This window comes from Sturnira hondurensis, unplaced genomic scaffold, assembly GCF_014824575.4.
Source record: "Sturnira hondurensis isolate 20B ecotype Veracruz unplaced genomic scaffold, ASM1482457v3 Scaffold0014436, whole genome shotgun sequence".
In the NCBI taxonomy this organism is placed as follows: Eukaryota; Metazoa; Chordata; class Mammalia; order Chiroptera; family Phyllostomidae; genus Sturnira; species Sturnira hondurensis.
Genome location: NW_028087067.1, coordinates 155,959 through 224,461, shown reverse-complemented (window position 1 = coordinate 224,461; position 68,503 = coordinate 155,959). Strand labels below are relative to the sequence as shown.

Sequence of the window (68,503 nt, the reverse complement as noted above, 5' to 3'; positions counted from 1 at the left end):
AGAGCAGCGGATTTTCAGCGATTCCCATCGCAACACAGGGGAACGACTCCCCTTTGCAGCACAGGTACAGGTGCGAATGTTTCAAGACCTTCACCCTCAAACCTGCCCTTGAGAGTGAGAGCAGGGTCCTGTGACCCTGTCGATCAAGGGCCCTTTCACGTTCTTGCCGACTTCTCCTTGGTTGTGGGAGATGCTCGGTCATTCTGTTGCTCATAAAAGAAGTAATCGCAGCCCAAATGAGCAGGTGCGATTCTGAAATTCGTGCCTTCTCTCTCCCTCCCTCCTCCCTCCCTCCCTCTTTTTCTTCTTCTTCGATACTTTTCATTACTTGTCCTCATGTGCTTCGAAGTTGTCACGAATCACACGTAGATTTTAACATTACATTTGTCCACGCTGCTTCGTGCACAATGACTCTTCCCTCCACACCCTCCAGGTCCCGGTTCCCAGCAGCGGCCATACTCCCAATGACCTTGGCATCCTGCCGTCTTTGCGATGTTTCCAGGGTCAGCCTTTTGGGGGGCTGCACGGCCCTGCCCACCCCTGTCCTCTCCTACACGTGTCCTTTTTCCTCTTCACATGGGTGTGGAGGCGACGTTTCCGTGTGTGGCCATCGCTGAGGTTTGACTGGGGAGAGCTCAGGCTGTGCCTGAGAGAGACTCCGGGCTGAGGGGCTGCCGTGGTGCGCGGCCTGGACGCCGACTGTTTGGCTGTCAAGGGTCTGGCCGGGACACGGTGGCCGTGGTTGGGGTTAGGCGGCCTCAGCGCCTTTCACGTGGGCCACCTACTTGGTGACAAAGGACCTCAGAAGACAGAGGCTGGGCTGTGCCTCAGAAGGGGGCCCGTGGGGAGACTCGGAACCTGCACGGAGGTCCCACACCAGTGACTGGGGTGGGGGGCACCCCAGAGGGCTGTGTGGAGACCCAGCAAACGCAGCCCACGAGAGGCCTGGCTCAGGAACCCGCAGCTTGGGGGAGGCGTCAGGCCTAGTTAGAAAAGTGCCGGCCAGAGACCCTGCTGACCTAGCGAAGGGCAGTTCTTCTGCGAGATCGAACACTAAGTGCCCCTCCTTCCCACCCAAAGAACTAAATAAGAGGAAGAAAGACAGGCCAGTGGGGGTGCCCCTCTTCCCAGCCTCCCAGACCCCGAAGCTTGGGTCCAGACTGCCGCAGGCAGGAGAAGACCCTCGGACAGGATGTGAGGTTGAAATTTAAAACAGGTGAGTCTGCGCCTGGAGAGCCAGAAGGCGATCTTTAACTAAAGATCTAAAAGTTACTGAAACATCGCAGAATCAAGGCGAGAGGCTGTTTGTTGGCAGCTTTGGGAGAAGAAACGGTTTGTTTCAAGCTCGTGACCCTCCGAGTGGAGATGAATCTCATAAACATTTCATGGTCTCATTGCCACCAGTGCTGTGATTTTAAGGGAGGAGAAGATAAGGCCCTGGAGCCTGAAGGGACCTGTCCCAGGAGGCAGGCTGGGAGGGAGGGGCAGGGCCCTGCCGGGGTCCCTGGCACCCATACCACTCATGGTCCCCAAGGCCGTTTTCGGGCTGGCTGGCTCTCCCCAGCTCCCTGGTTTCTTAGTCTCTGGTCGCAGGCAGCTCCTCTTGGGTACAAGGATTCTGAGTCAGCCCTGAGTCACGGACGGTGGCTCTTCCGCCCTCAGAAGTGGAAGAACCAGCTCGGCAGTGCCACGGGCTGACGAGGTGCTGCGAGAGCCACGAGCAGGTGGCTGTCAGGCTCCCTGTCACTGACCAGCCATTGTCCTGCCCACGGCTACTCCAAGAGTGAGGTCCACCCTGCAGGGCCCACCCTGCAGGGTCCATCGCTATGAGTGTCAGCGGTACTGGTGCGTTCTCCAAATCCCCGCATCACCCCTGGGGTAAATTTGTTGTGCTCTATTTTGTTCTTGAGAAAGACAAGGGTCAGAGAAGCGAAGGCCTGTCCAGAGCCTCAGGTCTGCGAAACCCGAAATCTGCCTGTCCACCTGGATCCCATGTGACCTACTTTGGTGGCAGGTCCTGGAGGCAGGGGGCAGACATCTGGGGGGGCGGCTGGAGAGAGTGGAGCGGAGGGGAGACGGACTCCCTGAGCACAAAGCGAAGGAGGAGAGGAACACAGTGACCAGATTGAAAGTGTGGCCAAGGCAGAGGCAGGAACGGCCTTCGTTCGAGAGGGGGAAGGTGGCGAAGGGCAGCCGCCCAGGTGACGGCTGTCCCCAGGTAGGTTTCGGACGCCTGGGTGGCAGGAAGGCTCTGCCCACACTGTACCCCGGTTTTCACAGAGCAGAGCGGTGGGCCAGTCACCGAGCACCAAACTTGAACTCTGATGCTGGCATCCGCCCTCTGTCCCGCCCACTGGGTGCACGCCCGATGCTGCTAGGCCAGGGGAGCGGCCCTCTGGGCTCCCAGCGGGTTGGCCCTTCCCGAGCCCATTCTCCTGCCAGTCAGGGAACACACACCAATGAGTGGATTCACTGCATGGCAGCGAGGGGGACGCTCAGGGGGTTAATGTGTCCGGGAGGTGACGTGTGACTAAGGCCTGCAGTCTGGGTTAGGGGCCAAGGGGCCAGAACCTGCAGGGGATCGAACCAGCCACACTTCATGGGTCGGAAGAGAGTGTGCTTGGAGTCATGGTCACAACAGGGACGCTCTGAGTTCTTGGTCACCGATCAGCTTAGCGGACAAGACAGCACGTCTCGGGAGGTCTCAACCCTTCACAGGCAACTGTGACCGAAGGGGTTGTTTCTCTCCTAACACCTGCCCCACTGCCCACGGTCACACCCACTGGAATCCACAACACATGTCTGCTGCTGCCCGGTCCATATTTAAGCTTATCAGACCGTCTCAAACATTTCTGCAATTGGTCTCTCCAGCACAGGATGCGAACCAGGCCTGCAGGGGCTGCTCGGTCCCCTTTCTGTCTTCTTCTGTAACGGTGCCCTGCCGCGTCCCTCTTGCTGCTAGACGTGGGGAGACACCAGGTCACCGGCCCTGCGGCGTGGCTCACGTTCTGGGTCTGACGGGTCACCCCTTTGGGTTGCTGCTTTTCTTGTTTCCCCATCTTCTGTGTTTCTTGCAAACGGATTGTTAGAGCTACAGACTCGATTAGGTTCAGGTTCAACGGCTTTTGGCCAGAATACTCCACTGGTGGCGCTGGGTACATCCTACCACGTCGCTACAGGTGGCCCATGAACGCCTGTCTCTCACTCTTAGTGGAGGACAAGCTTGGTCACCCAGCTGGTGGCAGCCTCCCCCTCAATCATCAAATCCCCGCCACGCTTTTCACGGGTGGTTTTAAATCTACCGACAGATGACTCACACCTGTGGTTTCATTCAGGGATGCAAAAGGGTGACTTTGTATCTACCTTCTCGGCTGTTAACTGGAGATTTTCTGGGAAGAAGGTATTTCCTTCATGTAACTACTATTGTTGCAAAACTACGGTTCGGACCAGCAAGGCAGGATAAGAGCTTCATCGTTTCTGTTTCCTAATATCCGGAGGGATACATTGCTGCCCCCTGAATTCCAGCCACAGGCAGTTTTGTTGTTTACGTGCCGTTGTGAACGCAGGGACCGTTAGATGTTTATTGTGTCAGTCAACTGCAGCCACTGTTCTTTGCCATGAGGGCGGACGCTCCATCCTCGCCCCCGGGGTCCCTCCGGTTTGGAGCGTAGTTCTTCGGGTCCATCCACTTTCACTTCTTCCTCCTACCCACACCAGGAGGTACCATCTGTATGTGTCCTGGTTCAGACCTGGACTCTGCTCTCTCCTAAACAATCCTGGTCTCCCCAGGGGGCACGAGCGGAGCCCAAGCCCGAGCCCGAGCCTGGGGGGCCTGCACCATTGCTGCGGGTCCCTGTGTCACCGGGGGCAGAGGCCAACGGAGACCCCTTGTTGATGGGGGAGAAAAGCACCATGATTTATAGCTATTGTTACAATGCAAATGTAAGCGTAGAGGATTTTATTTACTTATTTACTCATTAGAGAGGGGAAGGGAGGCAGAGAGGGAGAGAAACATCAATGTGTGGTTGCCTCTCACACGCCCCGTCCTGGGGACCTGGCCTGCGACCCAGGAAAGTGCCCTGGCTGGGAATCGAACCGGCCACCCTTTGGTTCACTGGCCAGAGGGCAGAGGATTGTAATGCAGCCTTTCCTTTCCTTTGAACCCTCTCTCGTGCTGTGTACCTTGGTTCTTAGACTTTTCCGCCCCCGGCTTCCACGTGGAGCGTTCATGTGGAACGTGGACCTCCACGTTCACGCAGCGCCCTCGTGCGCGCTCCCCTACGTGCACCGGCTGCCGTGGCTTCGCCGCCTGTCTTCGAGTCGAGCCGTTTGGGAGGATGTTGCAGACACCATGACAGTTTGGTTCAGCACGTGTCTCCTGAGCACAGGGGTGCCCACAACGACAGTGCCTGTTTCTGTGGTGAACGCGCAGTGGGTAGCTGGGCATGAAGGGCCACAGGCTTAGGGTCTGTGAGTACCCTGAAGCCAGTAGCGCCCCGCAAATCACTTGTGGTTTTAACGGTGTGTGGCCCAAGGCAGACAGGGGCAGGGGCAATAGGAGGAGCCCCTGGGCAACGAGTGGCCGTCAGCAGTGGCCCAGAAATCCCAAAAGGCCCGAAAAGAGGTCGCCTCTGCAGGGTCCATCGGGAGTGACTGACGATTTTGATTGGACAGTAAAGCTGGGGAAATGAGATCTGTGGCCACCAGAACCCCAGATGGACCGAAAGACGTTAGATTCACGTGTCCTGAGTAACTGTGTCTGGTGACTGCTCTTGGAGGAGGATGTCACCCAGGTGGTCTCACAGCTGTGCTCCTGGAGCAAGGCTAGGGCAGCAAGGATGTCACCTGCAAGGACTGGGAGGGACGGTGAAACTGCCGAGGGCACCCTGAGGAGTCTGGAGAAGGAGAACCACTGACAAGAGGCCTTTGACATGGGCACCGAACAGAGTGGGTTAGCCCAGTCCAGGAGAGCACAGCATTCACCGGGCGCCGACTGAGCAGAATGAGAGATTTTGGCAGCACTGGTGACTGGGGCCCTGACGGCTGGAACCACAGTGTGAAGGTCGTACGAACCCCCTGGAGGTGGCTGTAGCTTTTGCAGGCTTCAGAGCAGGCAAGACCGGGCCGTCAGGTGGAAAAGCGGTGGGCACAGTCACGCCTTATGTGTTCAGTTTTCTATCACGAGCTCTAAGTCTCGGTTTCTCCTACCCTTTGGGACAGCATGGATGGACGTGGAGAGCATTATGCTGAGTGAAATAAGCCAGGCAGTGAGGGACAAATACCACGTGAGCTCACCTGTAACAGGAACCTAGTTAATAGAACAAACAAGCAAGCAAAATGTAACCAGAGACATCAAAATTAAGAACAATCTGACAGTGACCAGAGGGGAGGTGGGAAGGGATAGTGGGCGGGGGGAGAGGGGGGAAGGGTTTTCAGGAACAACTACAAAGGACACACGGACAAAACCAAGTGGGGGCGGGATCAGGGGAGGCAGGTGGGCATGGCTGGGGTGGGGAGGGGAAATCATGGGGGGAAAATGCAGACAGCTGTACCTGAACAATAAAATAATTAAATATAAAAGTCTTGGTTTCAGATCACATTGGGTCAAATGAACTATTTTACTGGGGGGGTCCACGAGGCCCCGTGTTGTGCCACCAGCTCTCATCTGTGCAGGAGCCAAGCGGCACCTGCCCCTCCCCCGCTCCCCACATGCTTCGAGGGCTGTGGGGAGCACCTGCTTATATTCCTCTCCCCCCCAGTGGAGGTTTGCAATAGTTTTATGTAGTTGTGCTGCCTGTCCCCTCGCTGGGTGGGCGGGAGTCAGGGCTGGACTCAGGTGGGACCTCGGTGTTCTGGGGGGACCAGACCCACAATCTGGGGTGGGAGGCGCTGGCAGAACCTCAGCAGCAGCCCAGCTGTGCCGGGGACACAGGGCAGTCAGCGGGTACACCAGCCCCCTGGATGCTGGGGCCCCGGGACAGCCCCTCAGCCAGCCAGGTTGCAGGGGACGTCTCCGAAGTGCCCCGTCACCTGCCGCTACACTGCCCTTCTTCTCGCCCGGTGTTCTGTGTTCCTCCCTGAGATGGTCAGTCAGGTGTGGCCTCAAGGACATGGAGGAGAGGCCCCGGAAGCCTGTTCGCTACATTCCCAGGTCGCTGGGGACAGGCCACATGGGGGTGGGGAAGCAGGAGGCGGGAGGAGGGGAAGGTTTAGGCCACTGCTTTATCAGACGCCGCAGAGATGGCAGCGCCCCTGCAGGTCATTAGGGTTGGCGTTCAAGTAACCGCTGACCAAAGTAGCCAGTACACCCGGTTTCTGCAGGCCGTAAGTTGGGCCATCTACCACGTCACCGGGAAGTCAGGTGTCCTGGGGCGGGGGCAGACGCCTGCCAAGGGCAGCCTGGCAAAACCTGTCTACTCTAGGGACGTGTGTCCCACTCAGGGCAGTCAGCGTGTGCAGGGACTGGCAGGTGGGGGATCCAGTGACGCCCTAAGGAGAGCCACAGTCTCCCAGGGTGCGAGCAGGCACCCCACGCCTGCTCACGCTCTCTCCTTCACAAAGCAGGTGCTGTCGTAGGAGCTGTGGGCTGGGGTCTTGCGCCCACGCGGAAGTGTAGTGGGTCGAGGACAGCTCTGTGCTAGGTCCTTTGTTTCCAAGCCAAGCTCCCCCCAGGAGGGGCCAGGCGACCGACACCTTTGTGTTTCAGGCTGGCACAGAGAGTGTGGTGGTGGTGACTGGGGGTGGAGGTGTGTCCTGGGGACAGTCAATTGTGAAGTGATTGGGGGCCATCCTCGGGGAGAAGTGGGGTGGCTCTTGCTGAGGGGACGGAGTGAGAAGGGGTGAGGGCCTTAGTCCTAGGACGTTGGGGCAGCGCAGGTCCGGGGCTCCCTAAGCTGTAGGGCTTGAGCTTTGGGTGGAAGACAGATTGTGAGGGGCTGGGGCGGGGGGCAGAGAAGGCAACAGACCCACCTGCTGCTCTCTCTGTAACTCCTGGCTGGAGGAAGGTCCCTACCTCCTGGGAGAGATGGGAGCCCTGGGCCACCTGTCACTGGGACTGGAAGGGCTGCAGGGGTCCTCTGGTCTTTCTGGTTTCGAGCCGTTTTCTGGGGACAGTGCTGTTGGTGCCCTACCACTGTGTTCCTGACATGGGCACTGACGTCTCAGTGGCTGAGGGCTCATAAACATCTTCTTGAAGAGCTCCTGGCAGGGCTGCCGTGTCACCATGACCCCGTGAACCGAAGCCACCGGGTAGAGCAAGGCGCATGGGCTTTCCTCTGCCCCCGCAGTCAGGCCTTGGGAAACCAGCCGGCGGGCCGTGGCAGGCTCTGCGGCCGGGAATCTGCCTTCCGCTCCACCTCTAGGGGTTGGCGGTGTCTCTGCAGTCTCTTCTCAAGGCAGAGTGGCCCTGGCGGACTCCTTACCAGGTTTAAAAAAAAAAACTTTAACAATTTTTATTGTACTTTCAAGATAATTTTTTCATAGACAGTTTACTTTCAGTCTTATTTTGTATTAGTTTCAGGTGTACAACACAGTGGTCAGACCATCACATACTTTACAAAGTGTTTCCCGATATTTTGAGTCCCCACCTGGCACCTCCTGGCCAGGAGATGCTTCCTCTCCTCGCTTTTGTCAGGCAGCTACAGGTGGTGGGTGGGCCACCGTGAACACAGGAGTTCTTCGCCGAAACCAGCCGCCCCTGTCTGTCCGCTCCTAGCCTCACCGAAGAGGGGCGCTGTGTCTAAGTCGCCCCCTGGGGCAATGGTTTTTCCGACGGCTGACTTTCATGGGTGCTGTCACACTGTGGGGACGTGGGGAGAATGATGGGCCCGTAGCCAATCAGAGACAACGATGCTTCATCAGCTGCAGAACATTTATTGGGAGAAAGGGGAGGCGACCGGTCTCCCCACCAACAGGTGGACACAAGCTCAGGTGCACGGCAGGCATGCCATGTCGGGGGCGGGGCGGGGGGCTCACGGCAGGGCCTCTTAAGAGACCTGTAACTAGCTTAAGGGCTTGTGGAAGAGTCAGATGTCGTCCTCTGGGAACCCAGACGTTAGGCCTAGGGAGCGAAGCTGAAGAGGAATCGTTGTATCGTCAGATTGGAAGTTCTCAGGTGCTGGGTTTGGCCGACCCACGGCCCCAGGCCCAGGAAGGAGGCAGGCGGCAGTTGTAGCTCTGGAGAGGGACCGGGTCCCTGTGAGCACTGAATTTGGGGTGAGCTCCTGCCCGACCCAGTGGGGCCATCACTCATGAGTTGGTTTGGCAATGAAACGAGGAGGAGGCGATGAGGAGAGCACCCCAGTCCCGAGCTCCCGGGGTTTGTGACCTGGCGAGTCTCACTCCCAACCCCCCTGCTTTCCTAACCTCTTCCAAAAGGAGACATAAGATTCATTTTGGTTCGAAGGAGGGATGTTTAAGGGGGGAAAAGTGACTTTTTCTTTCCCTAAAAGAATGCTCACAGGCAGGGCAGGCAGGCGCACAGGCGGCCCTGCTCAGACACAGCACTTGGCCCTGCCCTGGTAGCAGGAGCCCTGGATCTTGGTGAAGCGCGGGCAGGGGGAGAAGTTGCAGGTCCCTCCCCTCTTGACGCACTCGTATTCCGGGTACCTGTGGAACAGGGTCACGAGGCCTGCACCTGGAAGGGGGGAGAGAACACACGTCAGGCTCGGGGCTGGCAGCCCACGGGGCTTGAGGACATCTGGTGACTGCCATCAAGCTGTTCACTGTTTCCTCCAGCCGGGGCTTACTCTGCCTTCCTCCCAGAATCTCGGGCTCTCCCAACGACCAGGTGTCCAGACTTATGGTCCATCAGCCGTGGGTAGATGAGAAGAAAGCAGTCCCGCAGTGTCCGGAGTGAGAGACTCTCAGGCCATTGTTTCCCACCGATAGGTATTAGGGGTTGCATTGTGCCCCCTTCAGGCCCCCGCCCCCCAGTTCCTATGTTGAAGTCCTAGCCAGCCAGTGCCTCCGAATGTGGTTGTGTTTGGAGACCGGGCCTTTAAGGAGGTGACTGAGGTTAAATAAGGTCCTGTGAGTCATTCCTAATCTGACAGGACGTCCCGGTAAGAAGAGGAGATCTGGACTGAGAGAGAGGGACTCGGGGGATGGGCGCACACACAGGGCAGGTCTCCTGCGGCCACCTCGAAGGCCACCGTCCGCCAGCCAAGGAGGGAGGTCTCGGGAGAAAGCTCCCCTGCCTGCACCCGGCACTGAACTTCAGCCTCCAGAAGTGTAAGAAAATAAATCTTTGTTGTTTGAGGGGCCCACGGGGGGTATTTCATCATGGCCACCCCAGCTGGCTGATACAAGAGCCCGTCCCCTCCCCTGAAAACCGTGCATTCTAATGTCACGTAGCTCTGCTTGTTGGGAGCACGGTCCTCACACCGACTGGGTCTGTTCTCTTGTTCAATGCACATCCCTGCTGCAGCCACGGCACCCACCCTAGAACTGTGGGCGTGTGGTGACTAGACATTTGGCAATGTTTGGGGACATTGTTGGTTGACACGTTGTCTGGGGACACCTGGGAGGGTGTGGGAGGTGCTAGGCGGGTAGAGGCAGAGACGCAGCCAGATAACTGCAGGGCCCGGAACAGCCCTCAGAGCACAGCGTCTGGGAGCAGGCTCAGCAGCGCCCTGGTGGGGACGCCTCGGCCGGGACCTGCGGCCCTTCGTGCCGCACACACGTGTAAATAGGCTGCGATGCTCGTACAAGGTGTGGATACACTTGTTCTGGGGTGCAGTCTGTGGCCTGGTATTTTATTTAAAAAATTCCTCAGATAAATTTAATGTGCAGAAAAGACTTGAGACCAGTGGTTTTCACATTTGGTCAGAGAACTGAAGAATTCCTGGGGCAAGATTTGGGGACAAACAGGAATGAGGGCAAGGGTAGCCCATTAAAAATGGGGGCAGTTAGTCACGATAGCAATAATTTTCTATGTATATACTTCTATAGAAAAAAAGAATATTCACTTGTACCAACTTGAAAGTCTTGTTGAGATGGAGGAGTTCTCAGAAAAATACAACTTACTAAAATAAGCAAATGAGAATGACAAAATCTAAATAGCTCCCATGACTGTCAAAGAAATCGAGTCCGGAAATCACGCCCTGGGCCAACCTGGCTTCGTCGGCAAATTCTACCAGGGAACAGACAAGGAACCGTGCCTACGCCAGCTGTTGTTCAGAATAGAAGAGGGAGAACACTCACCAGTTCATGACGCGGCGTCAGCGTGGTCTCCACGCAAACATCTAACAGAATTCGTCAGAACAGGGAAGGGAGGGAGGGTCACAGGTCAGCCTCCCAGATCAGCGGAGGCAAAAGCCCTGAATAAGTTCCCTGCCAACAGCGTAAAACCAGGTTCAGGTTTCATTTCCCATCTGACTGTTTCATCTGACATTTGAAAATGAGTCAATGACCATTAAGAATAATGGGGGAAAAGCATATGGTTTTCTCCATAGATGCAGAAAAACGCTGGAGAAAATTCAACATTGACTTATGATAAAAACTCAACAAATAAAAATCTAGAGGGAACTTTCTCAATGTGATACAGAATACTTACAGAAGCCTACCCCAAATAGTTAGTATGCTTAGAGGGCCAAGGCTGAAAGCTTTGCATCTGAGACAAGACTAGCACAGCTGCGGGCATCAGTTCACTCCACACTGTGCTTGAGGTACTAGCCAGGGGGATAAGATAAAAATAAATAAATAAAGTGGGTAGGTGTTGTAGAGGAAGAAATAAAATCCTCAGTATTTGCAGGCATTACAATCACATGTAAGGCAGTCCAAAAGGAATTAATAAGCAGATTGAGCAAGTTTGCTGTGTGAGATCCACAAACAAAAAAAGGGAAAAAATAATTTTACTTCTTCATACTAGTAACCAGTAGAAAAAATAAAACTAAAATAAAACACCATTTAGGAAAACATAAAATAGCCAATTTCTACGTATAAATCTAAGAAAATATGCGCAGTTCCTCCATCTATAAGGAATAAGATACTTTTGTTAAAAAAGACCTAAATGAGTGAAAATGCCATTTAAGCATTGGAAGACTAATTGCTCTTAAAATGTGAATGTTCCTCAAATTAATCTACAGATTTGACCCAATGCTGTGAAAACCCTATGAGACTTTCAGTGAAACTTGCTGAGCGAACTTAAAACTGGTATGGGACGGTGAGGGGCCAAGAATAACCAAGACACTCTGGGAGAAGGAGGTAGCAAGACTCGCCTTACTGGATTTCGAGACTAATTATAGAGCCACGGTAATCAGACCGTGTGGCGAAGGCACCAGGACCACAGGTGGAGAGGGGACAGGACAGGGCACGCAGAGCGAGACCCAGGCACGTGTGGGGAGCCTGGGGATAGTAACAGTGGCTCAGTGGAGCGGCGGGGGCAGCCGTCCTCCCCGGGGCTGGCTCTGGGACGGCTGGACGTTCGTAGTGAAAAAGCTTTCTCCCTCACAAGACTGTGCACACAGGCGCACACACCCCTTTATGAGCCTACGTGTAAAAGACACAACCATAAGCTCCCAGAGGGCAATACTGAAGATTTTCTTCACGCCTCTGAGTTAAAAAGAACCCGGACCCTAAGGCAGAAGCCATGACACATTTATGAGCCTCATGAAAAGAGTGATACACACTCTCTAAGGAGAGTTTCCATCGAGACGGCGAGAATCAAGGCACAAGCCAGGAGCCATTCAGAATGTACGCACTGTGTGCAGAGCGCCCACAAACCATTGAGAAAAGACAGGTCTCTGATAGAGAGTTTAGGCAGGAGACAAAGAGGCCCCTCGCAAAAGACGTCCGAGTTTCTGTGCTTGCAGGTGGAAGAGTTACTCTTCCCAACACGTGTGAGTGAGGCCAGTCAACAGTCTTGCCAAGGTGGGAAAAAAATTCCTGCCCGGGTACGGCTGTCCCTCTAGTCAAGCCTAATAATGTGCGTTGGGCGGCTGGACGCAGCTGTGATGAAGCAGCGGGAAACCAACGGGAAACCAACTGGGAAACCGACGGGAAACGTGGGCCAGTGGGGGCGGAAACGAGAGGCGGGAAGAGGGGCTACGCCAGCGAGCGCAGGTGAACCGCGTTTCAGGGTCACCAGAAAGCAAGTGTTCGGGGAGTTGGAACGGTCTGATGCCACTGAGCTCACCCATGGCCTGCACAGGTCGGGGGGTGGTGGCCTGGGGTCTGAGCCGTGAGAGAGACGGCCCAGAAGACGCTTTGGAAACACAGAGCTCGGCCTTTGGACTCGACAGAAAAGAGGCAGGGGAAGGGGAGCCTTGCAGAGGGTGAGCCAGGCGGGGGGAGAGGCGCGTGGGGTCAGGCTGCTGGAAACGCGCGCCGCGCTCTGCCATCCGGCGGTCACGTGTGGCCGCTCTCTGTTTCACAGCGAGAACAATGGGGCCACACGGAACAATGCGAGAAGGGACCGTTGGACAGCCATTGACTAACTCGCAAATGTCTTGCTCTAAAAGACAGTGGGAGGCGGAGGCAGGAGTGAATAGTGTAGATGCCATGTGTGTTGGGGAAGAGGAGGCCAAACTCAGCCACTGCCAGGACCCACGCCCCTGTCTCCTCCCAGGACTTCAAAGAGCAGCGACTGGGAGGAGGTCAGGGCTGGGACAGGGCTGACGTGACCCATCGAGGGGCAGGTGGGAGGGGCAGACCCAGAGGCACACGTGCAGGAGCGAAGCATGAAGGCCAGCTGCTCGCGGTGCCTGCTGCAGGCGTCCACTCCCTGGCGGAGCCCCCTGGACTGGGGCTGGTCAGAGGTGAGGAATCAGCCTGTCGGAGCCCCGTGGGCCTGGGCAAGTCAGCTGAGGCTCTGTCCCTCGTCAGGACAAGGTGGGGGAAGGACTGCCCTCCAGTGTGGTCCCCTCCCACTGTGGTCATTGAGGTAGAGGCTGCTGGCCAACTTAGGGGCCATGCTGTCCCAGCATGCAGCAGAGGCCAGACAGGGTCACCCTGCATTCCTGCGACTCCATTAAACTCTGTGGGGACAGAAATCAAACCTACAAAGCGGGTCATAACCCAGGTCCAAGGCACTCCCTGCCGACGAGTGGCCTGTGAAGTCCTTGTCCACTGTAGCCTCTTGCTGGTCGCAGGTCGTCAGCGATGCTTCTTGCTAAGTTCACGAAAGCTTGGAAACTTGTGTTCCTGTTTGAGTTGTCCCTGACAAAACTCTGTGGGCCCAGTGACGAGGGTCTCGGGAAGTGACGGGGCAGAATGTGGCATTCAGAGTAAGGGCTGGGTTTGAGTGTTTGCTGGCCGGCTGTTGGAAGAGTCACAAATTCTCTGAGACTCATGATTAAAAACTAGTCTATGACGTGGGGATAAAACCTAAAATGGGGACGACCACTCAGAGGAGTCCCCGGCCAGTAGAGATGCTGGGGACACTTAGTGAGATGACACCCACAGCGGGTGTGCTGTGCTCGGTGTGGGCGCGGACCCTTTCTTCCCTACGCATGGTGGATGGGCTCCTGGGACAGGCCGCAGGAGCCTGTTCTTCCCAGGGGCGTCCAGAGGCCACACAGCAGGCACGCTCCTGCCAGCTGTTGCCAGAGGCCTGACAGGCCCAAGGAATTCGGGCCAGCGGGCTGGGGCAGGGATGGCAGAGCGAGAGGTGTGGGCTGGCGGGCGGAGATGGAGGGTCGCGGAATGTTGGAGCTGGGAATCATTTTGCTCTCGTTTTCCAGGTGAGGAAATCGAGGCCCAGACTCCCAGGGATGCACGCGGGGGTCCCAGGGAAGAAGAGGAGAACATGGGGGGATGACTAGTGCTTTACCGAGGGTCTGGCTAATTTGGCATGGTTGGCTGAGCTGCCGATCACCTGGGGAGAAGCTCCGCTGGAGGGGTGTGGCTCTGTTTAGGGGAGGGCTGTCCTCACCACCCCCTCCCCATGCTCTCATCTACTCAGCCCCCAACCAGCCTCTTACTCCATCTCTGGTTCTGTCACGCTGCCAACGTGGAAACCTTTGGGGGCTCACCTGAACCCGGGGGTCACCCGAGGCCTCGCCTGGTCTGCCCCAGGTCTGGCCCCACTCAGCTCCCTGGGGACTCAGGGCCCGAGAGGCAGGCAGGCCGACGTGGGAGTTGATGTCCCGGTCTCAGTCCCTGCTCACCTGTGACCAGTCATGTGACTCGGGCCAAGTTATTTATCCACACAGTGGGGGTGATGGCTGTTCCTCCTCTGTCGGGGCGCTGTGAGGTGTGTGTTGAAAGTGAGAGCTATTGTTTATTCTTTGTCATCTCTGGTCTTTCCCATCTGTTGCCCTTTCCGTCTGGATTGTCCCTGTTCCCCCGTGGCCCGCTCACTGTCTCTCACTCGACTAATTCAGCGCTGTGACCTCGGTTAGCCACAGCGGTCAGCAGCTGCCATAAATCTATGACGTGGGCCGGGAGAGGCAGTGAGGGGGCGGTGGGGCCCGGGCAAGCGGGACGCAGGCCATCTGGACCAGCGGCCACTGGTACGTGGCAGCTCACTGTTGCTACCTTTTATGTGTTTGTAAGAGTACATAAAAACCTACGTTTCCTGATTTTAAATGCTAAGAAGGAATTAACTTTTAGTTTCTTAAAACACCATGAACACCCAAGTGACTCCCATTTTCCCTTCATTCCTCAGCTTCCTCAAGAAGCCCCCTGGCCCCTCGCGGCCGGGTCACCTCCCCCTGTCACAGCTGCCCTCTGCACCCTGCCCTCGCTGACACCCCTGCACGATCGTAGGGAGGTATTTGTTACACATGCGGGTTTCTTGCCGGGCTTAGCTCCTAGAATTTCAATTCACAGGAGCTGTGTCCCTGACTCTCCCCAGTCCCGGGCACAGGAGCTGTGAACTACCATATTTTTCGGACTCTAAGATGCACTTCCCCTCCAAATTTAGGAGGAAAAGGGGGGGCGCATCTCATTGTCAGGATGTAGCTTCCCTGACTTGCTGTGGCAGGCGTGGGCGGCCGGGGAGCGGCGCCACAGGTTATTAAATATTTCACCACATTTTTGGCTTCAAAATTTTTTCCCTCTTCTGAAACCTAGGTGCGTCTTATGGTCCTAAAAATTTGGTGAATGTCTGCAGGAGCGCTGAGTGGACCACCTCACACCATCCTGATTCCCCAACACCTCACTGGTGGGGCTCTCCACTCCCTGACCCGGGGACCTGAGTCATGGGGCCGTTCTGACATCACCCGTCCTCGAGGAAAGACCGTTTGCGGGAGACAAGTGTGGGCAACTCTTGTCAGAGATGAAAACTGCCAGCGGGGAGTGTCATGACTTCTTGTGGTGGCCGCATGATTCTCGTTCACCCCGGCTCCTGTGTGCCTCGGTTTCCCCACCTGTGAACCAACTAAGTCGGCCTAATGAGCTCTAAGGGCTCTTCCAGAAAAGGAGTGGACCGGTCCCATGCAAGGGCTCAGGTCTGTGATGGCGTGAGGTGGGAACCAGCAGACCTGGGGCAGCACCCCCCCATCCCCTGCCCTGAACTTGGACCTGGGATCTCTCCGACCTCGCGCAGCAGCCGCCAGAGCAACCACCGTGGCCGTGGCAATGACAGCTGCAGTGGACACCCTGAGCCAGAGCCTGAAAAGTGAGGCGGAGGCCCTGTAGGAGTCCCATGGCAGAAGATGGGTTGGGGGGATCACCCCGTCCACCCGCCCCACGACAACCACGTCCAGAAAACATGGAAAATCCTGATGCAGGATGTTTGTGTTACTGACGGCCTTTTCTGCGGCCAGGCTCACGACCCGAACACCCCTCACAGCGGCAGTGACGTAACGTGGGTGATGTCCGGCCTGCGGAGCTGCCGAGCTGATCCGAGTCCCCCCACCTACCCAGCCTCAGCCCAGGGGTGGTGTGGGCACAGCTCTCCCCCTTCCAGGACAGCCACCCCCGCAAGAGACATGCCTTTCTGAGGCGTCCTGGTCCCCACACAGAGAATCCCCGGCCTGGTAGGTTTGGGCAGATGTGCTGTGAAAGCAGAGAGCAGAGCCGCCCCAACCCTAGGAGTACCCGAGCTCACCCCGCATTTACTAAGTGCTCCCCAGGGTCACCTAGTGTTTTTCCAGTGAATGATCGGCCAGTCCAGCTCCTCCTGCCTGTCCTTGGAAACACTGTGTCTCCTATGCCTGGACCGGGATGCTCATAACCCTATTCAGACGTAAGAGAGGAAGAGAACTCTTCCCGTTCACGAAGCGACATTCCAACTTTCCGACGGCGCATGGCTCCTCGGTGGGCACACGCGTGCACACACACCCAAATCAGCGCGCACACCTGCACGCCCGGCAGAACTGAGCAGAAGCGCGCTTTTGAGAAAACCCGGCTGCAGCTAAGTGGATGTCTACAGATCTCTCGTGGGTCTGGCCGCAAACACTGGAACTGCTGCCTTAGAATACTTTCGTTCCTGTTTCAGGTGGGGACACTGGGGCTTATCTGACTGCTCAGGTGACGCCCTGGAGAAGAGCACATTTGAACCTTTGGGAGCAGTTCAGAGCAGGGTGCCTCCGAGGCAGCCGCTGTTATTCTGCAGGGGAGGGAACAGACACCCAGAAGGTGGGACTTGCTCAAGGCCCAAGGGAGCGAAAGCCAGAACTGGGGTGAAATGTGTTCCCCACTTCCTCCTGAAGGCCCTGCCTTCTCTTACATCCGGGACTTGGCTTCTTTGACCCATAGGAGCTGGGGGAGCCCAGCTGGACCGAGAGCATGTGCTGGGAAGATGTCCCAGCTGGGAGAGTGTGAGCAGGCTCCTGAAAGGGGGTCTCAGACCGCCCGTGGCCCTTGAGGACCTGCACACAGGTGAGTCAAAGGCACCAGTGAGCTGGCCCCGTGGGAGGGGTGGGCGGCACCTGCTTGCATCAGGGTACCTGTGAGGCCCCACCCGGTGACCGAGGGCTGGCAGCCTTCACCTTGTCAGCTGAATAGGAAGCTGGCTGCCCTATGTGAGGGGCTGTCTTGCAGGTGGAGTAGGTGACCCCCCAACAGGGTGTCTTTGCTGGATGCCCAAAACCTGATGGGGCTGGGAGGTGCTGGCAGCTGCCCGGGCCTGGCCCCCTGTGCCTGCCGAGTGCGGAGGGCATGGAGCCCTTGGGATGGTCAGGCAGCAAGACACGAGCCTGCCAGTCCTGCAGCTGGGTGGCCCCAGGGTACCGGGACAATAAGCCAGCACATGCTCCCCATAGGCTCCTTCCCAGCCTGTCGGGGGACTGTGCAGGTCCGAGGCTCAGCAGGCTTCCTGCTGCCTTCGCACCACCACAGACACTCAGCCCCTCGGCCCTAGGGGTGCTGCCTGGCTGCTTCACCCCCAGGGTGCACGAGCCAGCTGTCCTCGCAGCTCCTGTAGCCCCGAGCCCCTGTCCCCGAGCTCACCTGGGGCTATCTGGGAGAAGAGGAGGCAGAGAGGCAGCAACAGCAGGTACAAAACCTTCATGGTGGCTTCCAGGCTGGGCCGGGACGGCAGGAGGAGGGGCGGCTCCTTGGAGGCTGAGCTGACAGCTTCTGAGGCTGCAGCGCCTCCGTGTTTATAGGGCTAGAGGGTTGCACAATCACGCAGCCGCTGTCGCAATCCTCGGAGGGGAACTCTGATAAGTGACCCCCACGTCCTCCCCTCCACCCCCCACCCCGGCCCCCAGCAGTCTGCCAGTCTCTGACCAGCCGCAGCTGGATTTATTTGTTTATTTTGTGACTGTCTAAGCTGTGACCGTCCTTCCTGGTTTTCTCCCCTTCCTTCCCCTCCTTCATCCAGCCCCTCCCTCTCCCCATCCCAAGCCCATCTTTGTCCGTGTCCACAGGTTGTGCATACGTGTTCTTTGGTTAATCCTTTCACTGCCTTTCACCCCGTCCCCCGACTCTCACCCCCCGACTCCTTCCGCTGGATTTAGCCTGCAGCTCGGAAACCCGGAGCTGGCTCGCCCTGCAGCTCTTTCTTCTTTCCCCCTCGCTGGGCAGTTCTGAGGAGGTTCCTGGAAAGGGCGGACCCTATGGAGGCCCCTCAGTGGAAAGGCCCGGAGAGACCGAGACGTGGCCTCAGGCCAGCCGACAGCCAGGGAGCCTGAGTCAGACTCTAGTTGACCTGTGTTTCGGGGCTCAGACCTCACCTCTTCCCGGCACAGACAGCCGGCTGTTTCCTTCAACCTGCCTCGCAGCAGCTGCCCTCGGCTGTGGCCGCCTTCTCCAGCCTGCTCCTGCCTCCCGGGGCGGCCAGCCCGCCGGCCTGCCTGCCAACCTCTCTTTTGCCCTCCTGTCCTCCCTCCCGCCCTTCCTTCCTTTTAAAATAATATGTCTCTCAAATCAGTTTTCAACTACAAGCCACTTCTATCACTTAAATTTTATCAAGACTTCAGTTTTTGAAAGGCAGTTTTTAGATGCGCAGCAAGATTTAGGGGAAGGTACTGAGGTTTTTCCATATACCTCCTGTCCCTGCCCCCCACGCCTTCCACAGCCTGTCACCAACGTCCCCCTCCACACGGGACATTTGTCACAACTGACAAACCTGCACAGACGTGGCACCGTCACTCAGAGCCCACCGCTGACATCTGGGTCACTCTGTGTTGCACGTTCTGTGGGTTTGGAGAAACATATGGTGACACGTGTCCATCATTACCGTGTCACACAGGCTAGGCCCACTGCCCTCAAACCCCTCTGTGCTTGGCCTGCTCACCCCTCCCTGTCACCCAAACCCCTTGGCAGCCGCGGATCTGTCACTGTCTCCACGGCATCGCCTTTTCTTGGGATGTCACGGAGCTGGAATCACACCGCCTTCTCAGTTTGTCGTCTTTCACCCTGTAACGTGCATTTAAGGTTCCTTTTTCACCTTCTGTGACACGGAGGCTTTGAAAATAATCCACTGTGTGCATAAGCCACAGTTGGTTTACCCATTCAGCTATTGAAGGGCATCTTCGTCGCTTCCAAACTGCAGCAATTGAGAATAAAGCCACTGCCAACAACCACACCAGGTGTTTGTGTGGACACGGCGTTACGATGGTTGGATCAGACCTGAACTGCACGTTTACTTTTGGAAGGCACTGCCCAGCTGTCTTCCAAAGTGTGGGCACCATTTTGCATTCCCAGCAACAATAAACGAGAATTCTTACTGCTCCTCGTCCTCACCAGCACGTGGGGCTGTCCGAGTCTGGGTTTTGGCCACTCTGATAGGCGTGTAGTGGCGTTGCCTGGCTGTTTTGATTGGCACTTCCTGGGTGACCTGTGACCTGGGGCGTCTTTTCATACCCAGTCTTTCTTTTCTCCCACTAGTCCTGTGTTCCCAGGAAGTCCCCAACTAGTTTCCCAGCGCCTGGGCTCCGAGTGTGTCCCCCAGAAGTCAGGGGGCCTGTGTTCTGACCTGGGCTGAGCCTCCCTGAGCCGTGAGGTTAGAATCTCATTCTTTCCACTGTCAATGGCCCCATGTGCCTGGATTTGGAGATGGGGCCCTAGGGGAGGTGAATAAGCCTCCCTGAGGTCCTGAGGGTGGGGCCTGAGCCCTCAGGACTGTCGAAGGGGAGAGAGGAGGCTTCTCAGCCGTGGGAGGAGGTGCCGTCTGCCTGAGAGGAAGAGGCTCTCACCCCACATCAGTCCGCTGGCACCATGCTGGGCCCTCCAGCTCCCAGAGCTGTGAGAAATCCCTGCTGGCCTGGAAGCCACCAGGTGTGGTGCGGGTTCCAGCAGCTGCAGCCGAGAGACCTGTGCTGTCTGCACGTTGGGGTGACCCTTCATGGATGCCATCGCTGCTGGGCTTCCGTCCTGGCAGCTACCGCTCCTGCCACCCCCTCCCCGAAGCTGGGTGACCTCCCCACTCTAGGAGGTTGCCACTCCTGTCTGTCTGCGCCACGCTGCGCTGGTGCATCTGAGAGCCCATGCCAGGCCACAGGGCCCACCTGCAGGGCAGCCCCCTGGCGCTGTGCCACTTTCCAGAGAGCAGTGGCCAGTCACACATTCTCAATGGGACAGCAGGGGCCGGTCCCTCATCACAGGCTAACCGTGTGTGCACACTGGGTTTGCGGTGCAGAGGAAAGCTGAGAGGCTAAAGGGAAAACACCCCCGTGGAGGGCATTTGCCTCCAGGCAAGGGCGGGGCCCAGAGGGGCAGGCGGTGAGGAAATCTTGCCTGCCTCCGCCCAGCACACTTTCACTCTATTCGATTGTTAGGTGGTTTGAGGCCCGACAACAGGGGGCATGATTTCCAACACTTCTCATTGTTCTCTCGCTTGCACCAGACCTTGACAACCATCCGTCTAGGTCGAGTCCTTGGCTGGCTGGTCTCTAGGTCACGTCTCCCTGGCCACATGACTGGTGCTGCCCAGAGGCAAGAGCTGCTGTGGTCGGGCGTTCACTGGGGCGTGAGACCTGGGTGCAGTGGGGAGGGGAGAAGGTGTGGGGCGGGCAGGGGTGGCGGCACCTGTCAGGGCGTCCCACCTGCTGAAGTTCAAAGGAGACACATTCCTCTCACAGCGGGCTCGAGCCAGTTCCAGGCCCCAGTCAGGTGTTCTCCTAAGAGCCCGTCTCAGTTCTGCATGTTGGGGCCCGCTGCTCCGTGCCGGGACGGAGGAGAATGAGGAGCACAGGCCGACTGAGCACCCCTTCACGCGGGGTACCACGTGGGGACTTTCACACCTGTGCTCGCATCCCGCCCCCAGCACCCGGAGAGGCCGCCCACGGAGCTGAACCAGCCCCTGAGTCACCAGGCCTGGGTGTCAGTCCGGTGCTTCACCTAGAAGGGTCAACTTGGACATGGCCTTTAGCTGCCCTTCTGTGAAGCAGGACAGAGAAGCAGCCATGATGCCAGAGCGTTGGTGGATTTACGGTGTTCACGCCTCGGACGTGGCTGACAGACGGCGGGTGCCCAGGAAGGGCCTGTGCCTGCCACTCTCGTTTTGTTCTGTGTGTAACCACGAGAGCACCGCTGTCCCCGTCTCCCCGGGTGACACATCTGGACGGGCAGAGAGCACCGGACGGGGCGTGAGTGGTGGACCCAGCAGCCCGCTTCCTCTCCTCACGTGCCTCTGGGCACCTTTCAAACTCGCCGGACCCACTTCACTTAGACAATGCATTTGGGGTATGTTTGGGTTCCAGCCACCGTAGAAGGCGTTTGAAAAAAGGATTTATCTGGGGGACTTGCGGTTAGATATACAGAAATAACACAATCCCCCAACTTAGCCATCTTCGACCTGCAGCGTAGCGGCGTGAGCTCGCCCCTCTGCAGACTGCGTCCTCTTCCCAAGGCAAAGCCCTGGTGCCCATCAAACCCTTCCTCCCCGCCCATCTCCCCGGCCCCCTACAGTCAGATGTTTTGCAGAAACTAACTGTGGAGGGTGGAGGGAGGCGTTCGGAGTCACAGGACAAGGGGTGAAGGGGGCGACTGGGAGGCACCTCGCCCAGCATCGGGGCCTGGACTGTCCCGTGTGCCCAGGGGGAGCTGCACTGCCCACCACTCGGCCTTCGTTTCCCAGAATCTCAGAATCTGAGCTTGCGCGGGGCCCTCCGAGCTGCTGGATGTACGGGACCTGAGTTTCTCTGCCCCCGCTAAATGCCTGCCCGGGGTGATGCTTCGTGTCAGCAGCGTTGAAAACAAAGGCAGCTGGAGACATTTCGGAAACCAAAGGGAATGATGATTCACTCGCCCCGTCCCTTTTGGGTGTGGAGCAGGAGAAGGGCTAGACCCTGAAGAAGAAAAACCCGTTTCCTGTGGAAACTCTCTATTCCCATCGGCAATGCCCCCGATCACTTCTTGCTGTAACCCGTTCCACCCACCGAGTTGCCAGAAAGGAGGGCACCTCACGCTTCAGGAGTCTGGAGCTGTCAATCACCTGGGTCTGGGGAAGCCTGGGCTGGGCCCGCCCGGGGAGACAGGAAGCCTGGGACGGGGAGGGCGGCCGGGCCTGACTGAGGGCCCCTTCCCGTGTGCAGCCTTAGGCAAAGTCATGGGCTTCCGGCCACCCTGGGCTTCCCGTCTAGTGAAAGAATGAGGAGTTTCATGGGTTTTCAAAAGTAATTTTAAATTTTATTTCACAGTCGAGATTCAATAAATTGAACGTCTTGGGGTACGGTCCTGTAATGTGAATAGATGTATAGATTCGTGGGACCACCACCACCATCGGAACATAAAGCAGCCCCATCTCCCGCCCCCCAAAAAAACCCAACCAACTCTCATTGCACCTGAGACATTTAGCAGAGATGGAATAATAATACGCAGTTCCAATTCAACTTTTGCTAGTTATCCCCAAATTTTTTTACAACTTTTTAAAAGCCCCAAATCCAAACAGGGTTCAGGTGTCGTGGGGCCCATGCCCAAGGCTCTAGTCTCTCTTTAGTCTTTGAAAGCACTTTCCCAGCCGTTTAGTTTATCATGACTTTGCTGTTTTTTTTAAGAAATGTTTTTTTGTTGTTTGTTTAATCTTTATTCTGTATCACCTTAGTTAAGGTATTCCTTTTTTAAAATAAATAATTAAAAATTTTATTTATTTCTTTTTAGAGAGAAGGGAAGGGAGGAAGAAAGAGAGGAAGAGAAACATCAGTGTGTGATTGCTTCCCATGTGTCCCCCCACTGGGAACCAACCCAGGCATGTGCCCCGACTAAAAATTGAACTGGCGACCCCTTGGTTCACAGGCCCGTGCTCAGTCCACTGAGCTACACCAGCCAGGGAGTGACTTGGCTGCTTTTGAAGAGCCTCATGGTTTGTTTTCGTTGAAAGACCAGTTTCCAAAGTGGGCAGCCCATCAGAATTGCTGGTTACCTTTGCCCGACAGTCCCTGAATCAGAATCACCGAGTGACAGGAACTCAGGCATCTGTCTTTTTAACACGTTCCCAGAAGGACCGAAACTCACCCAAGGCCACGTGCTCTGAGTTCTCCCGCATCTTACGTACCTGTGGCTTCTGCCGCTCTCACCAGGGTGGCAACGTGAAGGCGGAGTTTGCTCTCAACTCACCGAGCTCCTGCTGCCACAGATAACTTCTGGACTGACCAGCCCCTCTGAACTGGGCACCAGGACCAGACCAAGACCACCTGCCTCCCCACAATCCCACCTCACCTCCGCCCGTGGACTTCAATATCCAAATTCCTTGAACAGCCTTCAGTGCCCAGCCTGAAGTTTTATTTTGAACAGAATCAAGAGTGAAGTGTTCAGAATGGTGTAGGAACAGCCGTGTTAGCAGGAAAAAGGGGGATTCACTCCCTCCACGGGTACCCCCTTCCCCCACAGCTTCCCTGCTGTTTGTTAAGCCAGTGGAAAGCCCAGCTGGGTGCTGAACTCTGAGTTGGGCCTCCGCCCCTGGGTGAATCTTTTCCACCACAGTGTGGATGCTGGCTGTGAGCCAGGCTGTCTAATCACAGAGAAGTGTCTTATCCTCCACCCGAGTCCGTCTGAGCAGCTGCTGCCCCAAGCTAACCGCATTCTGGGAAACCAAGCTGGACTCTCCAACAAGGCACCAAGCACGGTCTTCGCCCAACCTGATGAGGTAACGGGACCGGCGGTGCAGTGCAGTGGGTGAGCCTGCAGGCTCAGAATAATAATATGCAGAATAATAGAAGATCCTCTTACCCACCCCGAGGAACCGGCCTGGGGCAACTTACTTCCGGTGGCTGTTTCCCCAAATGTGAAATGGTGATGATAACTGTGCCCACGGTCTCAGATTGCTGGGAGACTTCACATTCTTTCCAAATTAGAGCGCTGCTTGCCACCCAATGAGTGCTGAGGGTGTTTTAGTTGCTCGTGCAGGTACCGGGCCTCCTCATCCCCCTGGAAGGTGGGACCGCACCTGACCCGACTTTGGCTCCCATCACCTGCATGCGGCGTGGCCCCACCACCGCCACGCTCTCAGCATCGTTCTCCTGAGTCGAGGCCCACTGCCTCCGTTCTATCCCAGGCTCTGAGCACCCCCGTATCAGGACGAAAGGCTCTGCTCTCTGGGACTGGGGACGGGAGCTGGAGTGGATCTCAGGAAGTTGTGTGACCCCATTCCTGGCTTCGGGTAAGTTCGGTTTATTGTCCTTGCACAAACGAATATGGTTACATATCAAATGCAGATACTACCGTAGTTTTTTGTTTGTGTGTGGTCATGGAATTTCCTACCACAAATGTGGAGTTAAAGAGCTGAGCCCAGCGTATCAAAAGTCATTTTTGTACATTACAATGAAGAACAACACAGGATGCTACGCACAGCCAAAAATCAAACAGAATGAACACGCACAGAATGAGCACAGGTGGGGTTTTGTTCACTACCCTCCTACCCGGCCCCTGTCTTTTCCCCAGAGGTAAAGATGGTTAACGTTTAGTGACTTTCTTTTTAGGTTTTGGGCTTTTTTTTCCTCTGCATTTACACAGGTGAAGGTGCAAACACATTTCCATTCTTTTTCCTCACACACGTGCTCCAGCGGCACCTTCTCCGTGAACGGCTGCGCCAGCCGACACACATGGTGGAGAGTGTTTTCGAGGTGGGCCACGTCTGCATGCACTGTGGGTGGCCTCCCTCGGCAGCTCCCCTATGGTCATTGCCCGGCCTTCCCCACGCGGAGCACAGGGAAGGGCCAGTGTCTGGGGGGAGGCTGGCTCCGGGAGCGTTTTTGTCCAGGCATTTTTTTTCCAGATTAAGGTGACCCGAGTCTTCTGTGTTTTTCTCCGGGTGGCCCTCCTGTCCTCCTTTAGTCCTCAGAGTGTGTGCTTCCAGAAAAAGCTAGACAGACTGGCAGGACCCCGCTCTCTTGGGTCACCCTGCCCCTGCCCCTGGTCTCATCACCTCCAGCTGGCCAAGCCCATGGTTCTGGCCAGACCACACCTGTGAGGGCACTGCCAGTGTGGGGGGGATGGTTGACCCAGAGGGACGTGTCCAGAGGAGGGTTCTGGGGCCACTGTGGACACATGAACCCTTTTGCTCTGAGGCAGGGTTTTGCATCCTCAGGGAGCCCTTCTGACATTTTGGACTTGTAGCACGAACTTGAAAGGAGCCTGGGTGGTGGATGCCAGGAGGTTTAGTCACATTTGATGACCTGGATAATGGGTGTCAGGTGGCCTGTCAATGTGAGTCCTTCGGGGGTAATCCGAAGGTCATCTGGAGGTCTGGTGCGGTCACACAGTGAACTGATGCGTTATCTGGGCATTGACGCAGGACAGGAAAGTCCAAGCCTTTGAGTTCCCAGGCCAGTTACAGTAGGAACAGAATTGTTTCCTCACCCTCACCCTTCAAAATGTCAGTAATTACAGCAGCGCGGTTCGGGCGCGTTCAGTTGTGTGTTCCCTGTCTTTGCTTTCCTCCATTCCCCCTTTGATCAGGGCTTGTCTTCCAGGAAGTGTCACAGATCAAACCAAACATTTTAATGTCTCTTGTTGCCGGGCTGGGGGCAGAGCCTCCCCTGGGCCCCGCACGGCCCTGGGAGGGGGGGACATGTTTGCATTGGTGGGTCTGACAACCAGCTCCGTGTTTGTGCTCATCTTCCAGCTGAAGCATCAGGAAAAGACCAATTAAGGCTTTATGACTGTGATCCGTTTCAGACCCGGGCCCAGTCCTGGGAACTGGTCAGTGCACTTAACCTGCCGTCTCTCGGTGACGCAGGCAGCCCCCTGTGCGAGGCCCTGGAATGAGTGATGGAGTGTTCGGTAAGAGGCATCTATCTCTAAGGGGACAAGACAGGACGGCTAATGGCTGGAGCAGACCCTGGTCCTGTTGCTGAGCCCTGCAACCAGGCGGGGAGGGAGAGCTCCGGACGCCTGGCTCGCAGCCTCCTCGGGTGCAGCGAGGGCCACTGGGGGCCCCTCACCGGTGCAGCCAGAGTGTCCCCAGGGTCTCTGCAGCAGGTCTAACTAAAGACCGCCCGCAGGTCGGGGTGTGGTGCCTCCTCTGAGGCGTCCATTAAATCGTCCCCCTTCAGCCTGGGTGGCTTTGGGAGAANTAAGAGGCATCTATCTCTAAGGGGACAAGACAGGACGGCTAATGGCTGGAGCAGACCCTGGTCCTGTTGCTGAGCCCTGCAACCAGGCGGGGAGGGAGAGCTCCGGACGCCTGGCTCGCAGCCTCCTCGGGTGCAGCGAGGGCCACTGGGGGCCCCTCACCGGTGCAGCCAGAGTGTCCCCAGGGTCTCTGCAGCAGGTCTAACTAAAGACCACCCGCAGGTGGGGGTGTGGTGCCTCCTCTGAGGCGTCCATTAAATCGTCCCCCTTCAGCCAGGGTGGCTTTGGGAGAAGGCAGCTTTAGCTCCCAACGGCTCCAGGTCAAAGGATGGGAGTGGCCCTGGACACGCTGGTTTGAGAGCCAGCCTGACACTGGGGTTGGGGGTGGAGGGGCAATCGGGAGAATCAGGACCCCGTCCAGTCCAGTAGGAGCAAAACCTCAAAGGACAGCGAACAGCACTAGAACCTAATATCCGCAAAGGTGGACTGAGCTTATTGAAGCTTCGCTTTTTTCTCTAAAATAACTCTCACTTTTTACCAAAAGTAGCCCAATGAATTAATTTGCAGAGTGAGTCTAGCGTCAAGAAACCTGGCATGTTATTTACCCAGGAGCAGCCAGAACAGTATCTAACCACATAGGCTCCTTCAAATCTGTTTTGTCGGAATTTTTCACAAGGAATCTCCAGACTAAATTTCTCAAAGGCCTCTTGAGGCCGGAAGAACCAGGGCAAGGACTCGCTGTCAGCCTTTTCCTGCAATTCCCTTAATGCAGATTTGGGGGAGTTCCTCTTTTCTCTGGTAGTGCCGATCCGTGTCCGGTTTTGAGGGTCCTGCATGCCCTTGATAAGCAGTCAGTATTACACAGTCTTGTGCGTAGCTCCTCACTTCTTGGGGAGAGGCTCCTTCTGACAAGGGTCAGTCTGGTGTTGCCAAAACTCAAGCCTCAACCCACGTTGCTGTAATGGCATGTCCGTGGCAGGGGCTACCAGCCTGAAGGCTGTGGGCAAATGCAGGCTAGAATTAAACGAGAGCCAGAGATGGCGAGCAGTTTGCTGCATTGCATAACTAGCTACAAACCTGGGAACTTTCAGAGGGCAAAGAGCCCACGTCCATGACAAAGAGCCCTGAAAGCTGCCACAGCTGCCCAAAGAGACAAGGGGACATTCCGCAAAAGCCCCAGGTAGCGTGTTTAAACCGTTGCTGCTTTGATGAAATCCACAGCTCATCAGCCTGGGGGGCACAGGGCGGACAGCAGGTGTGTAGAACTTATGCCTGTGTCCTCTCCTGGGCGATCTCGTTCTTACTGATCGGCTGAGAAGTTTCCGAGAAAGACTCACGTTAGCCCACTCACCCTCCGATGGAGAGTTGGGTTGCTTTGGACTTTGGGAATCATGTTGCTACGACCATGGGTCTGTAAATACTTGTTCATGAGCCCGCGGTCAATGACTTTGGGTACCTGTCTGGCAGTGGAGCTTCTGGACAGATGGCAACTGCACATGTAACGTTTTGAGGCACGTTCACACTGGTTTCCACAGCGGCTGAGCCACGCTGTGTTTCCACTGTTCTAGAACAGGGAGAGGCCAGCGCTGCCAGAGCCAGACGCGAGCACTGAGACCTGCGGTGGAGAAATACTGGCCGTTTTACTGTCCAACGGCTCCATCCCGAACAAGAAGAAGCTAATGCTCAAAAGGCCAAACTCCCCGATGGCGTGTGGGTTACAGATTACATGGGACAAAATCACAGACACTGTGGGTCCGGGTTTGGGGGTCCTGCTGGGGCTGGTAGACGGGAGGTGAGGTAAAGGCGATGCATCATTTCTTCAGGTCCTGGGGACAGTGCTGAGGTCTGCGCTGGTGTCTCTCTGTCCCATTTCTTGGGCACGTAGCCGGAGGATTGTTTCACCGTAGAGATCAGGAGCCGACACATCACTCAGGTCGGGATGTGACCTTTAGTCTGCTGGAGATCGGACCCTGTAACCATTAGCCAGGTCGGGGACCTTTCTCCCGCTGCCTTTGGGGTTGCTGGTGTTGGAGAGAGAGGCTGGGATCAGGGGGGAATAGACAGAGAAACATGATTTCCAGATTGAGGATGTAAAACCACATCTGAAGTCATAAGGATGCTCAGGTTCACCACCAACCATGCACAGGGGTTCCGGTTTCTCCACGTCCTCCCCAGCACTGTGCCACCTGCTCTTGCAGACACCTTGCAACAACCCAGCAGAGCAGCTGGCACCCCCCAGCTACACCTGGGTGGTCCGGAGCTGTGAAACAGTGTCTGCCAGGCCCGGGGGACACAGTGGGGCTAGGACTCAGGCGGGGGCTGTTTACCTACAAAGTCCATGCCCCCTTCATCCTGTCAGACTATATTTTTATTGGATCAATAGGCTCTAGGTTGTCCATTAGTGTGAATTATGGTCATTCAACTGCGGGTCTCACGTAACGGAGCATTTGAGGCCCCGGGATGGCCCATCGGCGTGGGTGGTCATCACATCAGTGGACGGGAACTGCAGAAGTCCCTCCTGCAGGTGGAGGTTTGTTTATTTTCCAGTTTGGGTCAGAGCGGGAACTGTCATCATTTTAGCAGTCTGTGGAGGGGACAGGACCTCCCAAGGGGTAGCAAACACTCCCTACGCTGAGGGGAAGAACTCCGTTTTCAGAAGGGCAGGTGGAGGGGACTTTCCTCCATTCACTTTGGTGCTTCACCGGGCGCTTTTCTGGTTTAGCTGCAGAAACGCGCTGACTACAGGAACCCACGGGCGCAGACCAGGGGTCAGGAGAAAAGCAGGAGCTGCCGCCCAGTGCCCCCCAGGTCTGCAGCCTGGGGGCTGGCTGTCCCTCAGCCTCCTCATCTGGAAGTTGAGACACCACAGCATGGGTGGCAGACAGAGTAACCAGGTAAGGCCTGCAAAGCCCTTCCCGCCGGGAACCTGGCTGTTCTCGCTCTCCGGGGAGTTCGACCTGGTTGCGGGATGTGTCCTGCTGGCTGGGTACTCTGCACCTCATCTTCCAGTGCTCCTTTCTCAGTACTCAACTCTGCCTTCTTATGCTGGGTGAGCACAGCAGTTTTCAGCGGGGGGCCTGCCGTGCCTCTCAGGGAGGGGCAGGCAGTGCTGGAGACATTCTTGTCACCACTTCTGGAGGTGTCACTGGCAGCTAGTACCCAGAGGCCACGGATGCTGCCGAGAGTCCTGCAGGGCACAGACCACCCCCATGACGAAGGACTGCCGGCCCGCAGTGCACACAGTGTGGAGGCCGAGAAACCCAGGGGGAGATAATGGAACTCCCTCTCCCGTCCCACGTGTTAGGGACGCGTCGTCTGCATCTGAGCGGTGGCACGCCTTGGTTCCAGGACCGTGCACTCACTAACAACCCGTGGGAGCCGTGGGGCGTGGTGTGGGCAGATCTTATCGGAGGGCCCAGTCCCGGAGCTGACTGTGCCTGGATTTCTTTCTTCTGACTCATTCAGCAAACAGTCGCCAGCCCCCTGGTGCGTGCCAGGCTGTGCTGCGGCGGCTGGGCCTTCAGCCCTGGGACAGCTGAACCCTACAGGCGGCCGGGGTGGAAAACAAGGTCTGGCCACCACCGAGCAAGATAAAGGCCCCGGGAGGTGAGGTGCGCGACGTTCCCTGTAAGTTCAGGTCAACAACCGGGTTCCACATGCTACCCCCACAGCGAGCTGGGCCGAGGGAGATGGGCCTGCTGCCGGGTAACGCGCAGGCTTTCCTGGTTTTAGGAACGTGCCCTACATTCCTCTTAAAAGGCCAGACATGACTTTCAGGTGTTGGTAGGCATGGGTTTTTGTTTTTTTTTTTAAAGATTTTATTTACTTATCTTTAGAGAGGAAAGGAAGGAGAGAAGGAGAGAAATATCAATGTATGGTTGCTTCTGGTGAGTCCCTTGCTGGGAACCGGCCTGCAACCCAGGCATGTGCCCTGACTGGGAATCGAACCGTGATCGTGTGGTTCGCAGGCCTGTGCTCAATCCACTGAGCTACGCCAGCCAGGGCTGGGCATGGTTTTTAAATCTTCTTCGTGTGAGCAGGGGGCGCTGGCCTTTGGGGGCCCCTGCACCACCACACGCGCGCCCTTCACGAGTGGGCCCCAGTGGGACTTTGTCAATGTGGGGAGCCCCTGTGAGGTTTGGGAAGTAGTGGCAACAAGGAGGCCGTGACTCTGGAGAGTGGGGAGGGTTCTGGGATCTGGGCTGAGCCACCCAGGGGACACCCCTGTAGTGCCCCCATCCACACTAGTCCAGCCCCAGTGAACTCCCATGTTTGATGGTCCATGTTCTGTGGTCCATGTTCAGGGACACACGTTTCTGGCCACAGGGCCAGGCATTCAGTGCACCTGAGACATGACAGTGAAGCTCACCCGTGTTTCTATGCAGATAAACGTAAGAGCGATTTGGAAAGCTCAGCTTGGCCAGGAAAAGTGTCGGCTGGATTTCATGCGGGATGATAGAAAAGCAAAGTGGTGGTTACGGTCAAAATCTTCTTGTTATTGAAGAAAGGAAACGAGACAACCAGCCAGGGAAGCTCCCAGAAACCTTATTTAATGAAGAAATAGCCCCAACTCCTGGGATCTTGTCTATAAGGTATGTGCTTTTTACCTCAGAGCCATTGGAGAAAAGCGCCCACTTGATTTTATTTTTCGGAGTGAATACCGTTATATATCAAAAGTTAAACTAGCTTTTTCTCAGTGGGAGAAAAAAGCTAGTGGCTGTCCCTCTCAGTCTCTGAAATGCAACATCAGACAGGAAGGGTGGCCCCCACCCTTTTGGAAGACTCACACGGCCTCCCTGGGGTGCAGGTGCGGAACGGCCCACGTGGGCATCTTCAGATTGTCACGTTTACGATTGGAGACTCGACGGCGGCCGGAGACAGCCGTTGCGGCATGCGAAATGCCGTGATCCTGCCGAGGAAGTTTCGGGAACGTCAGCCCACAGGCACCGGCCATTTCTGTAGGTTAGAAAACAAAGTTTGGTCGCCGTGAATTAGGACTTGGGACGCAGCAGCCAGAACGGTTCCCTCTCCTGGGGTGGGCAGTGCGTGTAACGGGCACGATGCTCTCGGGCAGGAAGCCGTGAGGAGAGGGGGCAAGAGGACAGCAGGACGCTCGGGAGAGCAGAGCGGTCCAGGCAGTGGTGACAACGTGCTTCGCAAGTTAACTGTGCGTTGTCGCAGAGCTGTCCCTGAGTGGCTGGGATGGAGGGCCAGCCTTCGGACAGGGAAGTCCTTCCCCTCAGACCTGTGCCTCCAAAACTCGGACCCAGCATTGGAAGGGAATCGGAGCTGAACCGCCCCTGGGGGGCATGAGGGAGGGCTGAAGACAAGACCCACATACACGGCCTCACTGCCTTCCTTTCACATGAAAGTTGCTGAGTTTGCTGATGGTTGGCTCGTTAAAAAAATTATTGTTGCTCAGTTACAGTTGTTCCCATATTCTCCCCATTACTCTCCCCTGCCCTGCCCACCCCCACATCCAATCCTCCCCCCACCCCGTTGTCCTTGTCCATGGGCCCGTTACACATGTTCTTTGAGCTGACCCTTCCCCTTCTTTCCCTGGCTCCCCCTACAGGTTTGCTGGTTGTTAGTGCTTCTCCTGGCACCCCTGTGAGCCTGTTACTGAGACAAAGCACAGGAGTCATTCGCACATGCAGTGTCCCCTGCCTGCGAGATCCTCCTCAGTCCCATTGGGACACATGGCCCAGCAACGAGGAAACGTTCACTCGGGAGCGAGTCGGCGGTCACTCGTGGTCAGTCGCAGGCCTTGCTTCCAGCCAGGCGCTGTTGCACCGGTGCCCTCTGTGTGACGCCGGCTGAGGAGGGACAGCGATGGGAACACACCCGAGGCGGTCGGTGTCCAGTGCCCACTAACACGCTCCTTGTGAGCAACGCGGGTGGGGCTTCCTTTTCTTCTGTGGTATGTTCGTCCTGGTCCTGTTTATTGAAAGGCAATTTCATGTGTCAGATCTAATTAGAATGAGGCCATTTACGTGTCTTTAAATACAATAGCAGGCAGGTGCATGCGTCCGCACACATTGTTTTTCACCGCAGGGTACCAGGGAAGCTTTGCTCTGGGGGATGTGGTTGCCAGGGTCCAGGGGCAGGCAGAGCCCGGGGTCCTGTTGGCAGGAGAGGTGGGGCGGTGCACCCCGGTCCGCGTGGTAGTGCTGCTTGGCTTCAGCTTTCCTAAGGACTTGCATTCCCTGGTTTTCTCCTTAGCGTTTTCTCTCTAGTGGGGATGGTGGTGCAACACCCAGCACTCCTGGCGTGGTGCACAGAAGGACCAATTTCCACAGCAAGCAAGCCGGCCTTGCGGGGACAGGGCCTGGACACAGGTGGAGACACGCTGTCGCCCTCTGGTGGTGGGACAGGGAGCTGCCTGCACTTACCCAACCAGCGGGCTGGACCAGGTCTCATTGTTCCCGAGCCTTTAAAATGTCCAGTCCCATAAGCCAGGTGGTGAGGGACAAACACCGGATGATCTCACCTTTAACTGGAACGTAATCAACAAAAGAAAAAAGCAAACAAAATATAACCAGAGTCATTGAAATTAAGAGCAATCTAACAACAGCCAGAGGGGAGCAGGGAGGGGGCAGTGGAGAGAAGGGTTTTCAGGAACTGAAGGACACCTGGGCAAAACCGAGGGGCAGGGTGCAGGTGAGGGAGGGAGGGAGGTTTGGCTGGGGTGGGGAGGAAATGCAGACAACTGTAATTGAACAACGAAAAAGTAATTAAAAATATAATTTTCAGTCCTGGTTAACACGAAAATCCCACAATGATGCCCCCTCTGCCAACCAATCTTTTTTTAAATTGTATTTAAATGTTGTTCAAGTACAGTTTTCCATCATTTACTCCCATCCCAGCCCACCCCACAGCCCTCCCCACCTCCCTCCCATTTCCACCCCCCCTTAGTTTTTGTCCATGTGCCCTTTATACTAGTTCCTATAAACCCTTCCCCTTTTCCCCTGAAATTCCCTCCCCTCTCCCCTCAACCAGAGATGCTTAAGGGGGCCTGTTTGGGGGATCACTGAGTTTGCTCTCCATTTTCGTCAGCTGAGATTTGCTCCCGTCTTTCTTGAAGCTTCTGCACAAAGGTGTTCTGTTTTTCCATCGGCCTGCTGCAGCTGGAATACGCCTGCGTGAACAGTTACCCCCACCTCCGGGAGGGTCTCTTGCCCCTGCGGAGAACAGACCTTCAATCTGATGATCGGAACTTTAGCTCAAGCTGAAGATCCCTTGACGTTCTCTCGTAACTTTATTGCATGTTTCTCAAAAGCAAGGCGGTGAGTAGGGCCTGGGAGCCGAGGTCCCTCGCTCCCGCTGCTCCTGCCCTGCTCCCTGCCCCCGCCTCTTCTGCTGCGGCTTCTCCTCGGCCTGTCCTGTCTTGTGCAGGGAACAGGGTATGAACCGTGACAGTCCAGCCCTGCCCGTGGAGGGACTGGTTCCCGGTGCCAACCAGGGGTGGTTGGTGCCACCTCAGAGCCAGCAGGAGTCCCCAGGGAGGGGTGCGGTGACGAAGGAAGCTATATTCAGTGCAGACAGCTCTCTGGTGACACAGCAGGGCTGGGAAACCAGCATGGCTCTGGAGAGACACGCTCGGGGTTGGTTTCAGCTCCCGCTGGGGAGATGCCGCCCTCAGGCCTTGGAGAGGCGGGAAAGCATGCTCCCTGAGCCAGACGGGAGCTGGCAGAAGAGAAGTCCTGCCCTTGCTGGTGTGGCTCAGTGGATTGAGTGCGGGCCTGAAAACCAAAGGGTTGCCAGTTCAATTCCCAGTCAGGGCACATGCCTGGGTTGTGGGCCAGGTCCCCATTAGGGGCTGCACAAGAGGCAACCACACATTGATCTATCCCTCTCTTTCTCCCTCCCTTCTCCTCTCTCCCAGATAAATAAAACAAGAATAAAACCTAAAAAAAAAACACCCCACAGAAGTCCCCCTGCTTCCTAATTTGTCCATCTTCATGCAAATGAGGACTCCAAATCTCTGTAGTCTGATTGATTCCCAAGGCACTGTCCTCATTAGATCAGAATGGAATTTGTCTGATTGGTCAGAGCTGTGCAGCTCTGATTGGAGGGGGAAGCCTCAGATCCTACTGGATCCCAGGAAGCCCCTTATAAGGGTTGCTCAGATGGCAGGATCACGGTGCAGGCAGGTGGTCCAGTCCTCGCCACACTGTGAAGTGTGGTTTGCGTGAGAGGCTCCTGTGCTGAAATGGCTGCTAGGCTCTGCTCCTCGCCCCCCCCGACCCCCCACCCCATTTAGCAACCAGGAGCTTTTTTGGGTAGGTCCTTCTTTTTATTATTTTTTTTCAAGGTTTGCACAGGCAAGTTACCTGTGTCACCTCAGTCATGTCCCTCATCTATCTCAGAGAAGAAAGGCCGTTCACTGTGCTCAGGTGAGCTCAGGGGATGGGACTTTCTGATGACAGGTCTCTGGAGGGAAGGAGCACGGGGAACCATGCAGCCTCTGGCCAGGCCTCAGGGTGACCCTGACATTCATGGCTGGATCCCATAGTCCTCGGGAGGCCTGTGGGGCTCTTCCCTGAGTCACCAGCAGTGCCCACAGGTCCTGCCTCATGAGGTCCCCTCAGTCCTCTCTGTCTCCTTGGCCGATTCACTCCCCTCGGGCCACCCCCACTTCCCTGACGCAGCCTGGGCGGCTGCCTTCTCCCAGGGTTTTCTTCGCTTCTATACGTTTCTCCTCGTGTCTGTGTGTCTGTGGGTTATTCAGTTGTGTGCAGGGTCCTGGGCCACACGGTCCACATCACACCAACCTATCCTCGGCGACAGCTGGTGGCAGAATTTCAGGGAGGGGCTGGGTCCAGGACTGCTCTGCACGGGGGCGGGGGGGTGGGGGCTCTGTCAGAAGGGGCAGGAGCCCTGGCAGCGGTGCCCCAGGGTTGCACCACCACAGCCCGTCCCGTGCAGGTGAGTGGGGGCGCCCCAGCCTGCTCCCATCACTTGCTCAGATTTGTGCGTAGGTCAGTGAGTGTCCCCAGAGAAACAGAACCGATTTCTTTATGTTCAGGAATTGGCTCAAGTGACTACGGAGGCTTGGGAAGTCCAATAAACCCCTGAGGGGGTTGACCAGCAGGCAGGAGACTCAAGGAAGAGCCGATGTTGTGTTTCAAGTCCGGGGGCCGATGGCTGACAGATTCTTTCCTGCTCCGTGTGGTTAGTCTTTGTTCTAGTCAGGCCTTCAACTGGTCGGACGAGGCCCAGCCACATTGTGGAGGGGAATCTGATTTGCTCAAAGTTCACCGATGCAAAAGGTCAACCTCATTCAAAAAACACTCCCACAGAAACCTTCCGAACGACGTCTGATGAAATACCTGGGCCTGTAGCCCAGCCCAACACAGAAGATTAACTCTCATAAGGCGTTTCTTGGGTCTAGGTGTTCTTTGTCATTCGAGGCCTCCCGCCCCCACTGCAAAGCCGTGCTCTCCTTTGCCTTCACTTGTGGATTTCCAGCAACGCGACGCCCTGAGACGGACCGTGTGTGAGGTCTTTTGGGAACGTCAGCCAGGCCCCAGTGCTCTGCGGTCCCGGGGGGCTCTGGTCTCAAGTCTGGGCCCCGGCGGCACCCTGTTCATACTTGGGGACTTTGCCACACGAGGGAAGCATTCCGCTCTCAGAAGCCCTGGGTGGAAACTAGGAAGTGACACTTCTCTCATGGGCTTGTGATCACACACGGGGCAAGTGGCGGAGCACGGCGGGGTGCGGAGGGCGCCCCGTGTTCATTCAGGGTTGTTGCCCCCCCGCAGCCTGTGTCTTTGCTGCGGCCTCCGCCCTGCCCACTCACCCTGGGGTCCGGGGCGCCCTGCAGGCCATCCCCCGTGGCTGTGGCTGGCAGGTGTGTGGAGACCAGTGCCACTCTCGCCTCCATTCCTGTTTTCGGAGTGTCCCTGGGGTTCCGGGGCTGACATGTGACCCCGTCAGTGGTCTGAGTTCAGGCCCCAGGGGAGCAGGAAGGGACACATGCTCGCTGGTCCTCCGAGCGGACACCCAGAAGAGACGGCGGAAGCAAAGATGCCCAAAGGCCCCAGCCTGAGTGGAGCAGGTCCGTGGCGACGGGCGTGTCCTGCCAGGCAAAGCAGAGCTGTCGTGGACCTCGAGTTCGTGGCACACTTCAGAATGTCACGTAGCTCCTGGAAGTACTAGGTGACTGGGCAAACCCAGGTCCTTTCTACTCCCCCCTCCCCCGACTGAACTGTTTACTTATTCACTTTCCATTCCTAGACCTACTGAACCGTTCACAAAGCTGACACTTGGTACCGAACCATTTTCACCGAAGCGTAGCTCGGGTGGTGTGAGAAGCCCAGATCCTGAGCGTCCCCTTGGCTGAGTGTTGACAAACGTGTTCGCCTGAGGAACCCACGTCCCCATCAGGGTGTGCGATGCTTCCTCCAGCCCCAGGGCTTCCCGTTCTCCTTCTCACTCCTCCAGCTCTTCCCCCCCCAGCACAGCTCTGCTCACAATCTGGGGGGTGAGGTCTCCACATGGTCCTAGCAGGGGGAGGCCCCAGGCTTTGCATTCTAACAGTTGGACTCACATGGCTTCTCACTGTAGTTTATTTTAAAGGCACACTTCCCCAGGAGCTCCGGCTGAACAGTGGGCGTTAGGCCACAGGAGGATGCGGTACTTTGTCCTGATGCTCACAGGGTGAGGGGACCAGTCCAGTGACCGCGCTGGTACTTGGCCCAGAGCAGGGACTTGATAACTTGTGCTGAGTCAGTGACCAAAGAGTCAACTCGAAGAACAAAGGAGTGTCATCGAGTGGGTCAGAGTGTACGTGTCACCTGTCTGGGGGCATGAGCTGGGCTTTGGCGTCTCCTGGACGGCGCACTACAGTGTGGCGGTGCTGAGCCCGGGAGGGTGGGCTCTGGCAATGCGTAGAGGCCGTGGCTCTCGTGAGGTGGGAGGTGGAATGAAGGGGGAACGTGTGCCCCTCCACACACGTTTGAAATGGACTGTGATCGTCCCATTGTCTTCTTTCTGTGTCTGACACTTGGGGAGGTGGCCTTGCTGACCATGGAGGGACGGGCCTGCCTGGGGTTAGCAGTAAAGAAGACAGTAAATGAGCCTCCATCTTCCTCTTGTAAGAAAGGCACATCTGTGGTTCTATGTTAATTGGCAGAGGAAAACCAGAGACCAGGCCCCTGTGCTGTGCACCCAGCCCATCCCAGGGGAGCAGACCTCTGTCTCCCAAGCCCCATGGGCCTGACTCAGCCACCAGCAATGAACAGGAAGGTGAGGACTCTGCTCAACACACGGGACGTTTTGAGCCTACGGTCAAACTGACCACTGGAGGGTTGGACCCAAGTCCCAATCCACCTGGGCCCACTCTTGGACGCTTGATGACATTTCACAGAAAGGCTGGCCTTTTCACAGGGATCGCTGAGACTAGACCTCTACTAGCCCAGGGATGCCGACCCTGCCCCACAGGGTGAGCGCGCATAAACCGGGCGTGGATGTGAACCCGGCAGAGGGAAAACGTGGAGGAAATAGGAGACATATTGGATGTGTCATTTGAGCTTCTGCCCCGTACTGGGCTCGAGGGTAGGGTCGTGCCTTCCAACGGTCACAGGTGGGAGCCTGCATTTTGAAATAGGACTTATGTTGGCCTCAGGGGGGTCCTGACGTGTCAAACATCAGAGCAGCTCCGATGCAGAGACCTGGCTGCGAGGGCGGCCCTGGGGACATGAAAGGAAACGAGCCCCAAGGGACCAGGAGCAAGAGCTCCTTTCCCTGAGGCTTCAAGGAAAAGGCGGTTCTGCGTGCTCCACCCTCAGTGGGACCAGGGTGCTCAGGGCCAACCACAGGGGGTGCGGCTCCTACAGGACATCGGGGAAGAATTCTCTAGGAAGGGAACCATGCAAATATGAAAAGGCGAAAAAAAAGTGCCCAACATGGAGTCGAATGCTTGAGGTGTATTGGGGAGAGAAAAGATGGAGAAAAGACGCAGGTGCCAACATTAGGCGCTCATCCAGGTCTTCAGTGGGATCTGGCCGAGCTCAGGGTCTCGGTCCACAGAGCTCACTTACAGCAAAGCTTGTATCGACGGCCATGGACCTTACACCGTCCAGAGGGACGCTCAGAGAACTTGCTGAAGATGGTAAGTCTGCACCTGACTCGGCAGCTGCAGACCTCTTTCCTTGGTCTTTGAAGGCCTGTGGAGGGAAGTGTAGGGTCAGGCTCAGTGGGGAGGGGACGAGGAGGAGGCCCAGCTGGCCTGATGGAGACCTTCTGAGAGGCCACAGCTCTACTCACTGCAGACAGTACCTGCCTGTTCAGGGTGAAGGGATCCACAAGCCCGTGGTAAGTCATGAGTGATCTTACTGGCTCTGTGTGGTCATGCAGGACGGCAATTTTTCTGTGGTCCTGGTCTATGACCCACATGCTTCTATCCTCTGTCTTGCCCCTCAAGCTCCTCCTGAACTTGGGGTACCTATTCCTCCTGCCACTGAGCTGAGACTCCATTCTGAGCCTTGGCTCTATGTCCATTCCAACAAGCCCTTGTGGTACCAACCCAATTACATTTGGGCAGGTGCATCACCTGTAGCATCTCGAGTGAAGCGTTCCTCCCCTGTGAAGGAGATGGCCACATCCTGGTCCTCATCCCCAAGCAGGTCCTGGTCCTCATCCTCAGGTTGGTCCTGGATGGGAACCTGGTCAGCTGTCTCTTGCAGGGTCTCAGCCCGGGCCTGGAAGGCCAACAGGAGAAGGGCAGCGAGGAGAGTGAGGGTCCTCATGGCTGAGGGTGACTGGAGATTCCGGTCAGGTGGGAGGAAAGAATGGAGTGGTGTGGAGGGCCCAGGCAGCCTGTACTTATAGGTGGGATGGGAGGAGGCTTGGAGACTCCCAGGCAGTGAGAGGGAGAGACTGTGTCTTTGGCTGGCCTGAGGTCAAGGCCACCATCACCCTCAAAGTCCCTTTGATGCTCCTGCTCCTGCCCCTTCATCAGAGCACACATGTGAGCTGAGTGTCCACACTTGTTTCAAGTTGATAGCGGTGATAAGAGCTCAGGTGTGGTGTGTGTTTCCCATCTGCCTGGGTGTTTACCTTCTGATGGTCACAGAGGCCAGGGAGCAGGGCCTCATTGGGTGCATCAGGAACAAAGGCCCATTCTCTCTGCTTCTGGGTCCTGCTCATCTGAGGCCCGACCCCGGGCCAGACTCTCCTATAGAGTGGGGGGTTCACTTGCAGGTTCAGGGGCATCACTGCCCTGTGAGAAAGACTTTCAGGTCCTGGGTGGTGGTTGGTATGAGGGAGGGGACAGTGACTTGGGCTCAGGTGAGATGGGACAGAGGGAAGGAGCCGGTCAGAGCAAAGTGAAGGACAGGCTTGTTTCAGGATGTCAGTGGGACGTGTGCATATCCTGTAGCCCGCTCAGCAGTCACTTGGGTCCTTGTGGGGAAAGAGCCAACTCAACCGCGTTCCTGCAGCCCCTTCCGAAATTGCTCCCCTTTCACAATAAAGACAGTTTAGCCATGCACAAGGACGAAATTCAAAATGTAGAAGACAGAAGAGTGGAAACACCAGTCTTCCCCTTGTCCCAGCCCCCCATCTTTTCTGCAGGAACCACCAGGTCCCTCCCCATGTCCTGGGTTTCCTCACTCAGCCTAGGCTTCATCTCCAACACTATCACACCAGCACATAAGGAATTGCTTCACTGTTTGTGCAGTGTTTTCATGTCCTTCTTTTAACTATGTCCTCATTAATAGGACATCATTAAATCGTGGTGATTTGGTTGCTTCTAAACGTGTACAGTTACAATCGTAAATGTAATGAGTATTCTTTTACCTACATAACCTTGCTTACTTGTGAGCGTGTTTCAGACCGATTTCTAGAACTAGATTGTGGGGATGAAGACTTCGTTTTATATATTTAACAAACCCTAGTTTATAATTCTCTGCAGTTGCTGTTCTCACACCACTCACTGAAGTATGTGAGTCTGATGCGTCCCATGCAGAGTGGAAGGTGTTTAAAAGTCCCCATGATTATCCCCAATTTGGTCATCCTTCCTTCCTGCCTATAATTCAGGCACCAACTTATTTTGTTGTGATAACAGTTGATGTCCCAGACTCTCTCGCAGCTGGGGGTGGCCAATGAATGGAGTGTTGGTAAAACCTGGGAAGGGCACCATATTTAAATAGTTAAACCAATTACTGCCCCTGCCTCACATTTGTGCTACATAATTGATTTACATTTTTCTCCCCATTTTAGCCTGGAGGATGGGAGCAGTTGAAATGTGCAGCTGTACTTTGACCATGAATAGGACAGTGACTCGAGGTGGATGGTGCAGAAGGATGATGTGAGATGCCTGCCCTTGAGGTCAAGGCTGAGCCATGCCACCCACCTCCTGGGCTGCCTGCATTCAGATGGCTGTGATGTGGGAAAGCACCTTCTTGACTTTCTCCAGCCACTGGTGGTAGGGGCCCTGGGGTCTGGTGGTGGCTGGAAGCAGTTTGAGCCCTGGACTGTGAGGGTTTGGTTCTTTCCCAGCCTGACAGGTAAGCATTGAGCCCCAGTGGAGTTCTGAGTCTGTTTCTCTCAGGTGTCAGGGTCAACATGTGTTCAGCGGTAACATCTATTTATTCTCTCCGAGTGTCCTTTGCATTTGCCATCTGTTTTGGGAAGTAGAAAGTTGGCTGAATTTTTCTGTGGAGTTTTAGAATTGTATTTCAATTCAGAAAATTTTCTCCTTTTCCCAAGTACTGCAAATCAATTCTAGAGTTTGTAATTTTTCTTTTTTTCTTGTCTACACAGAGACTTTGGGGTTTTATGTAGTTTTTAAAACACGTTTTGCTAATTTCTGAGTTTTGTGTCTTTTCTGTGAGAGTTTGTAAATCTCTGTCTTTTGCGTGTTCGCAGTTTGGAGTCCTGGCCATGGAAGTGGAGTGGGGCCCACGGAGACTGATGGTAAAGGAGTAAAATAAAACTGCTTTGCATCTTCAGTCTTCTCGGGGTAAAAGTTCTCAAAGTAGAGGTGGTCACAGGGCAAGTACAAAGTTGCCATGAGCACAGCACAGGTTCAGGGTAGAACTTGGGGTCATGGCCCTAAGGATGCTGGTGGCCCCCGTGGACATGAGAGAGAAAGGGCGGAGAGATGCGTGTTTTCTGGAAATCAGCTCCTGTGCATCTCAGCTGATATATAGGAGCTGACCTTTCAGCTCAGGATGAAGGACCTGTCTCTGAATTATTAAAAGCATATTTCTTTTTTTTTTTAGTTTATTTTTTATTGTTGTTCAAGTACAGTTGTCTCCATTTTCACCTGACTACATCTCTCTGCCCCACCCATCCCTGCCTTCCACCCTCGAACCTACTCCCTTTGGCTTTATCCATGTGTCCTTTATACATATTTGTGGATGGCCCTTCCCCTATTTTCTCCCATTATCCCTCTTCTTCCTCCCGTCTGGTTATTGTCTGTTGGTTCTTTATTTCAATGCCTCTGGTTATATTTTGCTTGCTTATTTGTTTTGTTCATTAGGTTCCACTTAAGAGGTGAGATGACATGGTATTTGTCTTTCACCACCTGGCTTATTTCACTTAGCAAAATGCTCTCCAGATCCACCCATGCTGCTGTGAAGGGTAGGAGCTCCTTCCTTCTTTCTGCCGTGTAGTATATTTCTTAAAATCAGCGCAGGTTTATTATGACTGGTAGGCTCCATTACTTTAAAGAGAGAGAAACTTGAGACTAAATCTTTCCTTGGACATGGGTATAATCTAAGTTTGGGGGTTTTAAGGGCGGAGCATCTCTTGCAGGGGTCACTGGGCATGAGTGTACACTGACTGCTTCTCACCTCCCTTCCTCTCTGGTCGTGGTTTGAGACCACTGGTGCTGGTCAGTGTGTTCATTTGGGAGGAGTTCTTCCTTTTCTCTGTTGGTGGCACAGTAACCCTCAGCCCACCCTATCTTGTTGATCCAGGTAGGAGGAATGCGTATGCAACTGAAACCTCTGCTTATCCTGAGACAATATCAATACATATGGATGTCCACCTATGTCTTAAATTTAAAGAACAAGTGTTATAGTCCGCCAGGATCCATCTCTCCTGGCAGCAACAAAACATGTGGCATACCATAGGAATTTCTCTTTTTTTAGTTTCATTATGAATGGATTCGATTTTGCAGGTGAAAATCATCTCAATTAAGAATTATGTTTGTTTTTGCTTGCTTGTTGTGGCCTGTGATGCTGCAATTGTGGAATGCAAGGGCTGCTCACCTTAATGTAGACCATTCTGGACAGAATTCCCTATACAATTACCTGCACAAATTGCCCTCATGGGAAAAAAATAAACTACGACCCAAACAATGAGTTTAATGCTTGAGTTTATTTTAGAGCTAGAAGAAGAGAGGGTAGAGGTACAAAGCTTATTGCTTGTGTAGGTCTTCAGGGGAATCCCTCGGTGCTTTGGGGTCTCGGTCCACAAAGCTCATTTACAGCAAAGCTTGTACCGACGGCCAAAGATTCTGCAAGCCCCAGAGACACGCTCCAACACCTTGTTGACCTTGCTGCGTCGGCATCGTTTTCGGCGGCGGCAGTGGCATCTCTTTATTACAGTCTTTACTATTTCTTTTCCTATATTAGGTCCTGCAGACGGAAGAGAGAGGTCAGGCTGGGGGGGGGGGGACACAGACTGCGGGGAGAGGCACAGCCACCCTTGTGGAGACCTGCTGAGAGGCAGCAAGTCTACTTAACACTCCCCCACCCCTGCCTGGGTTGGGAGACAGGACTCAGTGTTTGGCATGCATCCCAAGAACCCTCACTGGCTGTGTGTGCTCCTGCAGGGTCACATTTTCCCTCATCCTGGTTATGACACTTGTGCATGTGTCCTGTGCCTTGTCCCAAACACCTTCCCTATTTGGGGGTCTGTTCTTCTCACCCTCCTCATCCACATACTTCATTTTTGAGCCCAGACTCCACACAGCCTCCAGAAAGCCCCTGTAATGGGTGCAGAGCCCAATAGCACATGCGCAGAGTCTCACCTGTAAGTTGTCGAGTGAAGCGTTCCTCTCCTGTGAAGGAGATGGCCACGTCCTCGTCCTCATCCCCAAGCAGGTCCTGGTCCTCATCCTCGGGCTGGTCCTGGGTGGGAACCTGGTCAGCTGTCTCTTGCAGGGTCTCAGCCTGGGCCTGGAAGGCCAACAGGAGAAGGGCAGTGAGGAGAACGAGGGTCCTCATGGCTGAGGGTCCCTGGATGTCTGGGTTGGGTGGGAGGAAAGAATGGAGTGGTGTGGAGGGCCCAGGCAGCCTGAACTTATAGGTGGGATGGGAGGAGGCTTGGAGACTCCCAGGCAGTGAGAGGGAGAGGCTGTGCCTTTGGCTGGCCAGGGATCAAGGCCACCATCACCCTCAAAGCCCCTTTGATGCTCCTGCCCCGTCATCAGAGCACACGTGTGAGCTGAGTGTCCACTCTTGTTTCAAGTTGATAATCGTGATAAGAGCTCAGGTGTGGTGTGTGTTTCCCATCTGCCTGGGTGTTTACCTTCTGATGGTCACAGAGGCCAGGGAGCAGGGCCTCATTGGGTGCATCAGGAACAAAGGCCTATTCTCACTGCTTCTGGGTCCTGCTCATCTGAGGCCCGACCCCGGGCCAGACTCTCCTATAGAGTGGGGGGTTAACTTGCAGGTTCAGGGGCATCACTGCCCTGTGAGAAAGACTTTCAGGTCCTGGGTGGTGGTTGGTATGAGGGAGGGGACAGTGACTTGGGCTCAGGTGAGGTGGGACAGAGGGAAGGAGCCGGTCAGAGCAAAGTGAAGGTCAGGCTTGTTTCAGGATGTCAGTGGGACGTGTGCATATCCTGTAGCCCGCTCAGCAGTCACTTGGGTCCTTGTGGGGAAACAGCCAACTCAACCACGTTCCTGCAGCCCCTTTCGAAATTTCTCTATAAAAACAGTTCAGTCATGCACAAAGGACGAAATCAAAATGTAGAAGACAGAAGAATGGAAACTCCCGTGTCCCTCCTGTCACTGCTCCCCCTTTGTTTCTGCAGGAGCCGCCAGGTCCCCATGTTCTGGGTTTCCGGCCTGGGCTTCATCTGGAACACTGTCACACCAGTACGTACAAAATGGCTTCACTGTTCTACAGCATTGTAGTGTCTCAGTACAGTGACTGTCATACTGATGACTGTCTTAATATATCATCCATCAGCGGTGATGTTCATCGATAAAACAAGGTTAACCTGTTACAATTCGGTCATTGCCAAACATTTGCAGTTAGAAGCATAATGCAATGAGTATAATTTAGATATACCATCATGCTCATAAATGACTATATATTTTACTTATTTATTCATTTATTCTTATTGCATTTCTTTTCCATTTCTATTTAGCCCCCTTCTACCCCCTTCTGTCTGCAATCACCTCACTGTTGTCCATGAGTCGTTTTACCTTTTCGGTTGATCCCTCTACTCATTAGACTCCCCTGCTCAGAACTGGCAGCCTGCCCTCCGTTTATGAGTCCATCTCTGTTTTGCTTGTTAGTTCAGTTTGTTCATGAGATTCCACATATGAGGGAAATCACGTGGTACTTGTCTTTCTCTGACAGGCGTATTTCACTCGGCATAATGTCCTCTAGGTCTGTCTGTGCTGTGGCAAATGGCAAGATTTCCTTTTTTTATGGCTAAGTAGTGCTTTGCTGTGTAAATGTACCACAGCTTTTTTATCCACTCCTCTACTGATGGGCACCTGGGCAGTTTCCAAATATTGGTGATTGTAAATAACACTGCAATGAGCATATGGGTGTTACATTTTTTCAGATGAGTGTTTTGGGTTTCTTTGGTTATATTCCCAGGAGGGAATTGCTGGGTCATAAGGCAGCTTCATTTCTAATTTTTGAGAAAACTCCATACTGTTGTCTTCTTATTTGCTTTAAAATTTTTATTTTATTCTAGAGAGAGGGAAAGGGAGAGAGAAAAAGAGGGAGAGAGACAGATGTGAAGGAGACACACCAGTTAATCGCCTTCTGCCTTCTAAAAGGGTTCTGATGTGTGCAGAGCATAGAATCTGCAATCCAGGTTCATGGCCTGACCAGGAATCAAACTGTTGGCGTTTTAGTTTGCAGGATGATGTCCAGACAACTGAGCCACGCCAGCCAGGGCATCTATACTGTTACCAGCTGTGCATGAGAGTTACCTTTTCTCCACGTCCTCGCCAGCACTTGTTTGTGGATTTATTGACGATAGCTATTCTGACAGGTGTGGGATGATATCTACTTGTGGTTTTAATTTGCATTTCTTTGATGATTAGTGATGTTGAGCATCTTTTCATGTGTTTGTTGGCCATCTGTATGTCCTCTCTGGAGATGCGTCTATTCAGGTTCTTCATCCATTTTTAAATAGGATTTTCGTGTGTGGATGTGTGTTGAGCTTTATAAGTTCTTTATAAATTTTGGACATTAACCCCTTATCAGATGTATGATTGGCAAATATGTTCTTTCATTCAGTGTGTTCTCTTTCCGCTTTGTTGATTGATTATTTGCTGTGCAAAAACTTTTCAGTCTGATGTAGTTCCATTTGTTTATTTTTTCTTTTGATTCCCTTGCTTGAAGAGTTACATAAAAAAAAATATTACTACGAGAAACGTTCGAGATTTTACTGCCTATGTGTTCTTGTGGAATTTTTATTGTTTCGAGTCTACCATTTAAGTCTTTAATCTCCTGTATGGTGTAAGAAGGTTGTGGAATGTCATTTTTTGAACCTATCTATTTGACTTTCCCAGCACCATTATTGAGTAAAGTATATTTACCCTGTTTTATATTTTTGCCTTTTTTGTCAGTTATTATTTGACCACTGAGGCATGGGTTTATTTCGAGGTCTCTATTCTGTTCTGTTGATCTCTATGTCTTTTGCCAGCACCGGGCAGTTTTGATTACTGTGGCCTTGTAGTGTGATACCAGGAAGTGTTATCCTTCCCATTTTATTCTTCTTTCTCAAGATGGCTGTTGCTATTTGTTTTTTTTTTTTTTGTGGTTCCATAATTTTTTGAAATATTTGTTCTAGTTCAGTGAAATAAGCCATTGGTGTATTGATGGGAATTGCATTGAATGAATAGATTGCTTTGGGTTGTGTGGATATTTTAATAATTTTAGTCTTTCCTGTCCATGAATATGGTATACATTCCCACTAATTTTATCTTCTTCAATGACTTATATTTTCTGTAGATCTTTTACATTCGTTGCTATATTTATTCCTGGATCTTTTATTCTTTTTGAAGCAATTGTGAATGGGGTTGTTTTCTTATCAGAAAGTTTCTCTTCTGATAGTTCATTATTGGTATGTAGAAATGCAACCGATTTCTGAATATTTAGTTTGTACCCTGCTACTTTACTAAGTTCATTTATTAGTTCCTATATTTTTTTTTGTATGAAATCTTTAGGGTTCTATATATACAGTATCATGTCATCTGTAAATAATGAGAGCTTTACTTCTTCCTTTCCAGTCTGTATGCCTTTCCTTTCCTTTCCTTTTTTGTCTTGTCGCTGTGGCTAGGACTTTCAGTACTATATCGAATTAAGAGTAGTGAAAGAGGACCCCCCCATCTTATTCCTAACTTAAGGGAAAACCTTTTCGTTTTTGCCCACTGAGTATGATGTTGGGCCATACATGACAACATACATGATGTTGTCATGTATGGCCTTTATTATATTGAGGTTTGTTCTCTCTATTTCCACTTGGCTGAGAATTTTTCCAATAAATGGGTGCTGGTTTTATCAAATGCTTTTCTGAGTCTATTGGTATGATCATGTGGTTTTAATCCTTCATTTTCTTCATGTGGTGTATCACATTTATTGATTTGCAGATATTGTACCAATCTTGCATCCCTGGAATAAATCCCACTTGATCAAGATGTATGATCTTTTTAATGTATTTCTGGATCTGGTTTCCTAACATTTTGTTGAGAATTTTAGCATCTATGTTTATGAGGGATATTGGCCTATAATTTTCTTTCTTTGCAGTGGTTTCAGAATTAGGATAAGGTTGGCTTCATAAAATGAGCTTGGGAAAGTTCCTTCCTCTTGAATTTTTTGAAATAGTTTGAGAAAGATTGGCATTAGTTCTTCTCTGAATATTTGGTAAAATTATTGAAGCCATCGGGTCTAGAACTCCTCTTGGTGGGAGTTTTGATTACCATTTTGGTTTCGCTAGTTATAATCTTTTCTATTCAGATTCTCTGATTCTTCCTGATTTAGTTTTGGAAGGCTGTATGTTTCTAGGACTTTTTCCATTTTTTCCAGATTGTCCAATTCATTGGCATATACTTGTTTGTAATATTTTCTTACAATCCTTTATACTTTTTGGTGTTTGCTGTTACTTCTCCTGTTTAATTTCTGATTTTATTTATTTGAGTCCTCTCTCTTTGCTTTTGATGAATCTGGCTAAAGGTTTATCAATCTTTTTTTTTATGTTTTCAAAGAACCAGGTTTTGGTTTCATTAATCTTTTTAATTTTTTAGACTCTATTTCATTTATTTCTGCTCTGATATTTATTATTTTCTCCCTCTATTCACTTTCAGCTTTGCTTGTTCTTTTTTTCATGGTTCCTTTAAGTGTGAAGTTAGATTGTTTGTTTGAGCATTTTCTTCTTTCTTAAGTCAGGCCTGTAATTGAATGGATTTCCCTCCTAGGACAGTTTTTACAGTGCCCCATAGATTTTGGATTGTTGTGTCCTTATTTTCATTTGTTTCCAGGTGTCTTTTGATTTCTTTCTTGATCTCACTGTTAACTCATTCATTTTTTTAGTAACATGTTATTTAGCCTCCTGCCCTAAATTTTTTTCCTGTGGTTGATTTCTATTTTGGTATCATTAAGGCCAGAGAAGATGCTTGATACAATTTCAATCTTCTTAAATTTATTAAGTCTAGTTTTGTAGCCTAGCATGTGGTTTAATCCCAGAAAAATGTTCCTGATGCCCTTGAGAAGAATGTGTATTCTGCTGCTTTGGGGCAAAATGTGGTGAAGTTACCATGTGATCCAGTGTGTCATGTAAGGCTGTCTTTTCCTAGCTGATTTTCTATCTGGAAGGTTCATCCATTGATGTCAATGGGATGTTAAAAATCCCCTACTAAGACTGTATTTCCGTCAGTCTTTCCATCTATGCACATCGAGATTTGCTTTAAATATTTAGGTGCTCCTATGTAGGGTGCATAAATGTTTACAAGGGTAATATCCTCTTGTTGAATTTCTCCTTTTATAATTGTGTAGTATCCTTATTTGTCTCTTACTATATATAGCCTTTGTTTTAAAGTCTATTTTGTCAGCTATAAGTATTGTGTTTCCAGCTTCTCTTTTTATTTCTATGTTCATGAAATATCTTTCTCCATCTCTTTACTTTTAGTTTGTGTGTGTCTTTTGTTCTGAGGTAGGTCTGTTGTAGACGGCATACATATGGGTTTCTTTTCTTATCCATTCAACCACCCTATGTCTTTCAATTGGAGCATTAAGCCTTTTACATTTAAAGTGATTATTTATAGATATGTATTTATTACCATGTTATTCTTTTAAGTATGTTCCTCTGTTCCTCCCCTTCCTTCTCCTCATCCTCCTGTTTCTTCCTCTTCAATCTGGCCCTTTAACATTTCTCGCAGTACTGGTTTGGTGGTAACAAGCCAAGTTCCTGCTGCTGCCTTCTGTAATTCATCTTCTTTAAAATAAAGAAATCAATTCACGTACAAAGGAGAAAATACAAAAGGTAGCTGTGGGATGAATGAAAAATAGCAACATGCTCCCTGTGCCAGCCCCCCCATACTTTCTGGGGGAACTACCATGGTCTGTTTGCCCTACTAACCCCGGGCTCTGACTCGAGCACTATTATACCACCTTGCACAGAACGGCTTCACTATTTTTTTAAAATATTTTATTTATTTATCTTTAGAGGGTAAGGAGAGAGGGAGAGAAACATTAATGTATGGGTGCCTTTCATGCATCCCCTGCTGGAGGCTCGCCTGCAGGGAACCAGCCTGCAACCCAGGCATGTACCCTGACTGGGAATCGAACCGCGATCCTCTGGTTCACAGGCCTGTGCTCAATCCACTGAGCTACACCAGCCAGGGTGGGCTTCACTATTTTTATAGCATCATACTATCCCAGTGCTTTATGTGTCTTCCTTCAACTATTTGTTTTTGCTCATTAAATTTTTACAACTAATTTTTTTCTAAGATTTGAAGTTATAAGCATAATGGCAATGAGTCTCTTTTTACCTACATTATCTTGCTTGTATATGAGTGTTTTAGATAAATTTCTAGGCATAGACTATAGGGACAAAAACCATATCATATACATTTAACATATATTTATTGTCACTCACTCAAATATGTGAGCCAAACTGTGTCCCATGCACAATGAAGGTATTTAAAAAGTCCTGTGATTATCCCCCGATTTCCTCATCCTCTCTTCCTTCCCCAAATCTGGGCAGCATTCTGCTTTGTTAAACAATACACTTGATTCCTCTTGCAGCTGAGAATGGCCAATAAGTGGAGTTCTAATATAATGTAACCCTGGAAAAGGCACTGTATTTAGATGATTGAATCAATTATTGCTATTGGGTCTCATTTTGCCATGCTGTTGCCATGCCATTTTTCTCTCTGTTTCTGCTTGGAGGACAGGGTCAGTTGGAATGTACTGCTGTATTTTGACTGTAACGAGTAATGTGACTCCATGTGGATGGCGGAGCAGGAAGGTGTGAGATGCTGGCCCTTGAGGTCAAAGCTGAGGCATGTCACCCACCTTCTGGGCTGCCTGTATTCAGGTTGTGGCATGGGAAAAATGCACTCCTGACTTTCTATAGCCACCGGTGGCTGGGGCCCTGGGATTCCGGTGGTGGCTGGAAGCAGTCTGAGCCTTGAACTATGAGGTTATAGATCTTTTCCAACCTGACACGTACAGCATTCCAACCCCTGTGGAGTCCTGGCTCTGTGTCTCTCTGTGTCAGGAACACCATTGTCTTGGCTGATTTATTTCTATAGCTTATATGGATTCATTTATCAATTTAGGATGTTGGCTTTTTGTCCCATGTAGTGCCAATTATTTGCAGAGTTTGTCATTTTTTTGGCTTTTTCTTTTGTCTTAGGAGTTTTATGTAGTTTTTAAAACTTTTTTTTTTTGTAATTTCTGAGTATTGTGTCTTTCCCACTGAAGTCTGTAAAGCTCTGTCTTCCACGTGTTAGAGCTTTGGTGTCCTGGATGGGGAAGCGGAGTGGGGCCCAAGGAGACTGATTGTAAAGGAGGAGAATAAAACCGTTTGGCATTCTCAGTCTTTTTTGGGGAAAAATTCTCAAAATAGAGGTGGTCACAGGGCAAAGATAAATTCAAAGGTGCTATGAGTACAGCACAGGTTCAGGGTAGAACACAGGGTCATGGATGGATGCTGGTGGCCCCCATGGACATGGGAGAAGGAGGGTGGAGAGACACCTGTGTTCTGGAAATCAGCTCCTGTGCATCTCAGCTGATGTATAGGAGCCCACCTTTCAGCTTAGGATGAAGGATCTGTCATGGACATTATTAAATGCATATTTTTTTGTAGAATATTGTTAAAATTACTATGGGTTTACTTTAACTTGTTGACTCAAATCTCTTTAAAGAGAGATAATTGATATTAAATTTTCACTGGCCATTGGGGTGTCCAAAGGGGGACCATTTATTTCACTGGTCAATGCATGACCACCTGAAGTGACCAGCTTCTGGACTCCCCTTTTCTCTGGTTGTTATCTCAGACCAAGATGCTGGCCAGTGTATTCTGGTTTTCGTGTTTATCTTAATGGTGGCACAGCGAAGCATTAGTTCACTCTGTCTTGTTCATACGGCTAGGGAAAATCTATAGGTAATTAAAACCCCTGTCTATCATTAGAAATTATCCATTCTTATCAATGGCCTTCCCCTTGAAGGAAATTGAAGAACAAGTAACATGGCCCATTGGAGCCACCATTCCTGGAGTCACCAAGACGTTTGGAGACTACATTAACCCTTTTCTATTTTCAGTCTCATTGTGACTGGATTGAATTTTCTAGGTTAACATCACCTTGAAAAGAATGATGTTCATTTTTGCTGGTTTGTTGTTGCCCTGAGATGCTCACATGTTACATCCCTGAGACACAGAGGCCAGTCACCTTCATGTAGGCCATTCAGGACAGAGTTCTTTGTACAAGTGAACCATGCAAATAAGCTTTATGGAAAAAAAAAACAACCCAAACAGTGGATTTAATGCCTGAAGTTTATTATGGAGAGAGAAAGAAGAAAAGGTCCGAATATGAAGGCTAAACCCTTGTCCATGTCTTCAGTGGAGTCTTTCCGTGCTCTGGGTCTTGGTTCACAAAGCTCAGTGGCCACAGATCTTGGATTTCAAACCCAAAGCCTTCAAGACAGACTGTATTAAATTGCAGTGGGCATGTTGACATTTGCACAATTTTTCTTTAAGATGTCCTGCAGAGGGAAGATGAGGGTCACACACTTGGGGGAGGGGCCAGAGAAGAGAGGCTGCGCCGGACTAGTGGAGGTCCTCAGATAGGAGACAGGTCAACTCACTGTCGACAGTTTCTGCCTGGTTCAGGTGAAAGAATTCACAAACCTGTCATAAATGACCAGAAGTCCTACTGCCTCTGTGTGGTCATGCAGCATTGTGATTGCTCTCTGATCCTGGCATGCGATGCACATGCTTATACTCAGGCCCCCACCTAACAACCTTCCTCTGCAACTCAGCACACCTACTCCTCCCCCCATCTCAACCACACACTCAGTTTTGAGCCCAAACTCCATGTCTCCTCTAAAAGCCCCTCAAATGGGCTGCTGACCCCAACAGCTAATGGTGGGTGTCTCACCAGAAGCCTGTTGAGTGAGAGGTTCCTCTCCTGTGTCAGAGGTGACTATGCCTTCAGCCTCAAGTAGGTTCCGGGTCTCATCCGCAAGCAGGTTCAGGTCCTCATCCCCAAGCTGGTCCTGGTCCTCATCCCCAGGCTGGTCCTGGGTGAGAACCTGGTCAGCTGTCTTTTGCAGGGTCTGAGCCCGGGCCTGGAAGGCCAAGAGGAGAAGGGCAGCAAGGAGAGCGAGGGTCCTCATGGCTGAGGGTCACTGGAGGTCTGGGTCGGTGGGAGGGAAGAATGGATTGGTGTGGAGGGCCCAGGCAGCCTGTACTTATAAGTGAGATGGGAGGAGGCTCACAGACTTCTGGGCAGTAAGAGGGAGAGGCTGTGCCTTTGGCTGGCCTGAGGTCAAGGCCACCATCACCCTCAAAGCCCCTTTGATGCTCCTGCTCCTGCCCCTTCATCAGAGCACACGTGTGTGTGAGCTGAGTGTCCACACTTGTTTCAAGTTGATAATCGTGATAAGACCCTTGGTGTGGTGTCTGTTTCCCATCTGCCTGGGTGTTTACCTTCTGATGGTCAAGGAAGGTAAGGAGGCATGCTCTTGGTGAGTGAGTCAGGTGGCAAAGACCCCATCTTCCTGCTGCTGGGCCCTGCTCCTCTGAGGCCCGGCCTGGGGCCCAGACTGTCCCATGGTTTGGGGGTCTCCCTGCATGGTCAGGAGCATCACCTGTGAGGGAGATTTCCAGGTCCTGGGTAGTGGCTCCTGGGGACAGTGACTTGGACTCAGGTGAGGTGGGACAGAGGGAAGGGTCAGAGCAAAGCAAAGGACAGGTTTCTTTCAGGACATCAGTGGGACGTGTGCACATTGTCTACCTGGCTCAGCAGTCACTTGTATCCTTGTGGGAAAACAGAAAACTCAACCACCTTCCTGTAGCTCCCTTCTGAAATTTGTCATCTCAAAAACAAATCATGCACAAAAGATTACATCCTTCATATAGAAGAGAAAAGAGTAGAAATACCCGTGTCCCTCCCGTCCCTGGCCCTTCCCTTCTGCAGGAACCACGAGGTCTCCATGTGCTGTGTTGGCTCACTCAGCCGGGGCTCGAACTCAACCAGCACGTACAGAACAGCGTCACTGTTTCTGTAGGGTTACATACCCCAGTGTTTCCTGTGCCGTCATTTAACTCAATTTGTATTGTTCATTACATTTTTACATTTTGTGTTTTTCTAAATGTTTGTAGTTCAAAGTATAAAGATTATGAGTATCTTTTAACCTATATCATCTCACATATATTTGAGTATTTTTCAGTTAATGTCTCGTGTTTTTCAGACATAGACGTGAGTTTGTTGTCCTCTGCAGATGTTATTTCCACATCACTCACCAAAATATTCATGCCTACCTGCTGTCTGTGCAGTGGAAGGTTTTTAAAAGGCCTGGTGATTATCCCCAATTTCGTCATCCTCGTTCCCTGCTAGGGATCAGGGCAGCAATGTGCTTTGTTAAAAAACCCCCCCAAAACTCTTGGTCTCTGATAGTCTGTTGTACCTCACAGTGGCAGGTAAACAGAGTTCTGAGCCTAATATGAAAACCCAGGGAAGGATACAATATCAAATAATGAAACGAATTTTGGTTACTGCTTCACATTTATGTGTGAAGAGGAGAGGGACTCCATGTGGATGGTGGAGCAGGAAGGTGCAGATGCCTGCCCTTGAGGTCAAGGCTGAGCCATGTCACCCAGCTCCCAGGCTGCCTATGCTCCTGACTTTCTACAGCCACTGGTGGCCAGAGCCCTGGGGTCCTGGTGGTGGCTGGAAGCAGTCTGGGCCCTGGACCTTGAGGGTTTGGGTCTTTCCCAACCTGATAGGTAAGCATCGCAACCCCAGTGGAGTCCTTACTCTGTTTCTCACAGGTGTCAGGAGCAATATGTGTTCATTGCTAAGATGTTCCTGCAGAATTTATAAATCCAGGAAGTTAGTTTCTTGTCCCATGTACTGCAAATTATTTGAAGACTTTGTCACTTTTTTTGGCTGTTTCTCTTATCTATGTCGATACTTTGGAGTTTTAGGCAGTTTAAAAAACTTCCTTGGTAATTTCTGAGTGTTCTCTCTTTCCCCACTGAAGTCTGTAAAGCTCTGTCCTCCACGTGTTAGAGCTTTTGTGTCCTGGATGTGGAAGTGAGGTGGCGCCCAAGGAGATTGATAGTAAGAGCGACACCCGGCCCCCACAATCACCACACTGTTGTCCGTGACCGTGAGTCCTTTTTTCTTGGTGCTGGATCCCTCTCCCCATAACCATCCTCCAGAGCTGTCATCCTGCTCTCCCTCTATGAGTCTGTCTCTGTCTTGCTTGTTTGGTTTATTTACTAGATTCCACATATGAGTGAGATCATATGATATCTGCCTTTCTCTGATTGGCTAATCTCACTTAGCGTAATGTTCCCAGGTCCATCCACACTGTTGCAAAGGGTAAAATTTTCCTTCTTTTTTACAGCCAAGTAATATTCCATGATACAAATGTCCTATAGTTGTTTTATCCACTCCTCTCCTAATAAACACGTGGGCTGCTTCCAAATCATGGCGATAGGAAATAATACAGCAATGAACCAGTGGTGCATATATTCTTTCCAATTAGTGTCTGGGGTTTCTTCGGATGAATTCCCTGAAGTGGAATTGTTCTAAAGCAGTTTCATGTTTAAGGTTTTGAGGAACCTCCATGCCGCTTTCCACAGTGGCCACACCATTCTACATCCCCACCAACAGGACACAAGGGCTCCCCTTCCTCCTCATCCTTGCCTGCACTGGTTTGTTGATTCATTGAGGAGAAGAGCCATTCCGACAGGTGGGACGTGTCATCTCATTGCGGATTTAATGTGCATCTCTCTGATGATTAGTGATGTGGAGCATCTTTTCATATGTATGTTGGCCATCTGTATGTCCTTTTGAGAACTGACTCCTGAGGTCCTTTGCCTATGTTTAACTGGATTGTTTCGTGTGTATGTTGAGCTTTATAAGTTCTTTATACATTTTGGGTATTAACCCCTTATCAGGTGTTATTGGAAAGTATGTTCTCCCATACACTGGGTTGTTTTGTATTTTGTTTATGATCTCCTTTGCTGTTTGAAACATTCTAGTTCGAAGTAGTCTCATTTGTTTATTTTTCTTTTGTTTCCCTTGCTTGAGAAGATGTGCCAGGAAAATGTTACTATGAGAAATGCTTGAGATTTTATTGCCTATGTTTTCTTCTAGGACTTTTATGGTTTTGAGTATAAATTTAAGTCTTTAACCCACTTAAAATTTATTCTTGTGTGTGGCATCAGAAGGTGGTCTAGTTTCATTTTTTTTGCACATATATATCCAAATTCCCCCAAACCACTTATGGAATAGATTATCTTCAACTCATTGTATGTTTTTGCATCTTTTGTGAAATATTAATTGGCTGTAAAGATGTGGGCCTAAAATAGGGCTCTCTATTCTGTGCCGTTGATCTATGTGTCTGTTTTTATACCAGTACCATCTTTTTTGATTATCTATGGTCTTACAGTACAGTTTGACATCAGGTACGATTCCTCCAACTTTTTCTCTCTCGTGCTTGCTGCTGCTCTTCAGGGCCTTTTGTGATTCCATAAAAAATTATGGACTGTTTGTTCTAGTTCCATGAAATACGCCATTGGTGTCTTGATAGCAATTGCATTGAATGTGGAGATTGCTTTGGTTAGCATGGACCTTTAATAATGTTAATTCTTCCTATCTATGAGCATGGTATTTGCTTCCACTTATTTGCATCTTGTCAATGCAAATCTTGGTGACCACAGACACCAAAGGAATACAAAGGATTGTAAGAAGATATTATCAACAACCGCAGGCCCACAACAAATTGGGCAACCTGGATGAAATGGGTACATCCCTAAAAACACGCCATCTTCCAAACCAACACCAGGAAGAATCAGAGGATCTGAAGAGAAAAAGTACAGCTAGTGAAATTGAAGCAGTAATGAAAAAACTCACAGAGATCAAAATCCCTGAGCCACAATGCTTCATGGGTGAATTTTGCCAAATATTCAGAGAAGAACTAAAACCTATCTTCTCAAACTTTTCCAAAGGCTCTAGAGAAAGGAAGACTCCCAGGCTCATTTTGTGGGGCCTGCATTATCATAATTTTGAAACCAGATAGAGATACTTCAAAGAAAGAAAATGATAGGTCTATATCCCTGATAAACATAGATGCATGAATCCGGAACACAGTATTTGCAAACTGCACCCAGTGATGCATTAAAAAGATGATACACCACGATCAAGTGGGATTTATTCCAGAGATGCAAGGTTGATATAATATCCACAAATCAATAAACTTGGCTGGCACACCACATAAACCAAACGAAGAATAAAACCACATGATTATATCAATAGATGCAGAAAAAGCATTTGATAAAATCCAGCACCCATGTATGACAAAAACTCTCAGCAAAGTGGGATTAAAGGGAACATACCTCAGTGCAATAAAGGCCGTAATGACAAACCCACAGCCCACATCATACTCTATGGGCCAAAACGACAAGCATTCCCCTTAAGAATGGGGACACACAAGATGCCCATTTTCACCTCTCTTATTCAGTACAGTACTGAAAGTGCTCATCACAGCAACCAGACACAAAGAAAGGGACAAAGGGCAACCAGTTTGGAAAAGGAGTAAAACTGGCATTACTTGAAGGTGACCTGATACTATACATAGAAAATCCTAGAGATTCCACCCCAAAATGACTAGAACTGACACATGAATTCAGAGAAGTAGCAGGATGCAAGATAAACATGCACAAGTCAGTTGCATTATGAAATGCTGATAAAGAACTATGAGAAAGGGAAACTGAGAAAACAATCACAAGGGCTTCAAAAAAGAATAAATGCCTTGGAATAAATTTAACCAAGGGTGTAAAAAACCTGTGCTCAGAAAAACATAGGATTTCTTCCAGAATTTTCTTAAAATTGGTAGTGGTTTATTATAAAGAGTAGATTTAAGCATGAGAGAGAGAGAGAGAGAGAGATGAGAGATGAGATCAACTTGTTTTTATTGGACATTGGAGTAATCTCTCTTTTGGGGTCCAAAGGGGCCCCATATATTTCACTGGTCACTGTGCATGACCACCTTTACCAAACAGCTTCTGGATTCTTCTTTCTTCTGGTCAGTGGTCTCAAATAATGGAGAGACTATTCTGCTTTGGGGATAGTTACACATTTTGTTGGCACACTGAAGCATTGTCTCACTTTATCTTGTTGGTGCAGCTGGGAAAAATCCATAGGCAACTGTGATGTCTACTCACCATGAAAAATACCCACTCCTATCGATGCTCACTCACGTCTCTGAATCAAAGAACAGGGACTACAGTCCCTTGGATTCACCTGCCCAACTCAACAAAACACTTTGGATACTCCACAGAAACTTCCCTCTTTTGAGTTACATTATGAATGGATTGAATTTTGTAGGTGAAATGACCTTCATTAAGAATTATGTTCCTAAGGGGTTCATCATCACCAAGCACTTATTATATGAAATGTTAAATGGACTTATCTAAGAAAAAGAAGATAAAAAATATGAACAATGGAAGGACAGCAAACTTACAGTTAATAACAACCACACCTAAAACAAAAGCAAGCTAAGAGGACAGCTAGATCAGGAGCGGAACCATAGAAATAAAGATCACATGGAGGGTTAGCAACAGGGGAGTGGGAAGAGGAGAAGGGGGGAAAAGGTACAGAGAATAAGTAGCATAGATGGTAGGTAGAAAACAAGGGGGAGGGCAATATTAGTANGAATAAATGCCTTGGAATAAATTTAACCAAGGGTGTAAAAAACCTGTGCTCAGAAAAACATAGGATTTCTTCCAGAATTTTCTTAAAATTGGTAGTGGTTTATTATAAACAGTAGATTTAAGCATGAGAGAGAGAGAGAGAGAGATGAGAGATGAGATCAACTTGTTTTTATTGGACATTGGAGTAATCTCTCTTTTGGGGTCCAAAGGGGCCCCATATATTTCACTGGTCACTGTGCATGACCACCTTTACCAAACAGCTTCTGGATTCTTCTTTCTTCTGGTCAGTGGTCTCAAATAATGGAGAGACTATTCTGCTTTGGGGATAGTTACACATTTTGTTGGCACACTGAAGCATTGTCTCACTTTATCTTGTTGGTGCAGCTGGGAAAAATCCATAGGCAACTGTGATGTCTACTCACCATGAAAAATACCCACTCCTATCGATGCTCACCCACGTCTCTGAATCAAAGAACAGGGACTACAGTCCCTTGGATTCACCTGCCCAACTCAACAAAACACTTTGGACACTCCACAGAAACTTCCCTCTTTTGAGTTACATTATGAATGGATTGAATTTTGTAGGCGAAATGACCTTCATTAAGAATCATGTTCCTAAGGGGTTCATCATCACCAAGCACTTATTATATGAAATGTTAAAGGGACTTATCTAAGAAAAAGAAGATAAAAATATTAATAGTGAAAGGACAGCAAACTCACAGTTATTAACAACCACACCTAAAACAAAAGCAAGCTAAGAGGACAGCTAGATCGGGAGTGGCACCATAGAAATAAAGATCACATGGAGGGTTAGCAACAAGGGAGTGGGAGGAGGAGAAGGGGGGAGAAGGCACAGAGAATAAGTAGCATAGATGGTAGGTAGAAAACAAGGGGGAGGGCAATATTAGTGTGGGAAATATAGAATCTAAAGAACTTGTGACATGACACATGGACATAAACTAAAGGGAGGGATGGTGGGGGAGGGGTGTGCAGGGTGGAGGGGAATGAAGGGGAGGAATGGGACAACTGTAATGGCATAATCAAGAAAATATATTTAAAAGGAAAAAAAGAATTATGTTCCTTTTTGCTGGTTTGTTTTTGCCATGCAATGCCCCTGGGTCACATCTCCGAGAACTTAAGGTACAACATTCAGCACTGAATTCCCTATAAAACTGAACCAAACAAGTAAGCCTAATGAAATGAAAGAAAAATATACAAATAAGAAGTTTTAAACTTAAAGTTTATTATGAAAGAGAAGGAAGAAAATGTACTGTGGCCACGTCCAAACCCTTGTCCAGGTCTTCAGTGAATGTAGCTGTATTTGGGGTCTCGGTCCACTGAGCTCATTTACAGCAAAGCTTGTATATTCGTCTATTGAGAGTGCAGCGTCCCTCCTCATGCTCTCGGGACCTGCAGGTGAAACCACGGCCGCACCTGCAGGTTTTTTTCACCCTTGGTCCTGCAGAGGGAAGAGGATGATCAGGCTCAGGGGGAAGGGGACAGGGAAGAGGCATACCCGACCTCAGGAAGATCTTCTGAAGGTCACTCACCTGTCTACTAACAGTAGCCAGTACCTGCCTGGTTAAGGTGAAGGGATTCGCAACCTTGTCCTAAATCATAAGGCAGCTCACTGGCTCTGTGCGCTCATGCAGGATTGTGACTTTCTCTGATTCTGGTCTCAGACACATATGCTAAAATCCTCGGTCTTGCCACTTCACTTCCTCCCAAACTCGAGGTACCGACCCTTCACCCCAGCTCATCAACACATTCCATTTCGAGCCCTGACTTTACATTACTCTCACAATCTCCTTTAAGGTCCTGGCCCAATAGTGTGGGGGCTGGAGTCTCACCTGCAGCCCCCCGAGTGTAGCGTTCCACTCCCATGAAGGAGATGACCATGTCCTCATTGTCGTCCCCGGGCTGGTCCTCTGGGGGATCCATGTCAGGTCTCTCTTCCATGTCCTGAGCCTCAGCCAGGAAGGCCAAGAGAAGGGCAGTGAGGAGAGCGAGGGTCCTCATGGCTGAGGGTCACTGGAGGCCCAGGTAAGGTGGGAGGAAAGAATGGAGTGGTGGGGACGGCCCAGGCAGCCTGCACTTATACGTTAGACGGGAGGAGGCTCAGAGCTTCCCGTGCAGTGAGAGGGAGAGGCTGTGCCTTGGGCTGGTTGGGAGCCAAAGCCGTCGTCACCATCAGCATATCTGGATCCCCATGTTCCTGCTCCATCAGAGCATGCCTGCATGAGCGGAGAGTCCACACTTGTTTCACATCGATAGTGGTGATAAGGACCCCGGTTCGGTGTCTGTTCCCAATTGCCTAGGTGTTTACCTTCAGATGGTAGAAGGGGACAAGAATCTGTGCTCTTGGTGAGTGAGTCAGGGGACAAAGGCCCCATCTTCCTGCTGCTGGGCCTTCTTGCCTGAGGCCCAACCCTGGGTGCAGACCTTCCCAGTGGAGTTGGAGGTCCCCCTGCATTTTCAGGAGCATCACTGCCCTGTGAGGAACCTTTTGGGTTCTGTGTGGTGGCTCTTGCAGGGGAGGGAACAGTGACTTGGGCTCAGGTGAGGTGGGACAGAAGGAAGGAGCTGGTCAGAGCAAAGTGAAGGACAGGCTTGTTTCAGGATGTCAGTGGGATGTGTGCACATCCTGTACACCGCTCAGCAGTCACTTGGGTCCTTGTGGGGAAATAGCCATCTGAACCATGCTCCTGAAGCCCCTTCCAAAATTTGTCATCTTAAAAATAAGTCATGCAGAAAAGACTAAATTCAAAATGTAGAAGTGAGAAGAGTGGAGATAACAGCCCCCTCTCCCAGTGCCAGCCCCCACCATTTCTGCAGGCACCCCATGGTTCCCATATCCTGTTTTTCCTCCCTCCGACTGGGCTTCATCTCGAACTCAGTCACTCAAGCACGTACAGGACCGCCTCACTGTTTGTGTGGCATCCGTCACACTGTCCTAGTGCTTCACGTGTCCTCATTCAACTATTTTGTATTGCTCATTAAATTCTTAAAATTTAGTTACTTCTGAACGTTTACAGTAACTAGCATAATGGAAATGAGTATCTTTTTACCTACATCATCTTTATTAGTTGTGGCAGTGATTTAGATAAATTCCTAGACGTAGATTGTGCTGGAAAGAACACATCTTACATGTTTAACAGACATCAATTTATTGTCCTCTGCAGAGGCTGTGCCCCCATCACTCATCAAAATAAAATGAGCCCAGCTGTGTCCCATGCACAGCAGAAGGTGTTTAAAAGTCAGGATGATTTTCCAAATTCGTCATTCTTTTTAACTGACTAGGATCTGGGAGGCAATGTGCTTTGTTAAAAACACACTTGAGCCCTGGCTGGTATGGCTCAGTGGATTGATTGCCACCTTGCAAACTGAAGGGTCGCGGGTTTGATACCCAGTCAGGGCTCGTGCCTGGGTGGCAGGCCAGGTCCCCAGTAGGGGGAGTGCAAGAAGCAACCAAACATCGATGTTCCTCTCCCTCTCTTTCTCCCTCCCTTCCGCTCTCTCTGAAAATAAATAAATAAAATCTTTTAAAAAACACACTGGATGTCTCAGACTTTCTTTCAGTTGAGTGTGGCCAATAACTAGAGTTTTAATACAGTGTAACCGGGGAAGGGCATTATATTTAAGGTAATTTAGTCAATTAAGGTAATTAAGCCAATTACTGCCACTGCCTCACAATTGTGCGACATTATTGTTTTACATTTTTCTTCCCATTTTTGTGGGAGGATGGGAGGAGTTGAAATGTGCAGCTATATTGTGACTGTGAAGAGAACAGTGACTCGATTAGAACAGTGGAGCAGGAAGGTGCGAGATGCCTGCATTTGAGGTCAAGGCTGAGTCAAGTCACCCTCCTCCCGAGCTGCCCACGTTGAGATTGTTGTGATGTGGGAAAGAAGGTGCTCCTGAGTTTCTCCAGCCACTGGTGGTTGGGGCCCTGGGGCCTGGGGGGTGGCTGAAAACAGTCTGAGCCCTGGACCGTGAGGGTTTGGGCCTTTCCCAACCTGACAGGTCGGCATTGCACTGCCTTCCAAATGCACCCCAGGGGAGTCCTGACTTTCTCTCAGGGTCAGGGGTATTGTGCGTGTTCATTGCTAAGATGTTCCTGTATTTACTCTCTCTAAGTGTCCTTCCTGTTTGGCGTTCATTTGGAAAATGCAATAGTTGGCCGATTTATTCATACTGATTGTTAAGGTATAATTATAAATTTAGGATATTAGCTCTTTGTCCCAAGTCCTTCAGATTACTTCTAGATTTTATCATTTCTCTTTTGGCTTTGTCTGTTCTCTACAGAGATGCTTTGGATTTTTGTAGTTTTAAAATTCCTTTTCAGTATTTTTTTTTCATTTTGTGTCTTTCCCTCTCAGTTTGTAAAAGTCTGTGCTTCTCTCTTGGTGGTGGAATCTAAGAGGGCCTCTTGGAGATTGATTATAAAGATTTAAATAAAACTGTTTGCTGTTCTTTGTCTTTTCAAGGAAATCATTTGTCCAAATAGAGAGGCCACAGGGCAAAGATCAAATCAATGTCACTATCAGCACAGCACAGTTTCAGGGTAGAACTTGGGGTCGTGGCCGTATGGACGCAGGTGGCCCCCGTGGACTTGGGCGAGGGAAGGTGGAGAGATGCCTGTGTTCTGGAAATCAGCTCCTGTGCATCTCAGCTGATACATAGGAGCCCACCTTTCAGCTCAGGAGTGCAGGGCCTGTCATTAGCCTTATGAAAAGCCTATTTCTTAGTAGAACATTACTAAATTTAGAACAGGTGAGTTGTAATTAGTAGAATCAACCTCTTTAAAGAGAAAGGGTTGATACCAAAGCTTTCATTGGACGTGAAATGGTCAAAGCAGGGACCATTTATTTCACTGGTCCTGGGGCATGACCACTTATAGTGACCAGCTTCTGGCCTCCCCTTTTTCTCTGGTCATTTTAGGAGACCACTGATGCTGGTCAGTGCATTCTGTTTTTGTCGTAGTTCTTATTTTTTCTTAATGGTGGCACAGTGAAACATTAGTTCACTCTATTTTGTCCATACAGGTAGGAAAGATCTATAGGTCACTAGAACCCCTACTCATGATGACAATGTCCATACATATCAATATCCTGCCTCTTCCCATTAATGAGAGAACAGCAGAGCCCTATGGACCCGCCTTCCCTCCTGTAACAACAAAACATTTCGGACACTCCGTAGATGCTTTTCTGTTTTGAGCTTCATTATGAATGGATTGTATGTTGAAGATTAAATTGTCTTAATTAAGAATGATGTTTCTGTTTGGTGCTCTCTAAGAGATGCTCCCATGTTGCGTCCCCAAGATACAAAGGCCGGTCACCTTCGTGCAGACCATTCAGGACAGAATTCTCTGTACAAGTGAACCACACAAACAAGCCATGCAGAACAGAAGAAGGAGAGCCAAACGGTGAGTTTAATGTTTGCAGTTTATTATGGAGGGAGAAAGAAGGAAGGGCGCAGGTACAAAGACAAGGCTCATCCGGGTCTTCGGTGGGGTCTCCCAGTGCCCTGGGTCTCGGTCCACAAAGCTCAGTGACAGCAAAGCTTGTAGCTGGTGCCATACAGCTTACAGTTCCCAGAGGGGTTCTCATGCATCCTGCAGAAGTGCCCTTGTCGGCACGTGCACACCTTTCTTCTTTGACAGCCTGGAGAGGGACGGAGACAGGGAGCAGAGGCTCAGCCAGCCTCGGGCAGACCTCCGGAGAGGGGACTTGTCTACTCGCAGCAGACGGTACCTGCCTGGTTCGGGTGAAGGGATTCACAAGTCCGTCCTAACTTACCAGGAGTCTCCCTGACTGTGTGTGCAGCAGGATGGTGACTCTCTCTGATCCTAGTCTGTGATGTAAAAGCTTATGCTCTGGGCCTCGCCCAACACACTCCTTCTGAACTTGGGGCCCTGTCTAACCCCCCTGGTCACACAACCCATTATAAGCCTTGTTGCCACTTCCCCTCCCCAGTCTCTGTAATGGGCCTCCAACCCCAGCTGCACATCGGCGGGCAGCTTACCTGCAATCTGTTTACTGTGGTGGTCCTCTTCTTTGAGGGTGATGACCACATCCTGGTCCTCAGCCCCAGCGTGGTCCTGGCCCTTGGTCTCAGTCTGGTATGGGTTCTGGTCCTGTTGACCCATTCTATGCTTGGTCTGAGCCTGGGCCAGGAAAACCAAGAGAAGGACAGTGAGGAGGGTGAGGGTCCTCATGGCTGCGGATCACAACTGGAGGTCTGGGTAAGGTGGGAGGGAAGAATGGAGTGGTGTGGAGGGCCCAGGCAGCCTGTACTTATAGGCGGGATGGGAGGAGGTTCTGAGACTCCCAGGCAGTGAGAGGGAGAGGCTGTACCTTTGGATGGCTTGGGGCCAAGGCCACCATCACCCTCAAAGCCCTTTGATGCTCTTGCCCCTTCATCAGAACACATGTGTGTGAACTGAGTGTCCACACTTGATTCAAGTTGATAGTGGTGATAAGGACCCAGGTGTGTTTCCTGGTTCCCATCTACCTGGGTGTTTACCTTCTGATGGTCAAGAAGGGTAAGGAGCCACGCTCTTGGTGAGTGAGTCAGGTGGCAAAGGCCCCATCTTCCTGTTGCTGGGCCCTGCTCCTCTGAGGCCCGGCCTGGGGCCCAGACTGTCCCGTGGTTTGGGGGTCTCCCTGTGTGGTCAGGAGCATCGCCACCCTGTTTGAGAGCTTTTCAGGTCCTGGGTGGTGGTTCCTATGGGGGAGGGGACAGTGAGTTGGGCTCAGGTGAGGGGGGACAGAGGGAAGGAGCTGGTCAGAGTAAAGCGAAGGACAGGCTTGTTTCAGGACGTCAGTGGGACGTGTGTACGTTGCATACCCTCCTCTGTCACTTGTGTCCTTGTGGAGAAACAGCAAACTCTACCACGTTCCTGTAGCCCTTCCGAAATTTCTCATCTTCTAGAATAAAAAATTAATTCATGCACAAAAGATTAAATTCTAAATGTAGAGGAGAGAAGAGTGGAAATACCAGTCTCCTGCCTGTCTCTGGCCATTTCTTTCTGCCGAGATACCAGGTCCCCATGTGCTATGTTTCCCCACTCAGTCGGGACTCTAACTCGAACCCAGTCATACCAGCACGTACAGGACAGCTTCACTGTTTCTGTAGGGTTACACTATCCCAGTGTTTTCTATGCCATCATTTAACTCTTTGGTAGTGTTTGTGAAATTCTTTTTTTTTTAAAGATTTTTAATTTATTTATCTTTAGAGAGGAAGGGAAGGACAGAAGGAGAGAAACATCAATGTATGGTTGCCTCTCGTGAGTCCCCTGCTGGGAACTGGCCTGTAACCCAGGCATGTGCCCTGACTGGGAATCGAACCTCGATCGTGTGGTTCGCAGGCCCGCGCTCAATCCACTGAGCTACACTAGCCAGGGTGAAATTCTTAAAATTTGCTTATTTCTCAATGTTTGCAGGTAGCAGCATAATGGCAAAGAGTACTTTTTTAACCTACATCATCTTACATGTGACCGTGTTTCAGATATATTTCTAGAATTAGATTGTGGGGACAAAGACCACATTTTATGTAGTTAACAAACATCAATTTATTATTCTCTGCAGATGCTCTTTCAACATCACTCACCAGAATATAGGAGCCTGATGCATCCCACGCACAGTGGAAGGTGTTTAAAAGGCCCCATGAATTTCCAATGTTTCTCTCCTTACTCCCTCTCTGGGGTGTGGGTGGCAATGCGCTTTGACGTTACAAAGCCCTTGATGTCCCTGTGTCTCCTGGAGCTGAGAGTGGCCAGTGCATGGAGTCCTTATACAGCCCAACCCCCGGGAAGGGCACTGTAGTTAAATAATGAAATCAGTTACTGCCACTGCCTCGCACTTCTGCTATGCTAATGTTTTCCATTCCTCTCCCCCATTTTGCCTGGAGGACAGGAGCTGTTGAAATGTGCAGCTGTACTGTGACTGTGAAGAGATCAGTGAGTTAATGTGGATAGTGGAGCAGGAAGATAAGAGATTCCTGCCCTTGAGGTCAGGGTGAGCCACATTACTCACCTCCCAGCCTGGTGGCGTTCTGATTGCTGTGGTGTGGGGAAAACGTACTCCTGACTTTCTCCAGCCATTGGAGGCCAGGGCCCGGGGGTCTGGGTGGTGTCTGCAAGCAGTCTCAGCCCTGGACTGTGAGGGTTTGGGTCTATCCCAACCTGACAGGTAAGCACAGAGCCCCAGCGGAGTCCTGGCTGTGTTTCTCTCAGGTGTCAGTGACACCGTGTCTTCACATCTAAGATGTGCTGTGTTTATTCTCTCTGAGTGTCTTTTCCATCCGGGCATCTGATGGAAAATGAGAGCACTGGCCCATTTGTTTCTATTGATCAGTAAGGTTTAATTTTAGTGTCAGGAAATTAGCTCCTTGTCCCAAGTACTGCCAAGGATTTCCAGAATTCGTCATTTCTGCTTTGGTTCTTTTTCTTGTTTACACAGATCATTTGGATTTTTATGTTGGGTCAAATTTTCTTCTTGGTAGTATCTGAGTGTTGTGCCTGTCTCACTGAAGTTTAAAACAATTACTGCTTTAGTGTCTTGGGGGGTGAAAGCTGCGAATCTCAGAGAGGTTGACTGTCCAAGGGCCAAGAAACGGTTTCTCCTCCTCAGTATCTTCAGGGAAAGTTTTTCTCAAAATTGAAGTGGCCGCAGGGGAAATATAAACTCAAAAGCACTATCTGTACAATACAGTTTCAGGGTAGAATATACAGCGTGGCTGTAGGATGTCAGTGGCCTCCCTGGGTGAGCGGAAGGGAGGATGGAGAGGTGCCCGCATGCGGGAAACCAGGCTCTGGTGCATCTCAGCTGATTCACAACGGGCCACATTTCAGCTCGGGATGCGGGGCCTGTCATAGGCATTATTTTTAAAAAAGATTTTATTATTTATTTATTTATTTATCTTCAGAGGGGAAGGAGAGGGAGAGAAACTTCAATGTATGGTTGCCTTTCGTGCATTCCCTGCTGGGAGTTGGCCTGCAGAGAACTGGCCTGCAACCCAGGCATGTGCCCTGACTGGGAATTGAACCGCGATCCTCTGGTTCACAGGCCCATGCTCAATCCACTGAGCTACACCAGCCAGGGCTATAGGCATTATTATACAGCACTCCTTGCCAAAATATTATTAAAATTAGGGTGGGCTTATTGTAACTGCAATAGTAAACTCAATTTCTTTAAAGTGAGATTTTGAGACCAAATCTCTTATTGGTCCTCAGAGTAATCTACCTTTTAGGGTCCAAAGGAGACTATTGAATTCACTGGTCATTGGGAATGGCCACGCAAAGTGACCAGCTTCTAGACTCCCCTTTTCTCTGGTCATTACTGGGGACTTCCCTTCTACTTAAAATAAAATAAGAGGTAACATAGTCCATTGGATCCATCTTTCCTGGTAGGAACGACATATTTTGTACACTCTATAGAAACTTCTCGTATTTGAGTTTCATTGTGAATGGATTGAATTTTGTGCGTTAAAATCATCTGGAAAAGAATCGTGTGCATTTTAGCTGGTTTGTTGTTGTCCTGAGATGCTCACGTGTGGCATCCCTGAGACGTGAAGGCCAGTCACCTTCGTGTAGACCATTCAGGACAGAATTCTCTGTACAAGTGAGCCACACAATTAGCCTTAGGGGGAAACACCCCAAACCTCAAACAGTGAGTTTAATGCTTAAGGTTTATTGTGGAGCAGGAATGAGGGAAAGGTACAGATACTAAGACTAAATGCTTGTCTAGGTCTTCGGTGGAGTCTCGGTGCATTGGGTCTCGGTCCACAGAGCCACAGTGCATTGGGTCTCGATCCACAGAGCTCAGTGATAGCAAAGCTTGCACCCTCGGCCTAAGATTCTACAGCTCCCATGATTATGCTCCAAGGAATTGCGGAAAGTGGGACGTCGGCAATGGCACTTTGTTCTCTGAAGGCCTGTGGAGGGAAGGGAAGGGTCCCGCTCGGGCAGACGGCATAAGGAGGAGAGGCTCATCTGACCGCAGGGAGATCTTCTGAGAGGTGACAAGTCCTCTCATCGCACCAGGGGTGTCCAACCTGCAGCCCTTGTGCTGCATGCGGCTCAGGATGACGATGAATGTGGCCCAACACAAAGCCATAAATTTACTGAAAACACTGTGAGAGTTTTTTGGGATTACATGTCATAGTGTATTTAATGTGTGGCCTAAGACAACTCTTCTTCTTCCAGGGTGGCCCAGAGATGCCAAAAGGTCAGACACCCCTGTGACAGTACCTGCCTGGTTAGGGTGAAAAGATTCAGTGTTTGTTATAAATCCCAAGAAAACTTCCAGGCTCTGTGCTCATGTGGGGTCATGATTTTTCTCCAAATCTAGTTTATCATGTGCTTGGTTATTTCCTGTCCTATGCCCTATGATCCCCTGAAACTTGGGTTATGTCCTCCTCACCCCACCTCATCCACACCCTCAACTTTGAGAGCAGACTCTATGAGGTTTCCAACAAGCCCTGTAATGGGCCATAGACCCCAACAACACAAGGGCAGTGTCTCACCTGCAGCCTTTCAAGTGAGGCGTTCCTCTCCATGAAGGAGACAGCCACATCCTGGTCCTCATCCCCAGGCTCATCCTCGTCCTCGACCTCAGGTTGGTCCTGGGTGGAAACCTGGTCAGCTATCTCTTGCAGGGTCTCAGCCTGGGCCTGGAAGGCCAAGAGGAGAAGGGCAGTGAGGAGAGTGAGGGTCCTCATGACTGAGGGTCCCTGGATGTCTGGGTTGGGTGGGAGGAAAGAATAGAGTGGTGTGGAGGGCCCAGGCAGCCTGTACTTATAGGTGGGATGGGAGGAGGCTTGGAGACCCTCAGGCAGTGAGAGGGAGAGGTTGTGCCTTTGGCTGGCCTGAGGTCAAGGCCACCATCACCCTCAAAGCCCCTTTGATGCTTCTGTTCCTGCCCCTTCATCAGAGCACACGCGTGTGAGCTGAGTGCCCACACTTGTTTCAAGTTGATAGTGGTGTTAGGACTCAGGTGTGGTGTTTGTTTCCTATCTGTCTGAGTGTTAACCTTCTGATGGTCACAGAGGACAGGG

The 68,503-nt window shown here is 51.4% G+C and overlaps 1 protein-coding gene across 1 annotated transcript; it reads right to left on the bottom strand.

Moving 5' to 3' along the window:
• Positions 1 to 7,856: 7,856 nt before the first annotated feature.
• DEFB1 (defensin beta 1) lies at positions 7,857 to 17,542 on the bottom strand. Its single transcript, XM_037063370.1, has 2 exons — positions 17,338 to 17,542; positions 7,857 to 8,635 (listed from the first exon to the last, which is right to left on the bottom strand). The coding sequence occupies exons 1-2, from the start codon at positions 17,396 to 17,398 to the stop codon at positions 8,493 to 8,495; spliced, it is 204 nt and encodes a 67-aa protein (XP_036919265.1). The 5' UTR covers positions 17,399 to 17,542; the 3' UTR covers positions 7,857 to 8,492.
• Between the last annotated feature and the right edge of the window lie 50,961 nt (positions 17,543 to 68,503).

What these genes read in the sequence shown, in the direction of transcription:
- DEFB1 (XM_037063370.1), bottom strand. Translation starts at nt 17,398, where the DNA reads ATGAAGGTTTTGTACCTGCTGTTGCTGCCTCTCTGCCTCCTCTTCTCC. An exon ending in CTTCTCCCAGATAGCCCCAG is followed by an intron (nt 8,636 to 17,337) that starts GTGAGCTCGGGG and finishes CCCCCCTTCCAG; the next exon opens with GTGCAGGCCTCGTGACCCTG.